At 36.2% G+C, this 70,781-nt stretch overlaps 5 protein-coding genes and 1 long non-coding RNA gene across 13 annotated transcripts; 5 read left to right on the top strand and 1 right to left on the bottom strand.

The window, feature by feature from the left end:
- Positions 1–19,573: 19,573 nt before the first annotated feature.
- LOC107807673 (serine/threonine-protein kinase BSK7) lies at positions 19,574–26,453 on the top strand. Of its 5 annotated transcripts, none has more exons than XM_016632101.2 (13): positions 19,574–19,900; positions 20,764–20,870; positions 21,228–21,382; positions 21,477–21,694; positions 22,092–22,227; positions 23,535–23,668; positions 23,776–23,881; positions 24,055–24,140; positions 24,492–24,680; positions 24,933–25,085; positions 25,525–25,638; positions 25,741–26,001; positions 26,080–26,453. In XM_016632101.2, the coding sequence occupies exons 3-12, from the start codon at positions 21,304–21,306 to the stop codon at positions 25,981–25,983; spliced, it is 1,458 nt and encodes a 485-aa protein (XP_016487587.1). In that variant the 5' UTR covers positions 19,574–19,900; positions 20,764–20,870; positions 21,228–21,303; the 3' UTR covers positions 25,984–26,001; positions 26,080–26,453. The 5 variants fall into 5 exon arrangements, with proteins under 5 accessions (XP_016487587.1, XP_016487586.1, XP_016487588.1 ...); XM_016632100.2 differs by having other exon boundaries at positions 19,586–19,900; positions 26,083–26,453; XM_016632102.2 differs by having other exon boundaries at positions 19,690–19,900; positions 20,793–20,870; positions 26,083–26,453.
- A 5,935-nt stretch (positions 26,454–32,388) lies between these two features.
- LOC107807676 (protein CLT3, chloroplastic) lies at positions 32,389–45,007 on the top strand. Of its 3 annotated transcripts, none has more exons than XM_016632107.2 (10): positions 32,389–33,047; positions 39,572–39,717; positions 41,011–41,048; positions 42,171–42,286; positions 43,074–43,170; positions 43,284–43,319; positions 43,489–43,539; positions 43,621–43,744; positions 44,087–44,212; positions 44,317–45,007. In XM_016632107.2, exons 1-10 carry the CDS (start codon positions 32,629–32,631, stop codon positions 44,487–44,489), a joined length of 1,326 nt encoding a protein of 441 aa, XP_016487593.1. In that variant the 5' UTR covers positions 32,389–32,628; the 3' UTR covers positions 44,490–45,007. The 3 variants fall into 3 exon arrangements, with proteins under 3 accessions (XP_016487593.1, XP_016487594.1, XP_075087475.1); XM_075231374.1 differs by having other exon boundaries at positions 32,916–33,047; positions 39,624–39,717; XM_016632108.2 differs by lacking the exon at positions 43,489–43,539 and having other exon boundaries at positions 32,464–33,047; positions 43,660–43,744.
- A 1,484-nt stretch (positions 45,008–46,491) lies between these two features.
- Positions 46,492–54,459, top strand: LOC107807675 (rhodanese-like/PpiC domain-containing protein 12, chloroplastic). Its single transcript, XM_016632103.2, has 9 exons — positions 46,492–46,768; positions 47,492–47,759; positions 50,690–50,806; positions 51,022–51,113; positions 51,490–51,590; positions 51,666–51,776; positions 51,957–52,065; positions 53,022–53,072; positions 53,970–54,459. The coding sequence occupies exons 2-9, from the start codon at positions 47,513–47,515 to the stop codon at positions 54,048–54,050; spliced, it is 909 nt and encodes a 302-aa protein (XP_016487589.1). The 5' UTR covers positions 46,492–46,768; positions 47,492–47,512; the 3' UTR covers positions 54,051–54,459.
- Positions 54,460–55,191: 732 nt separating this feature from the next.
- Positions 55,192–60,402, top strand: LOC107807671 (calcium-dependent protein kinase 17-like). Of its 2 annotated transcripts, XM_016632096.2 has the most exons (9): positions 55,192–55,511; positions 56,034–56,636; positions 57,392–57,535; positions 57,687–57,839; positions 58,182–58,297; positions 58,769–58,936; positions 59,376–59,503; positions 59,613–59,712; positions 59,987–60,402. In XM_016632096.2, the coding sequence occupies exons 1-9, from the start codon at positions 55,415–55,417 to the stop codon at positions 60,086–60,088; spliced, it is 1,611 nt and encodes a 536-aa protein (XP_016487582.2). In that variant the 5' UTR covers positions 55,192–55,414; the 3' UTR covers positions 60,089–60,402. The 2 variants fall into 2 exon arrangements, with proteins under 2 accessions (XP_016487582.2, XP_016487584.2); XM_016632098.2 differs by lacking the exon at positions 58,769–58,936.
- Positions 60,403–62,466: 2,064 nt separating this feature from the next.
- Positions 62,467–66,521, top strand: LOC107807672 (uncharacterized). Its single transcript, XM_016632099.2, has 4 exons — positions 62,467–62,546; positions 63,487–63,756; positions 64,955–65,149; positions 66,247–66,521. The coding sequence occupies exons 1-4, from the start codon at positions 62,529–62,531 to the stop codon at positions 66,286–66,288; spliced, it is 525 nt and encodes a 174-aa protein (XP_016487585.1). The 5' UTR covers positions 62,467–62,528; the 3' UTR covers positions 66,289–66,521.
- On the bottom strand, positions 63,283–64,957 carry LOC142169510 (uncharacterized). Its single transcript, XR_012699478.1, has 2 exons — positions 64,092–64,957; positions 63,283–63,724 (listed from the first exon to the last, which is right to left on the bottom strand). It is a non-coding gene; the product is annotated as an uncharacterized LOC142169510 (long non-coding RNA).
- Positions 66,522–70,781: the final 4,260 nt, after the last annotated feature.

Here is a 70,781-nt window from a genome sequence, read left to right as displayed (position 1 = left end):
CGGGGGCCTCGGGAGTATTCAGGATGGTTAACGGATCAAAATTTGAACTTAAGGAAAAATATGAAATTTTGGCCTTCTGGTGTAATCGCACCTGCGTATTTTGGACCGCAGATGCGAGCTCGCAGAAGTGAAAGGGAATGGGTTGGGCAGTGTGCGCATGTGCGGAACTTTTGCCAAGCCGCTTCTTATCCGCAAAAGCACCCCATCCCGCAAAAGCGGCCCCATTTCCGCAAAAGCGGAAACCGCAGATGCGATCAAGCGTCCGCAGATGCGAAAAGGCCTGGACATAACCCATAAAATCGGAAGTTAGCCATTTTTACTCATATTTGAGTTTTGAGTCTCGGATATAGGCGATTCAAAGGGGATTTTTTACGACTTTGAATTGGGTAAGTGTTCTATAACCAAAAGTGATTATATTTCATAAATCCATGTCTATATTCATCATTTATTTCAGATTTAGATGGAAGAAATTGGAACCTTTGTAAAACTTTCTAAAAATGAAACATTAAGATTTGAAAGTCCATTTGACTTCGAAATTTGATAATTTTTATAAGGTTGGACTCGTTTCGAAACGGATGTTCGGATTTCGTAAGTTTTTTCGAGATTCGAGACGTGGGCCCCACCGATGATTTTTAGGTGAATTTCGAATTTTAATCCCGAAAATTAGTAAATTCATATGGAATTAATTCCTACGATTTGTATTGAGTATAGTGAATTGTTTATGACTAGATTTGAAGATTTCAGACACGAATTCGCGAGGCAAAGGTTTATTGGATTCTTGAATTTTGTTGCAAGCGAGGTAAGTGTTGTGGTTAACCTTGAATTGAGGGGGTAGGACTTATTTGTCTATTTGCTACATGATTTAATGTGCGGGTACAACGTATATGTGAGGTGACGAGTACTTGTGCATTGTAGTTGAGTCAAAGCATGTAGGTGGAATTTGTTTATTGTGAATAATTGTCTATTTAATTAAGATATTCATGCTTAAGTTTATTATTGATTATTTGATCATTACTCATGAAATTATTATTATTCATTTAACTATTGTTGAATATTTTGGAAGGTGAATTCGGTATTCTGGTATTGAATTGATTGATAAGTGTATATCCCTGCATTTAAATACTCTTCCGAATTTATATTATTATTTTCATGGTAAGGAAGAGTGTAAAAGCACGAAGGGTGATGCCGTGCCATTTTAATTATTTATAATAAAATTGTCATAGTAAGGAAGAGTGTAAACGCACGAATGGTATTGCCATGCCATTTGTGAGTGTAAAAGCACGAAGGGTGTTGATGTGCCATTTGTGAGTGTAAAAGCACGAAGGGTGATGCCGTGTCATTTTCAGAGAGTGTAAAATCACGAAGGGTGATGCCGTGCCAAATGAGAGTAAAAGCACGAAGGCCACTTTCATATTATCATTTGCTCATTTTATTGTTGATGAATTAATTGGCTGCTAAGTGACACTTCTCCTACTGAAATGATTATATCATTTCCCTTAGCATGTTCCCTCCCAATTGATAAATTGTTATTTATTGTATTATTGCTACTTTGTATTTGTATATACTTGTACAAGTTGATTATGTACGTGTCTTGTCATAACCTCGTCACTACTTCATCGAGGTTAGGCTCGGCACTTACCAGTACATGGGGTCGGCTGTACTGACACTACACTCTGTACTTCTTGTGCAGATTTTGGAGTTGGTCCCAGTAGCGTACCCTAGACATGCTCGGATTCAGCTATTCAGAAGAGACTTAAGGTATAACTGCACAACGTTCGCAGTTCTGAAGTCCCTTTCTATTTTATCTCAGTTGTGTATTATCTTTCAAACATCTTGAATTTTATTTAGACCTTTATTTGTATTATCCTAGTAGCTCGTGCACTTGTGACACCAGATTCGGGGATCTATTTTGATAATTCGGTATTTATGGTCTTCCACACTTTATTTCAGTAATTTGACTTCTATTTAATTAAATTTTCTTTAAAATAGGTTAGATTATTTTAACGATGGCATGCCTAGCAAGTGAAATGTTAGGCGTCATCACGATCCTTAAGGTGGGAATTTTGGGTTGTGATAGTTGGTATCAGAGCACTAGGTTACATAGGTCTCACGAGTCACAACCAAGCTTAGTAGAGTCTGAAGGATCGGTACAGAGACGTATGTACTTATCTTTCAGAGGCTATAAAGTTTAGGAACATTATCATTTCTTTCTTATTCTACCGTTCGATCTTATTCTATCATCGATAATTGTACCATTCTATTCTTATTCTCTCACAGATGGCGAGGACACGTAATACATCAACCAATAGATAGGGACCAGAACCCCCGGTGGCAATAATGACCAGGGGTAGAGGTCGAGGCCGAGGTCATGCTAGAGGCCGAGGCAGAGGCAGAGGTAAAGCTTAGTCTAGAGCTCGAGTAGCAACACATGTTGTAGAACCTCAGGTGGATCTTCAGGATTAGGTTCCTGTTCAGACTGTATCGGTTGGACCAGTTCAGGTCCCGGAAGGATTTGTAGCTACTCCAATGCTTCAGGATGCTGTAGTCCGTTTGGTGAGTCTTATGGAGGGCGTGGCCCAGAATAGTATATTTCCAGTGGCACCAGCTGTCTCACAGGCTGGGGGAGGAGCACAAACTCCCACTACCCCCGCTCCGGAGCAGATGGCTCCACAGTATCATGCTCCAGCATCCCCACCAGTTGGGGTAGTGTAGCCAGTTGTTGTGGCACAGACCGATGATAGGCCCGCCATGTCTTTTAAGGCCTTATAGAGACTGGATAAGTTTACTAAGCTCTTTCCAGTTCACTTCAGTGGTACACTTTCTGAGGACCCACATGATTATCTTGACCGCTGCCATGAGGTACTGCGGAACATGGGTATAGTTGAGACCAATGGGGTCGATTTTGCTGTATTTCAGGCTGTTAGAGGTGGAGGCCAGCCAGTTAGAGGCCGTCCCAAGGACACAGTCCAGAGTGGTGGGGCCCAGCCCTGATTTTATGCTTTTCCAGCTAGGCCTGAGGCCGAGTCATCCGATGTTATGATTACAGGTATTGTTCCAGTTTGCCATAGAGATGCTTCAGTTCTATTTGATCCAGGATCTACTTATTCATATGTGTTATCTTATTTTGCTTCATATCTAGTGATGCATCGTGATTCTCTAAGTCTTCCTGTATGTGTGTCCACTCCAGTGGGAGACTCTATCGTGGTATATCATGTATATCATTCGTGTGTGGTTACTATTGGGAGTCTTGAGACTAGTGTGGATATTCTACTTCTTAATATGGTAGATATTAATGTCATATTGGGTATGGATTGGCTATCACCTTATCATGTTGTATTGGAATGTCATGCCAAGACGGTGACCCTAGCCATGCCGGGGTTACCTCGATGTAACGACTCGGCCGGTCGTTTCGAGAGTTATAGTCCCGTTTCCCCCATTTTTGCTTCTTTATGTGTTATTTAGCTGTATTGCATTGTTTCGGGTTGGTTTCTTCGGGTATGAAGTGGTTTCGGAGTGGAATGAGACACTTAGTCTCTAAAGTAGAAGCTTAAGATGGAAAGTCAACCAGATATTGACCTATGTGTAAATGATCTCATATTTGAATTTTATGGTTCCGTTAGCTCTGTTAGGTGATTTTGGACTTAAGAGTGCGTCCAGAATTCGATTTGAAGATCCGTAGTGGAATTAGGCTTGAATTGGCGAATTGGAAATTTGGTGATTTTCTGTCGGCAACGGAAAATTAGATATCGGGGTCGGAATGGATTTTCGGAAGTTGGAGTAGGTACGTGGTGTCATTTGTGACGTGTGTGTAAAATTTGAGGTCATTCAGACGTTGTTTGGTAAGTTTCGGCATTGTTTGTGGAATTCGGAAGATATGAAGTTCTTAGGCTTGAATCCGAGGGTAATTTGGTGTTTTGATGTTATTTGGAGTTATTCGATTGAAAATCTATACTTAGTCATGGTTACATATGTTTACTGCATAACTCAGTTTTATTACTCTATTTTGATGCATATAAATGTTGTTTTGGGCCGAGTATCATGTTTTTACTGAGAGCCCGAGTGACTTGAGAGGCTTATGACTGAGTGAGGCCGAGGGCCTGATTTTTGAGAATATTTATGGGATCGCGCTGCACGCCACAGTATGTTTGATATAGGCCAAGGGCCTGATTGATTTATGCCATGATTTGTCTTGACATAATGCTTGGGCAGAAGGAGCCCCTCCGGAGTCTGTACACACCCCCAGTTAATGCAAGTACCTACTGAGTGCGAGTGCTGAGTGACTGGGAGGCATGAGAGATGGTGAGGTATGACCGAGGGGCTGTTTACGAGTGATTGTGAGGTATGTCCGAGGGGCTGTATACGAGTGATTATGAGGTTAGCCTGAGGGGCTGTATATAAGTAATGTTGCTCGAGTGGCTGATTATGATTTCATTATTTTTCTCACCTTTGCATTGAGCCTTTGTTTGAAAAACTATTGAAAGATGTCTTTAAATGATTTTTTTTTCTGAAACTGGATTTAAAAGAGTTGATTTCATTCAAACCCTAGTTTTAAAAGCATGTTGTGTCTTATTGAATTTTTGTGATATGAACTTTACTTGCATTACTGCTCGTCACTACTTCTCAGTCTTTATTTATTGTTGTTTCTTACTGAGTTGGCGTTCTCACATTACTCCCTCGAATTTGTGTACAGATACAGGTGTAGCTGGACACGGTAGCGGTTGTTGACTATTTTGGTTGCAGATTTTCTCGGGGATAGCAAGGTAGTTGTCTAGCGATCGCAGCCCTGCTTTTCTCCCTCTTATCTTCCTTTAGTTGTATTTAGCCATTTTCCATACTATGTTAGTCTCGTTATTGTCAGACAAATTATAGTAGATGCTCATGACCAGTGATACCATGATGCCGGGCTTTTCTTTTCCACACTTTTGTTTTTATTTGAACTCTTTTACGAAGGTTTTTATGTTAAATAGCCTTGAAATTTTCTTTGAAATGAAAATATTGGTTTGTTTTGGTAATAAGTCGGCTTGCTTAGTTCCACGATAGGCGCCATCACGTCAGGGCTAGTTTGGGTCGTAACAAGTTGGTATTAGAGCCTAGGTTACATAGGTCTCACGAGTCATAAGCAGGTTTAGTAGAGTCTTGCGGATCGGTACAGAGACATCTGTACTAATCTTCGAGAGGCTGCAGAACCCTTAGGAAACTCCACATTCTTGAATTCTTGTCGTGCGAATCTGTTGATTCTAGTAACTAAACATCTATTGTTTCATTCTCTCACGGATGGTAAGGACTCATACTACCGGTCAGGAGGCCCAGCCACCAATACCACTAGCCAGGGCCGCGAGAGGCCGAGGCCGCGGTAGAGGCCGTGGTAGGGGCAGAGGTACAGCCCGCACCGCAGGTGTGGCAGTACCTGCAGATCTACCAGTTGCCCCAGATCAGGACCAGATTCTAGTTGTTGATGCACCAGCTCAAGCACCACCTATGCCTATTGTGATTCCAGGCCTTCAGGAGGCCCTAGCTCAGATTCTGACAACGTGTACCGACCTTTCTCACGAGGTCTCTATCTTGACGTCCGCAACCACTTCTCAGGTCGGTGGAGGCACGGGCACTCAGACTCCCATCGCTCTCACACCCGAGCAGGTTGTTCAGGGACTCCAGACATAGGGGCACCACCAGCCTAGCCGGTTGCAGCTGCACAGGATTATGTGGTTCCTGCTATGCTTGAGGATGATCAACGTAGGTTGGAGAGGTTTGGGAGGCTCCAGCCGCCACCTTTCAGTGGCACAGAGAGAGAGGATGCTCAAGACTTCTTGGACAGGTGTCAGAGGATACTCCTTACTACTGGTATTCTGGAGACTTGTGGGGTCTCATTTACTACTTTTCAGTTTTTCGGGGCTGCACTCAGATGGTGGGAGACTTACGAGAGGCGTAGGCCTGTTGGCGCAGTACCCCTTACTTGGAAGAAGTTCTCCATGATCTTTTTGGAGAAGTTCGTGCCTCGGTCCCACAGAGAGGAGCTGCGTAGACCGTTTGAGTGGCTTCGCCAGGGTGATATGTCTGTGATGCAGTATGAGATGTGATTCTCGGAGTTAGACCGTCATGCTATCTAGTTGGTTCCTACGGACAGGGAGAGGATCATGAGGTTTATTGATGGTCTCACTTTTCAGCTACAGTTGCTTATGACCAGAGAGAGGGTGTCAGGTGCTACCTTTGATGAGGTTGTCGACATTGCTCGGTAGATTGAGATGGTTCGTGGTCAGGAGAGGGTTGATAGGGAGGCTAAGAGGCCTCGTGGTCAGGGAGGATTCAGCGGTGCTCCTTTTGGGGGTCAGTTCCATCACGGTAGAGGTCATCATTTCAGACAAGCTCAGTCAGCTCGGCCATTTCACCGGGGTGCATCATCTGGCCATGGTTCTCATTGTTCTCATCAGGGCCACTTATCACTCGGTGCCCTTCCAACTCAGAGTTCGTCCCGTGCTCATTAGTTCAGGGCTCCTCCCGGTGCTCGGGGCTCCCTTCAGTTCCCGCCACCAGCACCAGGGAGTTGTTTTGAGTGTGGAGAGTTTGTGCATATGTGGAGCCAGGGTCCTCATCGTCTTGGAGGTCTATCTCAACAGAGGAGTCAACCTTCGACTTTAGCACCAGTTACTTCACCACCCGCCCAGTCAGCTCGGGGTGGAGGTCAGTCAGCTAGGGGTCGCCCTAGAGGGAAAGGTAGATTAGGAGGTGGCCTGGCCCGTTTCTATGCCCTCCCTGCCAGACCAGATGTTATTGCTTCAGATGCTGTGATTACTTGTATGGTCTCTGTTTGTCACAGAGATACCTCTGTATTATTTGACCTTGGTTCCATGTATTCATATGTTTCCTCGTATTTTGCCCATTGTATGGATATGCCTCGTGAGTCTTTAGTTTCATATGTTCATGTATCTACTCCTATGGGCGATACTATTATTGTGGACCGCATGTATCGGTCATGTGTGGTGACTATTGGGGGTCTGGAGACCCAAATGGATCTTTTGCTGCTCAGTATGGTTGACTTTGATGTGATATTGAGTATGGATTGGTTATCTCCATGTCATGCTGTTCTAGATTGTCACACAAAGACCGTGACGTTGGCGATGCCGGGATTTTCGAGGATTGAGTGGAGCAGTTTTGTAGATTATGTACCAAGTAGGGTGATTTCATATTTGAAGGCTCAGTGTATGGTTGAGAATGGTTGCCGGACTTATTTGGCTTTTGTGAGGGATGTTAGTGCAAAGACTCCTGCCATTAATTTTGTTCCGGTGGTACGTGATTTTCTAGATGTGTTTCCTGCAAACCTACCGGGCATGCCGCCTGATAGGGAGATTCACTTTGGTATTGATTTGGTGTCGGGCACTCAGCCCATTTCTATTCCATCGTATCGTATGGCACTGGCGGAGTTGAAGGAGTTGAAAGAACAACTTCAGGAACTCCTTAATAAGGGGGTTTATTCAGCCTAGTGTGTCACCTTGAGGTGCACCGGTTCTATTTGTGAAGAAGAAGGATGGTTCCATGAGAATGTGCATTGATTACAGGCAGTTGAACAAGGTCACAGTCAAGAACAAGTATCCTTTGCCTCATATTGATGATTTATTTGACCAGCTTCAGGGAGTGAGGGTATTCTCCAAGATTGATTTGAGGTCCGGTTTTCATCAGCTAAAGATTCAGGATTCGGATATTCTTAAGACATCTTTCATGACCCGTTATGGCCATTATGAGTTCTTGGTGATGTCTTTTGGGCTGACCAATGCCCCAGCAGCATTCATGCATTTGATGAACAGTGTATTCCAGCCCTATTTGGACTCATTTGTTGTTGTATTCATTAATGACATCCTGGTGTACTCTCGTAACCAGGAGGAGCACGCTCAGCATTTGAGGATTATATTACAGAGATTGAGGGAAGAGAAGCTTTATGCAAAGTTCTCCAAGTATGAGTTTTGGCTCAGTTCGGTAGCATTCTTGGGACACGTGGTGTCCGGTGAGGGTATTCAGGTGCATCCGAAGAAGATAGAGGCGGTGCAAAGTTGGCCTAAACCATCCTCAACCACGGATATCAGGAGCTTCCTTGGTCTGGCGAGTTATTACCGTCGCTTTGTGGAGGTATTTTCATCTATTGCTTCGCCCTTGACCAAATTGACCCAAAAAGGTGCTTCATTCAGGTGGTCGGACGAGTGTGAGGAGAGCTTTCAGAAGCTCAAGACTGCCTTGACCACAGCTCCAGTATTGGTTCTGCCATCAGCTTTAGGTTCTTACACCGTGTATTGTGATGCCTCGAGGATAGGCATTGGTTGTGTTCTGATGCATGAGGGTAGGGTGATTTCCAATGCCTTGCGCCAGTTGAAGACCCATGAGAAGAACTATCATGTCCATGATCTTGAGTTAGCAGCCATTGTTCACGCCTTGAAGATTTTGTGCCATTATTTGTATGGGGTTCATTGTGATATCTATAGTGATCACCGGAGTCTGCAACATCTGTTTAAGCAGAAGGATCTTAATTTGCGTCAGCGGAGATGGTTGGAGCTTCTTAAGGACTATGATATCACTATTTTGTACCATCCGGGGAAGGCCAATGTGGTGGCTGACGCTTTGAGTCGCCAGGCGGAGAGTTTAGGGAGTTTAACATATCTTCTAGCAGCATAGAGACCTTTGGCATTGGATGTTCAGGCCTTAGCGGGACAACTTGTGAGATTAGATATTTCGAAGCCGAGTCAGGTGTTGGCTTGCATGGTCTCCAGGTCTTCTCTTTATGACTGTATCAAGGAGCGTCAGTATGATGACCCTCACTTGCTCGTTCTTCAGGACAAGGTTCAGAGAGGTGATGATAGGGATGTAACTATTGGTGATGACGGCGTGTTGAGGATGCAGGACCGAATATGAGTGCCTAATGTAGATGGGCTTCGGGAGTTGATTCTTGAGGAGGCCCACAGCTCGCGGTATTCCATCTATCCGGGTACCGTAAAGATGTACCAGGATTTGACACAACACTATTGGTGGAGGAGGATGAAGAAGGATATAGTTGGGTTTGTAGCTCGGTATTTCAACTGTCACCAGGTTAAGTATGAGCATTAGAGATTGGGTGGCTTGAGATTAGAGATCCCAGAGTGGATGTGGGAGCGGATCACCATGGACTTTGTAGTTGGGCTCCCACGGACTTCAAGGAAGTTTGATGCTATTTAGATTATTGTGGATCGGCTGACCAAGTCCGCGCACTTCATTCCAGTTGGTACTACTTACACTTCAGAGCGGTTGGCTGAGATTTACATCCGAGAGATTGTTCGCCTGCATGGTGTCCCAGTTTCCATCATTTCAGATAGAGGTACTCAATTCACATCGTAGTTCTGGAGGGCCGTGCAGCGAGGGTTGGGTACTCAGGTTGAGTTGAGCATAACTTTTCACCCTCAGACGGACGGGCAGTCCGAGCGCACTATTCAGATATTGGAGGACATGTTGCGTGCTTGTATCATTGACTTTGGGGGTTTATGGGACCAGTTTCAGTCGAGTATTCAGATGGCCCCGCAAGAGACTTTATATGGGAGGAGGTGTAGATCTCCGGTTGGATGGTTTGAGAGACTTTATATGGGAGGAGGTGTAGATCTCCGGTTGGATGGTTTAAGCCGGGTGAAGCTAGGCTCTTAGGTACAGACTTGGTCCAGGATGCATTAGATAAGGTGAAATTGATTCAGGAGCGGCTTCGCATGGCGCAGTCTAGACAGAAGTGCTATGCGGACATGAAGGTCCGTGATGTATCTTTCATGGTTGGGGAGAAGGTTTTACTAAAGGTATCACCCATGAAGGGTGTCATAAGATTTGGTAAGAGAGGAAAGTTGAGCCACCGGTTCATTGGGCCTTTTGAGGTGCTTCAGAGGATAGGGGAGGTGGCTTATAAGCCTGCCTTGCCACCCAGCTTGTCGAGTGTGCACCTAGTATTTCATGTTTCCATGCTCCAGAAGTATATTGGAGATCCGTCCCATGTTTTGGACTTCAGCACAGTTCAGTTGGAGGGTGATATGACTTATGATGTAGAGACGGTGGCTATTTTGGATCGAGAGGTTCAGAAGTTGAGGTCAAAGGATATAGCTTTGGTTAAGGTGCACTGGAGAGGTCAGCCTATGGAGGAGGCCACCTGGGAGACCGAGCGGGAGATGCGGAGCAGATATCCATGCATATTCGAGACTCCAGGTATGTTTCTAGATCCGTTCGAGGATGAACAGTTGTTTAAGAGGGGGAAGATGTAACGACCCGCTCGGTTGTTTCGAGAGTTATAGCCCTATTTACCCCATTTATGCTTCTTTATGTGTTATTTAGCTATATTGCATTGTATCGGGTTGGTTGGTTAGGGTCCGGAGTACTTTCGGAGTGGAATGAGACACTTAGTCTCTAAAGTAGAAGCTTAAGTTGGAAAAGTCAACGAATATTGATTTATATGTCAACGATCTCGGAATTGCGTCCGAAGTGTGATTTGGAGGTCCGTAGTGGAATTAGATTTGAATTGGCGAATTGAAAATTTGGCGATTTTCAGTCGGCAGTGAAAAATTGGATATCGGGCTCGGAATGGATTTCCGGAAGTTCGAGTAGGTTCGTGGTGTCATTTGTGACGTGCGTATAAAATTTGAGGTCATTCGGACGTGGTTTGGTAAGTTTCGACTTGGTTTGTGGAATTTGGAAAATTTGAAGTTCTTAGGCTTGAATCCGAGGGTAATTTGATGTTTTGATATTGTTTGGAGTGATTCGAAGGTTTGACTAAGTTTGTATGTTGATATATGACTTGTTGGTATTTTTGGTTGAGGTCCCGAGGGCCTCGTGCATGTTTCGGATGGTCGACGAATTGGTTTTTGGTGTTTGAGAGCTGCTGGTGTGAATTGTGCTGGTATTTCTGCACTTGAGGAAGGGGAGTCGCAGGTGCGGGTCCGCAAGTGTGCTTGGCAAGTTTGCAGGTGCGGACAGTGCTGGGCTAGGAAGGATGCGCAAGTGCGAGAAGTCTGTCGCATCTGCGGGACTTGGAACGCAGATGCGGAAAATGGGAGGCCAAGGTTGGAGCGTAGGTGCGAAGGATTGGCCGCACCTGCGAGCCCACAATTGTGGAGGCTGAAGAATTATGTGAGTTTCGTAGGTGCGGCGATTAGACCGCGGGGGCGGTCCCGCAGGAGTGAAGAATTGGTCGCAAGTGCGAAAAGCTTGGGCAGCTAGTATAAATTGCTCACTTCGCGAATTTTGGTCCATTCTTCACTATTTTCAATCGGTTTTGAAGCTTTGGGGAGTGATTTTGAAGAGGGATTCAAGGGTATATCAGTGAGGTAAGTTGATTGAGCCCTAATACTCGTATATATGGTGATTTTCCGTTGCTTAATCATGTAATTAGTGAAAATTAGGGGTGATAATGAGGGGTTAGGGCTTGGGATTTTGGAGAGTTTAATTTAAGGATTTGAGGGACCAAATGAGGTCGGATTTTGATAAATTTCGTATTTATGGACTCGTGAGTGAATGGGCTTTCTAGTTTTGTAAATTTTGTCAGATTTCGTGACGTGGGCCTTGGGGGCGGGTTTGAGCCGATTTCGGGTTTTGGGTCTAATTTGATAGTTTTTCTTGTGGAATTCATTCTATTAGCTTATATTGATGGTATTGTACTAATTGTTAATAGATTCGGAGCATTTGGAGGCTGAGTCGAGAGGCAAGAGCATCGCGGGGTAGAGATTTGACCGGTTTGAGGTAAGTAACGATTGTAAATCTAGTTCTGAGGGTATGAAACCCCGGATTTCGTATCATTATACTATTTTGAGGTGACGCACATGCTAGGTAATGTGTGTGTGGGCATGCACCATTGGAGATTTGTGACTTGGTCCGACCCGTAGCAACTGTAAAGTTGCATATTTTGCTGAAACTATATGATACGTATGAGTTTTAGAAATGAATTTCTATAAATTGGGCGGAATGCCACGTTTGGGCCATGTGCAAGTGCTGTTTGGACCCTTAGAGGCCCTTTTCTTACTATCCTCTAACTATTTTTGATTGAAAATCTATACTCAGTCATGGTTATACCTGTTTACTGCATAACTCAGTTTTATTACTCTGTTTTGATGCATATAAATGTTGTTTTGGGCCGAGTACCCTATTTTTACTGAGAGCCCGAGTGGCTTGAGAGGTTTATGACTGAGTGAGGCCGAAGTCCTGATTTGTGAGGATATTTATGGGATCGGGCTGCACGTCGCAACAAGTTTGATATAGGCCGAGGGCCTGATTGATTTATGCCATAATTTGGCTTGATATAACGCTTGGGCTGAAAGAGCCCCTTCGGAGTCTGTACACACCCCTAGTGAGCGCAAGTACCTACTGAGTGTGAGTGATGAGTGACGTGTGCTGAGTGACTGGGAGGCATGAGAGATGGTGAGGTATGCCCGAGGGGCTGTTTACGAGTGATTGTGAGGTATGCCCGAGAGGCTGTATATGAGTGATTGTGAAGTTTGCCCGAGGGGCTGTATATGAGTGATGTTGCCCGAGTGGCTGATTATGATTTCATTATTTTTCTCACCTTTGCATTGAGCCTTTGTTTGAAAAACTATTGAAAGATGTCTTTAAATGATTTTTTTTCTAGAATTGGATTTAAAAGAGCTGATTTGATTCATACCCTGGTTTAAAAGCATGTTGTGTCTTACTGAATTTTTGTGATATGAACTTTACTTGCATTACTGCTCATCACTACTTTTCAGTCTTTATTTATTGTTGTTGATTACTGAGTTGGCATACTCACGTTACTCTTTGCACCTTGTGTGCAGATCCAGGTGTAACTGGACACGGTAATGGCTGTTGACTATTTCGGTTGCAGATTTTCTCGGGGATAGCAAGGTAGCTTCCTGGCAATCGCAACCTCGCTCTTCTCCCTCTTATCTTCCTTTAGTTGTATTTAGCTATTTTACATACTATGTTAGTCTCGATATTGTCAGACAAATTGTAGTAGATGCTCATGACTAGTGACACCCCGATGTCGGGCTTTTCTTTTCCGTACTTGTGTTTTGATTTGAACTCCTTTATGAAGGTTTTTATGTTAAATAGACTTGAAATTTTCTTTGAAATGAAAATATCGGTTTGTTTTGGGAATGAGTCGGCTTGCCTATTTCCACGATAGGCGTCATCACGACAGGGCTAGTTTGGGTCGTGACACTCGATTAGAGTGGAAAAAAACTCTTGGTCGTTCCACCAGCAGGGTTATTTCATATATGAAGGCTCGGCGTATGGTCGAAAAGGGGTATCTAGCTTATTTGGCTTATATTCGTGATCCTAGTGCGGAAGTTCCTTCTATGGATTCAGTTCCAGTTGTCCGCGAATTTCCAGATGTATTTCCTGCAGATCTGCCGGGGATGCCACCCAATAGAGATATTGACTTCTGTATTGATTTAGCTCTAGGAACTCAGCCCATTTCTATCCCACCATACCGTATGGCCCCGCCGGAGTTGAAAGAATTGAAGGAGTATTTACAAGACTTGCTTGATCATGGATTCATTAGACCAGTGTCTCGCCCTGGGGTGCACCAGTATTATTTGTAAAGAAGAAAGATGGTTCAATGCGAATGTGTATAGATTATCGGCAGTTTAACAAGGCTACTATCAAGAACAAGTATCCACTGCCAAGAATTGATGACTTATTTGACCAGCTTCAGGGTGCCAAGGTGTTTTCAAAGATCGACTTGAGTTCTGGTTACCATCAGTTGAAGATTAGAGCATTTGATGTCCCTAAGACAGTTTTTCGAACCAGGTATGTGCATTACGAATTCCTAGTGATGTTATTTAGGTTGACAAATGCCCCAGCAACATTTATGGATTTGATGAATCGGGTGTTCAGACCTTATTTGCATTATTTTATGGTTGTATTCATTGATGATATCTTGATTTACTCCAGTAGTCGAGAGGAGCTTGAGCAGCATCTTTGGAGTGTGCTTCAGACTTTGAAGAATAATCAGTTAAAAGCCAAATTTTCAAAATGTAAATTTTGGTTAGACTCAGTTGCCTTTTTGGGGCATGTTGTACCGACAGAAGGCATAAAAGTGGATCCTAAGAAGATTGAGACTGTTCAGAATTGGCCTAGACCTACTTCAGTTACAGAGATCCAAAGTTTCCTGGGTTTGGCAAGTTATTATCATCAGTTCATGGAGGGGTTTTCATCTATAGCAAGCTTATTGACCAGACTGACCCAGAAAGGTGTTCCGTTCGGATGGTAAGACGAGTGTGAGTTGAGCTTTCAGAAGCTCAAGACTGCTTTGACTACAGCGCCAGTGTTAGTATTACCCACAGGTTCAGGATCTTATACGGTGTATTGTGATGCATCTCGCGTTGGGCTTGGTGCAGTACTGATGCAAGACGGCAGGGTGATTGCATATGCATCGCGGCAGTTGAAAGTTCATGAGAAGAATTATCATGTTCATGACTTAGAATTGGCAGCCATTGTCCACGCTTTGAATATCTGGAGACATTACCTTTATGGTGTCTCGTGTGAGGTATTTACTGATCATCGTAGCCTGCAGTATCTGTTCAAGCAAAATGTCTCAATTTGAGGCATAGAAGATGGTTGGAGTTGTTGAAAGATTATGATATCACTATTTTGTATCACCCCGGAAAGACCAATGTGGTGGCTAATGCTTTGAGTAGAAAGGCTGTGAGTATGGGCAGTCTTGCATATATTCCACTTGGTTAGAGACTGTTAGCTGAAGATGTTCAGACTTTGTTAATTAGTTTGTACGATTAGATATTTCAGAACCTACGGGTTCTAGCTTGCACAGTCGTTCGGTCTTCTTTATATGAGCGCATCAAAGAGCGGCAGTATGATGATCCTCATTTACTTGTCCTCAAGGATACGGTGCGACACGATGATGCCAAATAGGTTATTGTTGGGGAAGATGGAGTTTTGCGGATGCATGGTCGTATCTGTGTGCCTAATGTGGAGGGGCTTCGTGAATTAATTCTGGAAGAGGCCCACAGTTCCAGGTATTCTATTCATCCAGGTGCCGCCAAAATATATCAAGATTTACGGCAACATTATTGGTGGAGAAGAATGAAGCAGGATATAGTTGCATATGTAGCTCGGTGTCTGAATTATCAGCAAGTTAAGTACGAGCATTAGATACCTAGTGGTTTGCTTCAGAAGTTAGAAATTCCTGAGTAGAAGTGGGAGCGTATCACTATGGATTTTGTTGTTGGGCTCCCACAGACTCAGAGAAAATTTGACGTAGTTTGGGTCATTGTGGACAGGTTGACTAAGTCAGCACATTTCATTCCAGTGGCAGTTACCTATTCTTCAGAGCGTTTAGCTGAAATTTACATCCGTGAGATTGTCCGCCTTCACGGTGTGATCGTATCTATTATTTCAGATCGAGGTACACAGTTTACCTCACACATTTGGAGGGCTGTACAATGTGAGTTAGGCACGCGGTTTGAGTTTAGTACATCATTTCATCCACAAACAAAAGGACATTCAGAGCGCACTATTCAGATAATGGAAGATATGCTTCGCGCTTGTGTTATAGACTTTGGAGGTTCTTGGAATCAGTTCTTGCCACTTGCGGAGTTTGCTTATAATAATAGTTACCAGTCGAGCATTCAGATGGCTCCATATGAGGCATTATATGAAAGGCGATGTCGTTTGCCAGTTGGCTGGTTTGAACCGGGAGAGGCTCGGTTGTTGGGTACCGATTTGGTACAAGATGCCTTGGATAAGGTCAAAGTTATTCAGGATCGACTTCACATAGCTCAGTCTAGGCAAAAGAGTTATGCCGAACGCAAGGTTCGTGATATTGTATTCATGGTTGGAGAAAGAATATTGCTCTGGTTTTCACCTATGAAAGGTGTAATGAGGTTCGGAAAGAAGGGCATGTTTAGAGCCATAAAACTCAACTGAGTTGATTTTGGTCAATATTTTGAGCAAACGGATCCAAATCAGTATTTTGACAATTCCAGTAGGTCCGTATCATGATTTGAGACTTGGGCGTATGCCCGGAATTTAATTTGGAGGTCCCTAGCTCAAGTTATGACCATTTAACGGAAACTAGAAATTTAAAGGCTAAAGATTTTCAAGTTTGACCACGGAGTTGACTTTTTGATATCGAGGCCGGAATCCGATTCTAGAAATTTGAATAGCTCTGTTATGTCATTTATGACTTGTGTGCCAAATTTGAAGTCATTCCGGATTCATTTAACATGTTTCGGCACAAGATTTGTAAATTGAAAAGTTTGAAAACTTAAAAGTTCGAATCGAGGTGTGAATTGTAATTTCGATATTGTTTGATGTGATTTGAGACCCTGAGTAAGTCCGTGTTATGTTTTATAACTTGTTGGTACATTTGGTTGAGGTCCCGGGGGGCTCAGGTGGATTCCAGATGGTTAACGGATCAAAATTTGGACTTAAGGAAAAATCTGAAATTTTGGCCTTTTGGTGTAATCGCACATATGGATTTTAGACCGCATATGCGAGCTCGCAGAAGCGAGTTTTGCCTCGCAGAAGCGAAAGGGAAGGGGTTGGGCAGTGTGCGTAGGTGCGGAACTTTTGCCGTATCTGCGAAGCCGCAGAAGCGCCCCATCCTGCAGAAGCGGCCCCATTTTCGCAAAAGCGGAAACCGCAGATGCGGTCAAGCGTCCACAGATGCGGAAAGGCCTGGATAGAACCCATAAAATCGGAAGTTAGCCATTTTTACTCATTTTTGAGTTTTGAGTTTCGGATTTAGGCGATTCCAAGGGGAATTTTCACTAGTTTGAATTGGGTAAGTGTTATATAACCAAAAGTGATTATATTTCATAAATCCATGTCTACATTCATCATTTATTTCGGATTTAGATGGAAGAAATTGAAATTTTTGTAAAACTTTTCAAAAACAAAAAATTAAGATTTGAAAGTCCATTTGACCTCGGAATTTGGTAATTTTTGTATGGTTGGACTCATCTTGGAACGGGAGTTCGGATTTCGTAAGTTTTTTTGAGATTCGATACGTGGGCCCCACTGATAATTTTTGAGATGAATTTCAGATTTTAATCCGGAAAATTAGTAAATTCATATGGAATTAATTCCTACTATTTGTATTGAGTATAGTGAATTATTTATGACTAGATTTGAAGATTTCGGACACGAATTCGTGAGGCAAAGGTTTATTAGATTCTTGAATTTGGTTGCAAGCGAGGTAAGTGTTGTAGTTAAACTTTACTTGAGGGAGTATGACTTATTTGTGTATTTGCTACATGATTTAATATGCGGGTACAACGTATATATGAGGTGACGAGTACTTATGCGTTGTGGTTGAGTCAAAGCATGCGGGTGAAATTTATTTATTGTGAATAATTGTCTATTTAATTAAGATATTCATGCTTAAGTTTATTTTTGATTATTTGATCATTAGTCATGAAATTATTATTATTCATTTAATTATTGTTGAATATTTTGGAAGGTGAAGTCGGTATTTTGGTATTGAATTGATTGATAAGTGTATATCCTCGTATTTAAATACTCTTCCGAATTTATATTATTATTTTCATGGTAAGGAAGAATGTAAAAGCACGAAGGGTGATGTCGTGCCATTTTAATTATTTATAATATCATTGTCATGGTAAGGAAGAGTATAAAAGCACGAAGGGTATTGCCGTACCATTTATGAGTGTAAAAGCACAAAGGGTGTTGCCGTGCCATTTGTGAGTGTAAAAGCACAAAGGGTGATGCCGTATCATTTTCGGAGAGTGTAAAAGCACGAAGGGTGATACCGTGCATAATAAGAGTAAAAGCACGAAAGGTGGTGCAGTGCACTTTCATATTATCATTTGCTCATTTTATTGTTGATGAATTAATTGGCTGCTAAGTGACATTTCTCCTACTTAAATAATTATATCATTCCCCTTAGCATGTTCCCTCCCAATCGATAAATTATTATTTATTGTATTATTGCTACTTTGTATTTGTATATATTTGTACATATTGATTGTGTATGTGTCTTGTCATAGCTTCGTCACTACTTCGTCGAGGTTAGGCTCGGCACTTACCAATACATGGGGTCGGTTGTACTGATACTACGCTCTGCACTTCTTATGCAGATTTTGGAATTGGTCCCAGTAGCGTACCATAGATGTGCTCGGATTCAACTATTCAGAAGAGACTTTAATTCCATACTTATAATTTTCTTATTTTTTTATTCCCATCCAAAAACTTTACAAAAATATTTAATTTTTTCTTTTTAAAAAAAAATTATTTTATTTTAAAATAAAGATAAAAATAAAAATAAAAATAAAAATAATATTAATAATAATAATTGACCTTTTAAATTATTTTTAATTTTTACCCTATATAAAATAAAGTGTAACAAAGCTAAAAAAATATATATTAAATTTCTAAAAATATTTACATAGTAGAAGGTGATAAAAATTCAAATATAGTTAAAACTTAGGTGCTCAGAGTAGAAAGATGGATCTTAATGGGATTGTAGTGCTTCATGCCTTCGTCAAACTGATATTGGTGAATATTTGAGGATGGAAGATTGAGCTTTAATTTTAATATTTGGTTATTTTTTCTGACGTGGTATTAATTATGTGATGTGGATATTATGTGTAATGATTGTTAGAGCGCGAGTGAGGAATAAGCATTGTTGAGGGTTTAAAACATCGATTTTGATCAAGTAAAAGTGTCTAAATGAAACTTCTTAGAGTATAGGGACCAAGATGACAAACTGAAATAAGTACAAAGGTCTATTAGACTATTATGTCAGTTAAAAATGATAATTTCGTTTGAAAACTATATAGATTATACTATTCGGAATCAAACCAAAGAATACTCCTATATAAAATTGGAGGTTTGGAGCGAAGAGTCATGTTTTGCTACATTCATCTCATACTTAATTCATTGACATCTCTAAATACTTTGGATGACTTTGACTAATTGTCTTATAAAAATTTACATGCTTAAATTGGAGTTTAAGCCACGTTTAAAATCAATACAATCACAATCTAACTTATTGAACAATGAAATTAATAATAATCTAAGGGGTAATTTGATTACAAAGATAAGGGATAATAATCTTGAAATAAAATATAAGATTATCTTATCCCACTTTTGATTGAACTTTTGATTCTGATAACCCGATATTCTTTATACTATAATTATGGTATTATTTTTATATCACACTCAAAGTGGGATAATAATTTGTTGATTACTAAATTCGAAATAAACAATAAATGACACATTACCCCTTCTCCAATCTCCCAAAGTCTTTTAAGAAAGATAATGTTAAAATTAAAAATAAATTTTTTATTCAAATTTATCTATTATAAAATTAAATACATATTTTATATTATACTCGTATATCTCATTTTTTATTCAATAAATCAAACAAATATTAACAAAAATATATTCTCAAAATAATCTCATTATTATTTAATTTCTTGTTATAATTCCAATATAATTTGTCCACAAATGAAAGGACCCACTAAGAGACAACATCTTTCCATAACAGTTTATAAGGAAAAAAATGAAAGGACTGCGTTTGATAAAGAGAATTCACTAGATAATTAAGTAGGGAGCCATAATTGACCAATTAGGTAAGAATAATTAGTTCTAATTATGTCAAATACTAAACAACTTTTTCTTAATCTTAAAAAGACAAATGATTATGGGTCTTAGCTGTCTTAAATACAGGCAAAAAAACAGGTCTATGCTAGTGGAAAATCATGTAAGAAACATAAAATTTGTGCTTAGTATACTACTAATAATGGAGCAACTGTGTACACACTAAAAGGGATCTGTACAATCACATTTCTCATTCTATCCATCTTCTCTGTAATCATTAATTATATATATGTATATATATTCTCAACTTCAGCTGACTCTTTTCTCTTTCTTCTCCGCTGTTAGAAGCAGCTCTTATTGGGTTAGTTTCTCTCCATTTCTTAACTTATATATTGATACTTGTATATATGTATATGGGTTCTTGTTGTTTTTTTGTTTTGTATGTGGGGTTTGGCGCATTAAGGTTTAAGCTTTAATTTTTGACTTGGGTTGAAGAATAACCAAGAATTCATTTTTATTGCTCTTTCTCATCTATTTCTTGAGCTATATGTAGTTCTTGTTGTTTTTGTGTTTTGTATGTGGGGTTTGGTGCATTAAGCTTAAAGCTCTAATTTTTGACTTGGGTTGAAAAATGAATCAAGAATTCATTTTTATTGCTTTTTCGCAGCTCTTTCTTGAGCTATCTACATATACATGTATATATGTATGTGGGTTTTTGTCGGTGTGTATAAGTTGTGTGTTTTTATGTGGATTTTGATGCATTAAGCTATAAGCTTTAATTTTTGAGTTGGGTTTCTTGAGTTATCTATAAATATATGTATATATGTATTTTAGGTTCTTGTTGTTTTTGTGTTTTGTATGTGGGTTTTGCTGCATTGAGCCTGAAGCTCTAATTTTTTGACTTGGGTTGAAAAATGAATCAACAATTCATTTTTATTGCTTTTTCTCATCTATTTCTTGAGCTATCTGCATATACATGTATATATGTATGTGAGTTTTAATTGGTGTGTATAAAATTGTGTGTTTTTATGTGGATTTTGATGCATTAAGCTAGAAGCTTTAATTTTTGAATTGGGTTTCTTGAGTTATATATTCTATAAATACATGTATATATGTATATGGGTTTTTATGGGTGTGTATTGGTTATGTATTTTTATGTGAATTGTTTTATGCATTAAGCTTTGAAGCTTTGATTTTGACTTGAGTTGACCTATATGACTTCAGGTAGTGTAAAATTTTTTTGGTTGACTCAGTTGAAAAAAGGAAGCTTTTTGGTGGGGAAGAATTGGTTGCTTTGCAGAGGAAGTTTGTGTTTCTGGTTGCTGCTAAAGGTACTTCCTTTTGTTGATTCTGAACCTTATGCTATTTGCTTGATAAAATGTATATGGTCTTTTCCTGATTTTGGAATTAAATTCGCCTGAATAGAGTGGAATTTAAATAGAGGATTCATATAGCCGACTCCAACTAGTCTATTTGCTTTTAGTTTTGGATTTGAAAAAGTGCTGTCGTACAGTTTCTGTTGGGTATATCAGGAAGCATTTGGAGGTTCCAAAGTGAATTGTTAATGAGTGACAATTTCGTTGCACTTCTTTAAAAAACTTGACTATTTCTTTCTATTTCTAGTTTCAATAACTCGGATATCTTCTAAGAAGCAGAATACACTTGAATTGACCGTCTGGTTCTTGCAGCCAAATGCAGATCTTGAAGCAGCAGAAAGTGTGATTTGTCGGGTTGTGCTTCAAACTCGAAGCTACTATTAGTGTAATGGGCTGTGAATATTCTAAATTTGCCTCGTGTTGCTGGACAGGACAGAGTGGCCCCATTCACGAGGCTCAAAATCCTGGTATGTATATCTTTTATTATAAGCTTTTGTATATCATCATCCTCCTGCAGTGTTTAATACTTGTTAATCTTATCTATTTTCATGCTTCTAATAGATGAAGAAAAAGATGAAGTTAGTGATTTGCCTGCATTCCACGAGTTTACGTTTGAGCAGCTCAGGATAGCTACATCTGCATTTGCTGTAGAGAATATTGTTTCGGAACACGGTGTGAAAGCTCCAAATGTTGTTTATAAAGGAAAGCTGGAGAACCAGAGACCGGTTGCCGTTAAACGCTTCAACAGATCTGCGTGGCCTGATTCCCGGCAGTTTTTAGTAAGTATTTGGCTGGCATTGTTCCAGTTCCAAAAATTTTTTAGTTCCTTCTTATATTATGTACCTGATGCATCAACAGCAAAATGGAAACAGAGAAATGAATGCATGCCATAAGCTCTGCTTTTTTAGTGCTCGCACTCTTTTGAATGTCTTCTTGAGCCGAGCGTCTATCGGAAACAGCCTCTCTACCCCCTCGGGTAGAGATAAGGTCTGCGTACACACTACCCTCCCCACACCCCACTTGTGAGATTCTACTGGGTCGTTGTTGTTGTTGTTGCACTCTTTTGAATGAGTTTGTAGCCTGTAGTTAACTTGTGTTTCATCTGCTGACAAATGCTTAACTTAGTTAAGCTATAGATTCGAACTTGATTTTCTCTCTTCATGTGGGAAATTTCAGGAAGAAGCAAGGGCCGTCGGTCAACTCCGCAACAATAGGTTAGCAAATCTTCTTGGCTGTTGCTGCGAGGGTGATGAGAGGTTGCTAGTTGCAGACTTCATTCCCAATGAAACACTTGCAAAGCATCTTTTTCATTGTAAGTGCTTCCACACAGATACTTTTGTTTCCTACCTCAGGACTGGTTTCACTGGGAGTGAAACAAATTCAGATTTATTTCACTTGCCGATAAACATGCTCATAAACATGTATCACCATTTCTTTTGATTTCTTTACTTTCTCCACTTGTTCAATGGTAAAACATATTTTGTGTACCTATAATATGTTTTATTTATATAAATGTTTGAATGCTAGATTTGCGGAACTATCTTTATCGACGAGATTTTTGGCTAAAAATGATAACTTCAAGCGGGATGAGACTGCACCTGGATTTTCTTTTCCAATTCTAGCTAGACAACAAGAGCAGGTCCAATCTGTGACCTTGTTCTGAAATTCCCAAACAAAGCCTTCGGTTCATGCACTGTTCCATTTTAGAGAATGACTTCCTGTTTCCTTTTTATGGCTTTCCCTGTTAGTATCCATCTTAGAGAATGACTTCCCATTTGCATACAAGGGTGTGGTCTAGTGGTCAATGAATGGGAGAAGAACGTGAGTCTCAGGTTCAAACCCCAGCGCATGCAAAAAACACTAGGTGAGCCTTAGTGGGCACAGTTATCCGGTACCTGTGTTGGTGGGAGGTAGCAGGTACCCGGTGGAATAGTCGAGATGCGCACAAGCTGGGCCTGGACACCACCGTCATAAAAAATAGAAGAAGAAGAATGACTTCCCATTTATTTTACTTTATAAAAGAGTTACTCTTTGGTTTCTAATTATTTCCCTCAGATATATTTGCTTAAATTCTGAAGTGAAATTGTATTTGCTTGCTAGCATGTCCATACATGTAGTTCATTATACAGACTCTGAATGAATCATCCCTCTTCTTGTTCAACTGCAAATTCAAATGCTCACACACCAATTCACTGCCACTGCTAGTCTGCTACTGCTGTTGCTTTCTCTTTCCACTAGGATTAGTTTAAGAAGAGAGGGAAGAAGAGAGAGTGGGAAGCAATGACTATGATAATGAAGTCAAAGAAACAGATGAGGTTAATCAGTTTGGAAAAGTTAAACTTGGTACCTTTCTTTTTCTTTTCTCCATTTTTTTTTTCGTTTTCACATGGTTAGGTATTGTGAAGAACTTGAAAAGTAGAACCTGACCATGAGCTTATCCAAACTTCACCTAGAGAGCAATTGTGGGAAGTGGAAAATGAGATTGCATGAGATGGATACCTATTTGATTTAATTGCTTCAAGGAAGACTGAAAAGTCATGAATTTCCTTAAAAAGATAACATTTTCTTCGTTAATGATTAATGAAGTTCAGTCGACTCATCTGTGAGAGCTTAACTCAGGGGACACACAACCAATGAAGTGGGCAATGCGGTTAAGGGTGGCCTTGTATATTGCACAGGCTCTTGAATATTGTACAGACAAAGGGCGTGCTCTTTATCATGATCTTAATGCTTATAGAATATTATTCGATGAAGTAAGTTGATTGTTACATCTTCATTCTTTACATTGTTTTTAGTATTGGTAAATTTCACAAATCAAGTACTCAAATGCCTATTATGGTCCCCTCCATATATTTCACAGGATGGTGATCCCCGACTCTCTTGTTTTGGTTTGATGAAGAACAGTCGAGATGGAAAAAGTTACAGCACAAACTTGGCATTTACTCCTCCTGAATATTTGAGGACAGGTAACAAAAGGACCCACTTTGACCATTATGGTGTTCGCGTACCTTTTAGGATTTTGTTTCGATCCATTCAGTGTGGAGGGTTCATTGAATTCATGGTGTTAATTACATTTATCCTTTCTTGAATTATTGAACTTGTTATAGTTCGTCCACTCAGTTATTTTGAACTTTTGTAGGAAGAATCACCCCAGAGAGTGTGATATTTAGCTTCGGGACACTTTTGCTTGACCTTCTCAGTGGAAAACACATCCCTCCTAGCCATGTATGATTTTCCTGCTAAATTTATTTATTTATTTCTTATTTAAGTGACCCCTACAACCATATTGCTCACACTTTATCGTGACGAGAAAACATGACGATAAGTGTGCTACAAAATCTTGGCAAAATTGTTAAAATTGGACATCAAATTTAACAAAGGCTGGGGTGGCTTCCACTCTTACTTAAGATGTGTACTGAAACAGAAGATATTGTGATTTATACTTTTCCAGAGTTTAGGTAAAATATATCAAATAATTACTGAGGATGAGAGATGGTTATCAAAATACAGGCATTCATGAGTTAATGCAATTCTTTCCGGTGCTTTCCTTCTAATATGTATATCTACTTGTGTCAGGCACTGGATCTGATAAAAGACCGGAATCTTCAGATGCTAACTGATTCTTGCTTGGAAGGTCAATTTTCTACAGATGACGGAACTGAATTGGTACGGATTGCTTCAAGATGTCTACAATACGAGCCTCGTGAGCGGCCGAATCTCAAGTCATTAGTTGCTGCATTATATCCTCTTCAAAAAGAAGCTGAGGTTTGTGCTTTCCTTCTATGCCTTTTGGCTAGGCATTTTTCTTCCATCAGTATCTAAATACTTCTATAATACAGTAGTTATCCAAAATTAGCGAAAGCAGTAACTAAAATTTGGTGAGAAGCATCTCGGTTTATATGTATTTTCCATAAACTTGATTTCACTTATCTACAATGGCTGATAGTAAGATGCCACAAATCATCTCTTACATAACAAAATTTAGCTGGATTGAAGTTTTAGTTAATTGTTTTTCAGGTTCCCTCTCATGTATTGATGGGTATATCACGTGATGGCGAAACTATGTCTCTATCTCCACTTGGTGAAGCTTGTTTGAAAACCGACTTGACTGCCATCCATGAGATTTTAGACACGCTTGGGTACAAAGATGATGAGGGAGCAGCTACTGAGGTTTGTCTATCAATTATTATTCTTGAAACTGATGTTCTGATCTTGTAAATGCATGTTTTCTGAACTTCTATAACTTGTTCCTGTTCTATAGAAATAATGCCGTCTTCTTAATATAGGGTACTTGAGCATGACAACATAAACCCAGGGTAGGAGCTAGAGTGTCGGGCTACGGTTTAGCCGAACCCAGTAGTTTTGGTTCAAACCCTATATTTATCTTTAAAAATTCGTTAAATATTTATAAATTATTAATTTAGGACCCAGTAACTTAAAAGGATCAGAATCCCGTACCCGTAGGCTTCAAATTCTGGCTCCACCATGCATGTGATTCATTTGTTTCAACGTGTTGATCATTCATATTGTGATCATATCCAAGCTTATATGTTTTCGAAAGCGAATTATTAGCATCTCATGATAATCACACTTTTTTTCTTGCTTGCAGCTTTCATTTCAGATGTGGACAGATCAGATGCTGGAAACATTGAACTCAAAGAAAAAGGGTGATGTTGCTTTCAAGAACAAAGATTTTAGAGCTGCCATTGAATGCTATACGAAGGTTGGAAATCCGCCATAATGTTTATGCTACATCGTACCATATAATGTGGATTATCTATTTTTGAACTTTATCTTTATTTATTTACTTTGCTTGCTCTCGCAGTTTATCGATGTTGGAACCATGGTCTCACCAACTGTGTACGCTCATCGGAGTCTGTCTTATCTCATGAGTGATATGCCACAAGAAGCCCTCAACGATGCAGTACAAGCACAAGTAATATCTCCTGTTTGGCATATCGCATCGTATTTGCAAGCTGCTTCTCTTTTCACATTGGGGAGGGAAAACGAGGCACAAGTCACACTTAGAGAGGCTGCCATACTCGAAGAAGAGAAGAACACAACTTGAAATTGGCGAATGGCGCCTGTATGATCATTACTTTTTAGATTGTTCTCTTTGTTTTCTTGGTATATAAATCACACAAGTTTCTTGGTTTTTTTCCAGCAGAAATCTAGAGACGCTGTCGATCTGTCACCTACCATGTATGCAATGGTGAGTAAATTGTGTTATAGGTATGAAGAATTCTTTCGCAATAATTCAATGCCATTGGTTCCTAAAGATACAAGATCTGTAGGAAAGGATGGGGAGAAACTCAGCTGTAATTTTTGTACAGTGCTATATGGTTGCTCAACTATCTATTTTGTCTTTCCCCTCTTAGGGGTGCAGATTTTCTACATGTAAATTGTGTCTTTTGGTTTTATTGTGAGGTTAGTTTTACAATATTTATTTTAAGTATTTGCAACGGATGTAACTTTTTCTAATGTTGTAATCCTTTCCCAAGATTATTGCTGTGGTATTTAGATAGGGATTGTAGCTCACACTTGAGTTGAGTTTTTTTTTTTTTTAATCCTTCTTATTTTATTAATTTTTTCGAAGACCCAGATTTTAATTTCTTGTTCAAATTATGGAAAGAAAGAGATAAGATGTGAAATAAGGGGTCTGGAGCATTCATTGCCACGGTTGTCCATACTATAAGATTATGCGTAGAAATTCTTTATTTCTTATTCGTTTTAATAAATATTATCATTACTAACTTTTATTATTGGAGTATATAGTATTTTAACCTACATAAATTTAGTAGAACTGCTTATGTAATGACCCAACCTGTCATTTTAACTTTTAGAACCCCGTTCCCTAAAATAAAACTTCATGTATGTGCTTGTAATGATTTATGACTTGCGGGGATGGTTGGTTCGGGATTTGGAAGTGTTTGGGGTGAAATCGGAACACTTGGTTCCTTAAGTTGGTCTTAAAGTGCTAAGTTTGACTTCGGTCAACATTTTAAGAAAACGACCCCGGAATAAAATTTTGATGATTCCAACAGCTCTGTATGGTGATTTTGGACTTAGGAGTGTGTTCGGAACCTTATTTGAAAGTCCGTAGTTAAATTAGGCTTGAAATAGCTAAAAACAAGAATTTAAGTTTGGAAGTTTGACCGATGAGTTGACTTTTTGATATCGGAGTCGGAATCCAGTTCCGAAAATTTTCATAATTCCGTTATGTCATTTATGACTGTGTGTAAAATTTGATGTCAATCGGAATTGATTTGATAGGTTCCGACATCGAATGTAGAAGTTGAAAACTCTTAGTTTCATTAAGCTTGAATTGGGGTATGATTCATGGTTTTAGCATTGTTTGATGTGATTTAGAGGTTCGACTAAGTTCGTATGATGTTTTAGGACTTGTTGGTATATTTGGTTGAGGTTCCGAGGGCCTCGGGTGAGTTTCGGATGGTTAACGGATTCAAAAGTTGTACTTAAAAAGCTGCTGCAATTTTTCCTTCTGCTATATATTCTGGGCTGTGATCGAGCCCGAATCGAACCCAGATATCGAGCCCCAGATCGAACCCAGAAATCGAGCCCACGATCGAGGCCTGAGTCGAAGCCAGGGACGAGGCTCAGTATCGAAGCCACGATCGAATGTCCAGCTCGAGGGCCATGATAGAAGGCAAGGCTCGAAGGCCAGGATCGAACTTGATCGAGGCCATGACCATGTCCCAGGCTCGAGGCCATGACCAGCTCCCAAGATCGAGCTCCTTGATTGAGCTCCCAAGATTGAGCTCCCTGAGATCGAGCTCCTTGATCGAGCTGGACAGAGCTATAAGTTATAAAAACAGAGGACATTCGTCCCATTTGCCATTTTTGACGAACTTGAGCTTGAGCAAAGGCGACTTTTGACAGATTTTCAAGGGAAAAACATTGGGGTAAGTGATTCTAACTCGAATTTGGTCTACATATACAAGTATATCATTGTTTTCACCATAAATTAGTGTTTTGAGATTTAAATTTGGGAAATTTTTAGAAATCTCATAGAAACGCATTTTTGAGATTTCGGTATCGATTCGGAGTCGGATTTGAGTGAAACTAGTATGGTTGGACTCGTAATTGAATGGGTTATCGAATTTCGTAACTTTTGTCGGATTCCGAGACGTGGGCCCCACGGACGAATTTTTAATTAATTTCGGGATTTTTATTTAAAATGTAGTATTTTCTTATAGAATTGATTCCTATAATTTTTAGTGATTGTATCGAATTATTTTGGCTAGATTCGAGCCAGGCAGAGTTGGATAATCGTGGAAAAGACCTTATAGTGGATTAAATTGGAGCAAGACGAGGTAAGTCTCTTGTCTAATCTTGTGAGAGGGAAATTACCCCATAGGGATTAAATTGAATAATTGTTACTAATTGTGGGGGCTACGTACGCACGAGGTGACGAGAGTTCGTGCGTAGCTACTATTAATGCTAAAGTCCGAGTAGTTTAAGACTCAAAGCATGAATTACTTGTGTGAATTGTATTCTCTATTAATTAAAATAATTGATGTATATATTGTGAATTGTTATGAAAAGTAGAAAAATATAAAATTTTCATATGCTTAATTTTTGTTTAAATCAATTAATTGTTAAAAGAAATTGTTCTCCTCCCGAATTTACCTTATAATAAATATACTCTCCTTCCGGAGGCACATAAGAAAATGTCCTCCTTTCTTGTGGAGCGGGTCGAACGCCTCGGCAGGATAGATGCATCTATGGATCGCGCCGCACGTCCCTCGGCAGTGTACACGACACTCTGGATCGGGCCGTACGTCCTCGGCAGAAATCGTGCTTAATAATAATAATAATTACACGATACTTTAATAATTTATTTCAGCTTGTGAAGCTAATTAATAAATTGAAAATATAATCCTTAAAATTTAATGAATTATTATTCTTGCTTGTTTAGGAATTAATTGTTACTCCTGTAAATGAGATTTAATTGATAAATTAGAATTTATTTGAATTGAAGGAATTTAATTAATATATCGAGAATTGTTACATTTGAAGGAATTTGATTATTTCTGCAGATTAAAATAAATTATTGTAAATTCTGTAAATCATGCTGATTTAAATATCCTAGTTTTATTTCAGTTATTATTATTGATCCATAGTGAGTGTCTAAGTCGGCCATCTCGTCTCTACCACTTCGAGATTAGGCTTGATACTTACTGGGTACACGCTGTTTACGGACTCATACTATACTTGCTGTACTTTTTGTGCAGGATCTGAGACAGGTACTAGTGGATGACCTATCATCACATACCCACGTCATCCCGAGGCATAGTGGTGAGCTGCCTTTCTGAGCCGTTCTGCAGCTACCAGTGTCTCTTCTTATATTTACATTATGTCTATTTCATTTCAGACACTATTTGGAGTTTTGTATAATCTACTAGATGCTCATTCACTTGTGACACCAGGTCTTGGCACACACATTGGTAGAGTTTGTGTTTATATTTTCTTGGTTTTAAATTTTATTAATGTATGCTTAATTTATTAGTTGGCTTGCCTAGCTGTAGTGTTGGGCGCCATCACGATCTACAGGTAAAATTGGGTCATGACAGCTTATAAACGATCGACATCACATATTCATATGTCAGAAATGGAAATCGTTTCAAAATGCAAAATTTGTCATGATAATAGTTTCGATATGAACATCAAACATTTTGATACGCAAAGTGAATTCTAGATTAGTCGAGCGACAAAATGGATACTGAAAGAGTTTTTTACACACTTGATCATTTTTAACTATTATTTTAAAAAAATAGCATTATTTATTGTTTATTTCATAAAGAGCACTTTTTTTTTTCATTATTAGCATATTATAAAAATTAAGTCCAACATTCATCTTTTTCACTCCATTTTTTAAAATCTGATGCATAGGTGAATGCCACCTATATTCAAGATGTATTGATTTATATGTCTTTTATACTTTGTATATCAAGTATCACTTTAATTCAAAATGTATTTTTATGTATATAATTTTTGTATATTTATTTGTGAAGTGCCATCTTATTTTAAGATGTATATTTCACACATATTTTATATGTCAAGTGCCATTTTAATTCAAATTCGTATTTTTTGTATATATGTTTTTGTATGTTTATATGCCATCTTAATTAAATTTAAGATATATTATTTTTATGTATATTTCATATGTCTAAGTGTCGTCTTAATTGAAGATATTTTTTTTTATGTATATTTATTGTATATTTTATATGTATTAGTTCATATATATATATATATATATATATATATATATATATATATATATATATATATATATATATATATTTTGTATATATTAAAGTATATTATTATCGAAGTAAGATCTTTATGTTAAGAAAGAAAGAAATAAAGAAAGAAGGAAGAGAAAAACTTAAGAAAGATAATTAAAGGGAAAACGAATGGATCAAATTTAAAAAATATATTGGCTTCGGCAGAAAATAACATTAAGAAAATGAAGAAAAAGAAGGAAAGCTAATAGATAAAGAGAAAAAAATGCATGATTTTTGTACAAAACTTTATTGATTTTCCATTCAAATTGCTTATGTTTAGAGTTTAATAATTAATATTACTATTTTAATGGAACTGTGTGCTACAGATATAAATATTTTTCTGTCACAACTGTAATATTAGATTTCATGCTACGAATTTGTTATATTTCTTTTAAATTGTGACAGTTATGTAAAATTCCCAAAATTAGGGTCTTTTTTTTCTTTTACATTTAACTCACTAAGAAATTATCAACATGTGTTGCCTATGATTTTTTTTGTGTTACCAACAAGCCTACTTATTATTTTGCTAAAATAAACTCTATTGTAAGGAAATCTAACTAGCTTTCAAAGACAAAAACAAAGAAACCTGCTTGTTTGTCCTAATTTATTCGCAGAATAATATCTAAATATCTATGCATTGTATCTATGACTTCAAAAATTATTTTCTACCATCTTAATAAGAGGTCTCAAGTAAATTATAAAGCTAAATTTTGTGTGTGTCGCACGTGCACCCCATGCATTTCGTGCGTGTGATGCACGAAATGCGCGGGATGCACAAAATGCGCGGGATGCACGTGTAATGCACGAAATGCGTGGGATGCACGTGCGGCGCACACAGAAGCTAGTTTTATAATTTACTTGAGACCTCTTATTAAGATGGTAGAAAATAATTTTTGAAGTCATAGATACAATGCATAGATATTTAGTTGTTATTCTGCGAATAAATTGGAACAAACAAGCAGGTTTCTTTGTTTTTGTCTTTGAAAGCTAGTTAAATTTCCTTCCAATAAAGTTTTTTTAGCAAAATAATAAATAGGCTTGTTGGTAACACAAAAATATTCATAGGCAACACATGTTGATAATATCTTAGTGAATTAAATGTAAGCGAAAAAAAGACCCTAATTTATTTAAACCTCGTCAACTTGTGAATAACTAAAGAGTTTGCACTTTTTGGGTTGATAAATCATTTGCTAATAGTTTTAAATAGGATGATATGTCCTCTTCCAGCATAAGAAAAACCATGTGTTACATTAAAAGTGGACCTGAAAATATAGAAACAAATATTTCTAAAAGAATACCAGCTCTACTATTTCTTTTTAGAGACTTTTCTATTAAGTGCTTGAATTAAAGACAATTCTTTGAGCAATTGCACCTTCAAAATAATCATGAAAATAGTAAAGTTATTATAGTTTGAACAGTAATATCGTGAGTTCTAATTTGAACCCATGTTATTTTCTAATCAGATTATTCTTTTCTTATTATATATACAAAAAACATAAATTTTTGTACTAATTGTTCCACAGGAAAAATATCAGAGGAGGTACTCTCCAACATCATAGGACTGTTGTCGGATAATATTATAATACTATGTTCTGCAGGTGATGTTTAGAGATGAACCCCTTCTTGCAAAATACGGTCAATGAACCCCTTCTTGCTAAATCGAATCATATTTGGTAAAAAACGCTTTACCCTTAATAGCATATTTGCCAAGTTTTTTTTGGGGCCAAAAGTGCTTTTGGCCAAAAATTAAGGTGTTTGACCAAATTTTTAGAAGGAAAAAAAAAAAAAATTTTGAGGAGAAGAAGAAGTTTTTCAGAAACAGAAAAATGTAGTTTCTCCCAAAAAGTACTTTTCTGAGAAATACTTTTAAGAAAAATACATTTAAAAATAATTTTTAAAAGTTTAATCAAACACTAATTAATGTTCAAAAATACTTTTCATATTAGTTAGCCAAACAAACCGATTCTCTCAAAAAAAATTACTTTTTTGAAAAGCGCTTGTCTGTCTTGGCAAACAAGCTATTAATAGACTTTTCAATGCGAATCATAATTAGTGATTCCAAAGTAAATAGCGCCGATCGAAACTAAAAAAAGACAAAATTAAAATAAACGTCCCTTTTCCAATTCATTTAATCTGTTTCCTTCGTTGTAATTTCCAAAAGAAAAAAGATAGTACATAATTTTATTTCCTATTTTGTCCTTATCTCTCTTTTGATCATAATCACCATCATATTACAACACAAACATGACTCATCTTATATTTATGGCGTTTTCTGACTTTTGTCTATCACCCCCTGTCGACTCATCTTCTCAAAATTCTTCTTATTATTAACTGAAAATTATAATTTATATTACGAATATTTTGTACTGAAGAATTTAAATTGTACATTATATCCTGCTCTTACCATGTCGATTTGTCGCCGGATAATCACCGGCGAATTGTCGTCGCCGGTGAGCCGTCATGTTCCGGCAACAAAACTTCCAGCTCGGTCACCGGTTCATTATGTTAACTTCAATCACCGGCCGGCAATCATCAGCAGATCAACGACGACGAAATGTTACGTAATTGAGGCAGTGGAATCCGCCGTCGTACTCCGTCGCGGCGTCGGCGGAGGCGGGAATGGGAAGTGGAGGAGGTGGTGTGCGGTGGGAGATCAGGTGGTGGAGATTAATGATAGCCGGAAAAGTAGAGATCAGACGGCGGAGATAATGGTTGCAGCGACGGCTACGGTGGTGCTAGGTGTAGGGAATCGGGTGCTTTACAAGCTGGCTTTAGTTCCTTTGAAGAACTATCCTTTCTTCCTGGCTCAGCTCGCCACTTTTGGGTACTTTTTCTTTTCTCATTGAAAAATAAATTATGAATATTTCTACTCCACCTGTCTCATTTTACCTGAAGATATTTAATTGAAAATGAAATTTATATTCTTCTTTTTTTTTTTAAGAGAGTTCAAAGTTAAAATGCTAAATATCTAAACATGTAAAAAAAATATTTACATCAATGGATCATTTAAAAGATAATTGCATGTAATTCTTTTTAATTAACATTAATTGATAATCTAGAATAAATAGTTAGTAAGTTGTTATAGTAAGTTAAATTATACTAATGGTGTATAAAACTTTAATCCGTATAAAAAAATATTATTCTTTTTAAAGATATAGTAAAAATAAAAGTGTGTCAAATTGGGACCGAGAAATTACAATTTGCCTATGGATAATATTGCTTATCAATTTTTGGAAAGTAAAATGAGGATTAGAAGTTATTGACTTTTGTGCTAATTGTTTTATTATTTGTTTTTACCATTTGAAATGAGAGTGAGTCCGTCCATGAACGAAGACAATGCTCTCTTTGCTGATTAATACGGTTAAAGTTAAACTTTAAAATGAAAGAAAATCAAAATTAAAATTTTAATTAAACCATAATGCGAAAATAGAAAATTAATTGAATTTTGACACCTTCCGCTTTCCTAGGATCAAATTAATTGAATTTTGACTAACATTAGAAATTTATCGTTTTGTTATTTTGGTACTAGAAAAAGTTTGTACTCCCTCCGGTCACTTTTGGGCGCTTTTTAACTTTTCACGCCCCCTAAGAAATAATAAATGAAGTGCATAATTTACCATATTACTCATATTAATTAATGCATATTTTATTGAATTTGAAAAAATAATTTGAAATAGTAATAAATAATGTGGGTAAAAAAGAAAAAAAATTATTGTCTTTCTCTTGATATACGTTAAGTGCAAAGTAAAAGTGAATATTTGTTTTTAGTATATATGCCAAGTAAAAGTGACCTGAGTGAGTAACTTTTTTTGTGTGGGTATATTTAGAATACAATAGATTTTACATGTTATGTTACCATTTTTAGAAGTTCACATCATCACATGGAAGTTTCTGTATGTTTTTATAAATTTGTTTTTCTTAGTAATTGGCAACGTAAATCCATTTTGTAATGTGTGCCGGTATCTGGAAAACAGAAATTTCTTTCCAAAGAAAGAAAAGGAAAAGTTGTAAAATCATGTCACGTGAGAAAATTCGAAGATCACGTGATAGTAAGGGTAGTAAAGTCATTTAGACTTGTTACCTTTTTATATCAGCCAGTCTTTGTCAAAGTGGGTGCCAACAGGCTAGGGCAATAGAGTCATTTTTTTATCTTGATAATGCACCTTACTGATTCACAACGAAAGAATATAACTTTGCACGTCTCTTTCATTTTCATCACTTCCCCACAAAGAATGAACTTTTTTGGTCCAAAATAAATAAATTTATTTGACTGCACCTTGGACCCACTAGACCATAGACTATAGTTTTCCAGTGAATGTAATGATGCATGATCAATTATTGGAGGGGTAGGTTTTTTATTTTAGATGCACAAAGTGTTTTGCATTGAAGAAGCAGGTCGGGAGAAAAGGTCGCACTCCAAAAAATGTTATATCATAGAAATAGGGTAAAATAATATATGTACATATATTGTTGAATCTCATTAATAAGGAAAAATAGATTATGTACATATATTAATCCCAAACATAAACTTCAAATTCTAATTTCGCCTTTTTTCGGAATAATTGAAAAACTATTGTTAATCTTTATGGTAGGAAAAAAATGGATTTAATTTGTGATAGTTAAAAAGAAAATAATTAAGTATTATCCCTAGAACGAGTTTTACGCAAAGGCGGCTTAACAAAGTTGCTGGCCTAAAGCAAAATTTTTTATGAGCCCTTAATTTTTTTTAAACCTTTAATATGATATTTACAAAAATAGTTGGTCGAATTTACTATTACTTTTTCTAGTATACATAGATTATACAATGATTATACACATATTATAAATATATTATACATCGACCGACTATTTTAAGTTTGAACACTTGGATAGTCAGCTATTCAAGTTAATTATTTAATTTAAAAACTATCTTTCTAGTTTTTTGAGATGTAAAATTGTTAATAATTTTTTAATCAATTTCTTCTAATATTCTTTTTCGATCGACAATATAGCTAATCAATCACATGATTAAAATAATCCTCTTTTCAATTTGTATTAAAATAAACTTGTAATTTTTGAAGAAATTGGACATAAAACATACTATTAATAAAGGGGGGAAGGTGGGGTCTAAAGCCATTGCCTTAGTGGCTTTGGCCTTGAGCCGGCACTGGTTTTACATTCTATATTACACAATGTCACTGAAAAAATGTTCCTGCAATATGATTTTGCTCTATGTTGTTTGTGATAATGGGTCAAATTGTGATATCTGATGAAAGGAGATAACTTTATTACTCAAATTTATAAACGGAGATTGAATTGTACCTTTTTTTGCTTGGCTTCCAAATTTAGTTCAAACGATGCTTTAAATGAGATGAGTCAGAAACACCAGAACTGTTATAAATATTACATTGGTTGTGATGAACTGGTTATTTAGTTAACATTTTCAACAGCTACACAAGTTCAATTAAGTCAACTTAATTAGGTAGTGTAAAAAGTGCAAATGGAACTCTTTGATATTGTGATTAAAGTAACTGTAAATATTCCACTATCACTTAACTCATACACTAAGACTAAAAAAAAAGCAGTTCATGTGCATTATTGTACTTGTTAATGTTTTATTGGTTCTGTAATGCAATCATAAAAAAGTGATTAAGTAGTATTGTGCAGCTTTGCTAGTTTAATTTACGCTACTTGTCATTGTTTGATGGCCCTAATGTGGAGACTAGGTTTAGCATAACATTTTAACTGTCAAGTGGCTGTTTTTCTATTCTAATACTAGCCATTGATAGTATTCACTTGGTTTAAGATCTACTAGTTTTTCTGTCCCATTTTAGCATGTGCTCTCGACCTAGATCCAAACTGTCACGACCAAAACTCCCAATCTATCGTGATGGCGCCTATCTCGATACTAGGCAAGCCGATAATCTCAATAAACCAAAACTTCTCTTTAAGGTTGAAAATATAATTTTTAAATACAATACAAACACTCCCCAAAACCCGGTGTCACTGAGTACATGAGCATCTAATATGAATACAAGTCTGGAAAATATAGTCTATAATAGTTTGAGACCAAATACAGTAAACAAAGAGATAGAAAAGGAGAAACAAGGTCTGCGGAACACGGCAACTACCTCAAAATCTCCTCAAAATCAACCGCGCGAAAGGATCAACACCCGCTATGTCCGGGATCACTTGGATCTGCACACGAAGTGCAGGGTGTAGTATGAGTACAACCAACTCAGCAAGTAACAATAATAAATAAGGAACTGAAGATAGTAACGAGCTACACAGTTATGGTTCATTTTCAGTAATTCCAGCAAAGAATAGACATGCTATCAAATCTGGCAGTTTAATGTCAAATCAATTTTTATACAGTTCCTGTTCATGTATATCAATAATATTTCAGAGATTTCATAACAATGACAGATAGCAACTAAGTGCAACAACAAATGGAAATCAAGTACAACCTCTTAGGACAACAATCACTCACTGGGCTCCCAGCCCTCATCACTAACTCTCAATGGGTACCCGCGCTCACTGGGGGTGTACAGACTCCGGAGGAGCTCCTACAGCCCAAGCGCTATAATCTGCACGGACAATTCACGTGCCATAATATAAATATCTGGATCTGCACGGCTAACTCACGTGCTGCACGACCAACTCACATGCTATAGTATAATATAAGGATCCGCACGACCAACTCATGTGCTGCACGGCCAACTTACGTGCTATAGTATAATATAAGGATCTACACGGCCAACTCACGTGCTATGATATCAATATCTCACAATCAGACCCTCGGCCTCTCTCTCAGTCATGAATCTCTCCAGTCTCTCGGGCTCTCATTAATCATGAAATCAGCCCAAACAACAACGATATGATGTATCAATAATAATAACAAAGACTGAGATAAAATGTGTAAGTAAAAACTGAGACTGAGTACATATAGCATTTAGCAGGCAATTCAACAAGTACGCGACCTCTGTGGGTCCCAACAGTACTATCATATAGCCTAAGCATGATTTCCAACATGATTTACAGTCAAATTTTATCAACACATAAAGAGCATATAACTAACAACAAATTATTCAACTTTACAGTTTTTCGGGACGGACCAAGTAACAACCCCCTCGGTGCACGCCCACACGCCCGTCACCTAGCATGTGCGTCACCTCCAAAATAATCACATGATACCAAAATCCGGGGTTTAATACCGTCAGGACCAGATTTAAAATTGTTACTTACCTCAGAGCGTGAAATTCTTTACTCTACTATGCCTTTGCCTCGTAAATCGGCCTCCGAATGCCTCGAATCTAGTCACAAATAATTCGTTTTAATCAATAAAATTTATTGGAATTAATTCCATAAGAAAATGTTAATTTTTCATAAAAATCCGAATTTTAGCCCATTCCACCACGTCTCGGAATCGGGTAAAAGTTACAAAATAGGAACGCCCATTCCACCATGAGTCTAACCATACCAAAATTACTAAATTCTGATAACAATTCGGCTCTCAAATACTCAAATTTATCCAAGAGGGTTTTCAAACTTTTCTAACTTAATTCACCAATTAAATGATAAAAACAACCATGGATTCGGGTAATTTAACTAATATTGAGTTAAGAACACTTGCCCCGTTGTTGCCTCTGAAAATTTCCCAACAATCGCCTCAATCCGAGCTCCAAATCGTTAAAAATAGAAAATGGGACTTCTAAACTTTCTGTCCAGACCTCTCTTCTTCGCGAACGCGACAGATCCCTCGCGTTCGCGAAGCACAACTAGACTGCCCACAAATTTAACTCTTCGCGAACGCGACCACGGCTTCGCGAACGCGAAGATTTACCAGCTCATACCTTCGTGAACGCGACCACCACCTCGCGAATGTGTAGAACAAGGACTTGGGGTCCCCAATAGCCTCACTCTTCTTCGCAAACGCGACACCACTCATGCATTCGCGATGCACACACAGACCATACCTTCGCGTCCTCCCCTTCGCGAACGCGAAGAACTAAACCTCACACTCAGAAAACACTCTTCGCGAACGCGTCCTGCTCCTCGCGTTCGCGATGCTTCCACAGTCCACACCTTCGCGAACGCGAAGAACAAAGTTCTGCAACAAAAACCAGAAATATCTGCTACTTCTCTAAGTCCAAAAATGACCCGTTGAGCATCCAAAACACACCCGAGGCCCCCGGGACCTCAACCAAACATACCAACAAGTCCTAAAACACTATACAAACTTAGTCGAAACCACAAATCACATCAAATAATACTAAAATCACAAATCATCCTCCGATTCAAACTTAAAGAACTTGAAACTTCCAAATTCGACAACCGATGCCGAAACCAACCAAACCACGTCCGATTGACCCCAAATTTTGCACATAAGTCATATGCAACACTACGGACCTACTCCACTTTCCGGAATCGGATTCCGACCCCGATATCAAAATTTTCACTACCGGTCCAAAACTCCAAAATTTCGACTTTCGCCATTTCAAGCCTAAATGAGCTACGGTCCCCCAAAACACATTCCGGACACGCTCCTAAGTCCATAATCACCATACGGAGCTATTGGAATCATTAAAACTCTATTCCGGGGTTGTTTAAACATACGTCAACATCTGGTCAACTATTTCAACTTAAGCTTCCAACATGAAATTCATTCTTCCAAGCTAACTCCGAAATACCTTAAAACCAAAACCGACAATTCACACAAGTCATAATAACTCGTAGGAAGTTGTGAAGGACCTCAAATAGTTGAAAGGAGCGTAAATGATCAAAACGACCGGTCGGGTCGTTACACAAACTTTCTACTCATGTGTTCCTTGATTATGTCGGACTCTTCTTGTACTACCAGCATTTTTGCGAATCGTTAAGATGGTTAACTTTTGACTTTTAATATAAGATGGTATCAATATGTAACCAGCAGTCTCCTATCTACGAGTTTAAGGGATCATGAAGTAGGTGAAAACAGAAACTCTGCAACTCATTTTCATCTAAAAGGTGTATTAATATGCCACAAGTAGCCTCCACAATCCACATAATGATTTTATTGCATGAAAGGTGAAAAGGAGGAACAGAGAATCATTTAGGATTTCTTACTTCTTTTCCTTACATCTGTCAAATTTGGGCATACAAATCATTACGTCTAATATAACGAAAATAGTATATGTTTTTTTTTAAATGTAAATGTGAATATCCATTACTGAATCAATAAGTAACAAATAACAATAAGAAAGTAAAAACTCTTTATTTTAGGATATGCTGATTTTTCTGAGCACAATGCATCAACAATTAAAAATTAGTAGTGAACATATTTGTTACTGAATTACTTCTTTTTTGCTTCTTGTTCCTCCTTTCACCCAGATATGTACTCGTATACTTCACTATCTTATATCTTCGGTATCATGCTGGCAAGGTCACTGATGAAATGCTTTCCCTTCCAAAAACTCCATTTGTTGCTGTTGGTCTATTAGAGGCTCTTGCCGCTGCGTCTGGCATGGCTGCTGGAGGTAATACAAAGTTCATGCTGAATCACATTACTAGAATCTCCACCAGATGTTTTTAATTATCTTCTTTGCTCACATTGGATTTTCTTGCCTGATTTTGTTGTTCCCTTTATCAACTAGGATATTAATAAAAAAATATTATATCTGCATGTGCTTTTATTGCAAACTTGACATGTGTCACATTTTGTATGTAGTAGATAATTAACTGCTAAATGAGACTAGAGAAGAGGATAGAAATTTGACATTTGAAAGTAAAACTCAAAAGCCAGAAAAAGGGACACTCTGAAGCTTATATGATAAATAAGACAGTGACACCATTGCAGCTGTTTCCGTTACATAAAAAAATAGATTGCGAGTCATGTAACACTTATTGACCTACGCTTGGAAATGAAGAAACTTGTATAGAAAGGTTTAAATCTTGTGATTGAATAATAAATGAAATTCAAAGTATGTGTTGTGTTGAGTGATGAAGTTGTCCCACTTGGGTTGTATGAAGGTTTCCAAAGAGGTTTAGAAAATTGGGCTAGTCCACCTGATTCTTTCACATTGTGGAAGGTGATCTTTGATCTAAATAAGTAGTTTATGTGCATCATATCAATCAATGGAGGATATTGGAGTTGCCTCATGATCAATTACCATTCTCTAGAGCCAACGCATTCTAATGATTGATGTAGAGCATAAACAGTATCAGTGTGATGCTATTGAAAGATAATAGAACTGGCATGAGTTGAGTATTTCTACGTCTATGCCGTTTAGATGTTAGGAACCTGAAAATGAAAGTGATATCCTTCAAAAATTGAAGAAGATATGAAACACAATCCTCTAAGTTGATTATGCTTAATCAAAGTGTAAATGCAAAAAAGTACCTAAGTTGATTGCAAACATCTAAACACATTTTATTGTCTACGATATACAAAATGTCATTTTGACAACACTTAAACAAGAAATTGATGTGCAAATTTGTTGACAGCTTGTTAGATTTTTCAATTAGTCCTTGGACTAATTGTAAGTTGATTATGCTTAATCAAAGTGTAAATGCAAAAAAGTACCACAAGTAATTGCAAACATCTAAACACATTTTATTGTCTACGATATACAAAATGTCATTTTGACAACACTTAAACAAGTAATTGATGTGCAAATTTGTTGACAGCTTGTTAGGTTTTTCAATTAGTCCTTGGACTCATTTATATGAAGCCCGTTATTCTGGCTCTTCTGTGAATATCAGAATTTACATAGCTCTGTCGATTTTTAGTTCTGAACTTAATCCTCTGTTGTTATCCTCCTTTCAAACAGCTATTCTTTCGGGGGCCACAATTCCAATACTCTCCCAGGTAATAATAATAATTTGAAATTTGTCTCCTTTCACTTTTCTATGAACTTCTGGTGAAGACTGATTTTTTGAAAATCTACTAAAAGTGATCCGTATGATGGTAGGTTTTAAGGAAATCAATCCATCAGATCAAGTGCTTATGTCTGTTGGTACAATAGGAAGAATACCGGCAATTTGATTTTGCATGATGTTTACTTAGAAGATAGGGAAACAAAATTAAAACTGGGAGTGAGAACTAATATAGAAGTTACTAGACTGCATTAATATATATTGTTCCAACATTATAATCTTCTATCATAAAACAGTTTCTATTGAAGACAGATATTGTTTGAACAGTTTGATACTGGACATTAGGGTTCATTTCTGAACTTCACTTCTTCTTTGAGTACTTTTAGGAGCATGGCCTAAAATTATGGTTACATTAGCTGTAAATTCTTGTATTGAGAAAGGTTGAATTGGTCATCGTAAAACCAAATGATTTAGACAATTGGTAGTCTCTTAGAATGTGCAGTTGGATCCGCAATGATCTTGTACTGACAAAAGGCACACGTAGCACAATGGAGGATAAGATACGTGTACGCCGCCTGAGACATTTTGGTTATATCTTATGTAAACCTTGGTCTATAGCTGTGACATTATAATAAGTGGAAGTGTTAAAGCAACACAAGGTAAACCTAAAATTTTGTGATCCTTTATCTTAAAAGATATACATTCTCTTGGTATCTGTTCATACTTAGCAAAGAACATAACAAAATAAAGGCAAAAGATTCGTATAGAGCATTACCTACTAGTTAGAACTAAAACTTAGTCGTGTTGGTACTACATTTGGTGTGAAATTTGTAGGAGTCTTTTTGGTTTGTTTAGGCATTCATTTGTTAGTATAATATGCAGAACACCTCTAGTGCTAAAAACCCCTAATTTGTTTTAGAAAACAAATTGTTGAGTAGTAAAATGGAATGGGTCCAATTGGAGCCGAATGGATACTGAAGAAACCTACTAGTTTGGAATTGAGGCGAATTACTTGTTATTGTACTAACATGATTGTAGGCTTAGTTTGTTTAAAACTTCCTTCAAAGTGGAATTGAATGGGTTAATTAACTTGTCCATCTGTTGTTCCTTGCAGAGTTTTCTTGTCTGGCAACTTCTCCTGTCTTTTATTTTCCTCGGGAGAAGATATAGTCTCAACCAGTTGTTTGGGTGCTTTCTCGTGGCTGTTGGTGTTATCATAACTGTAGCAAGGTTTGCAACACAATTGCTTTCAATTGCAACACTTGAAAAACTTTGTTCAAGTGGCTGGAAGTTTCAAGCCTTTTGAGATCTGAAAGCCTCATCATTCATTTCGTTTGTGGTGATAATTCTTCTAAAACAGACAATGACCGTGCTTGTCTTGGACCTAGCCATGCATTTTGGGCTGGTCTTGGCCTCAACCACCCTACCCTACCCCCACCCCCCCACCCCACCCCCCAAAAAAAAAAAGAAAAAAAAAGGTTCTTCCTAAAGCCGATTCCCACCTTGCTGTCAAAAGAGTGGTCTTTTATTGCTCCTACATCTATATGCGTCATATCATTTAGTAAAACGCTACATAAAATCTGTGATTCACCGGTAGTCCGAAGAAGTGGTGCATTGTGCTTTCTCTTTCTGCATATGCCTGCTGCTCAGCTGTCAATACACATCATCAATCTTCTCCTAGTCAAATTGTTTTCCATTGAACTAGTGCATTTGAGAAACAAATAAGATATTTCTAAAATTCTAAGTATCTATATCAACGTCAGTCTCTGAAGTGTCCATCATGTTAGCACAATCCAAATTAATTTCTTATTCCCAATACATGTGTTTTGTTGGGCTAGACTGCCAAGTTATATATCTTATGAATAGGTGAAAGATTTGAAGTGATAATCTACTCCCAACAAGAGTTATCCTCTTTGGAAAATATTGAGATAATCCTAGTTTATAACCAAGTTTGAACGAGGAGGAACTAAACTTTCGAGTGGTTGTTTATATTCCTGATTATCTCCTTAATTTGCAGTGGATCTAGTGCTGGTTCTTTGGTGGAAGCTGGAATATTTTGGAGTCTTTTGATGATAGTTTCCTTTTTGTTCCAAGCTGCAGATACTGTCTTAAAGGTTCATACCTTCTCTTTTGTTCATATTTTCTTCTTCCAATAGGGTTTTCCCGTTTTGTCATCTTCATGATTGCACTATGATTTACCTGGAGAATTGATTTTTCTTATGTGCAGGAAGTAATATTCTTGGATGCTGCTAAAAGACTGAAGGTAGACATTTGCTTTTGCAATTAAAAGTTACAAAACCATATTGATATTTGAATAAGAAGCTATTTTTTTTTGTTATTGTTAGAACAGTCCTTTTGGAGTAGATGATATTATTATAGTGCACATACTAAGATCTGATGGTTGTTATCTTAATTTACAATGGTATAAGCAGGTAGGTACTGTTGATCTGTTTGTCGTGAACTCCTATGGATCCGCTTACCAGGTAGGCATCTTTACTGTTTTATCATTCACTGTATTCTTTTCTTTGAATGAATTACTGAAACTGTTTAGATATCTTTTGCAGGCAGTTTTTATATGCCTTCTCCTCCCATTTTTGTCGAAGTTATGGGGTGTTCCATTTACTCAACTGCCAAACTACCTTAGAGATGGTGCTGCATGCTTTTTGAACATCGGCACATTATCCGGTGGTAAGTAGTGAAATATTTTGAGCTCAGCTTCATCTATGAAAGTATATCATTTCATCAATGATGCTCATAAGTGTCAATAACTAACTAGTTTCTGATGATGACAAAAGAAAAAGCATGAATGGTGACTAGGGTTATTTCACATTTTTTATCCAGTTTCTCATATGTATGTTGCTAAGAAAATGAACCATGGACCTGACTCGACCCCAAAAAGCTAGATCATGAGGTTTACTAAATCTTTGATGGTTCACTGCACTCTTGTTTCTTTGTTTCTTCTTAATTTACGACACTCTGATTCAAAGACAGAACACTGATTGTAGTTGCTTCGTTCTTGTCTTGTTCTAGGGTGTGATGGTGCACCTCTTTTACCGCTGCTGTTTATCATTGTAAACATGGGTTTCAATATTTCATTGTTACACCTGCTTCAGATTTCCTCTGCTGTGGTATCTTGTCTCGCGTCAACAGTTTCAGGTATTTTAAAGCAGATTTAGTCTCAGTTTATTGCAGTCGAACCTTTTCTTCTAGATGAGTATCTAGTTACTGACCTTGATTGCCTTTGATACTTCCCATTGCAGTACCAATATCCGTCTTTTTATTCACATTGCCATTACCATATCTTGGAGTTGCGTCCTCCCTCCCGCCTGGTTTTGTAGCAGGAGCCATCATCCTTGTTCTGGGAATGCTTATTTATACTTGGAGACCATTAAATCGCCTAAATAATCAGGGAGTTGATAACTGCCACTGTTAACTTGTGGTCCTTGTCACATTTTGAGGGAGAAGAAGTTACGATACCATTCCTCCAACTCCCACACAAAGCAAATGAGGCATCAAGACTTGCATGGTAAATTGTGTTATAACCTCTCAAACCTCTTTTCTGAATTAAAATCAATCAGGGGAGTTTTGACAGGATTATAACTCGAATCCATTGCTCTTTTTAAATGCATGGAGTCTGTACCATTCATGTCCTTAGAAAGTTGGAGGTTGTAAGGAAGAAGTTTGTTCCCATGCCAAAGTTGATTCTTGTATGTATACAATGCAGAAGGCCGGTTTCGCCATAAGTTAATTGTTCAACAGAACAAAAAATGGTACGAAAATCTGCTCCTGGATTTTGGCTGTATTTCTGTTGTAAACTTGTACCATTAATTTTTCAAAGTAGGATTTTACCTACAATTATTTTTCTAGACACATTCTGGAGGTTCTGGCAAAGTCAATTGATGACAAACTGTATATGGTTATTATTTCAGAAAGAAACCACGTGTTGTTAAAGCTCTTCAAAGTTAATTCTTAGACATTATTTCATTTTGCTGGTTTGAGACTATTCACCAATATTATTTTGAGGAAGATTTCTTTTTCTTTATTTATTTATCGGAAAAGGTCCAAATATGCCCTTATACTATACGAAATTGAGCACATTTGCCCTTCGTTAATACTTTAGCTCAATTATGCCCTTACCGTCACATAGTTGGTCCATATATGCCCTTAGAGTTACACAGTTGGCTCATATATGCCTTTTTCAAAACGGAATCCACCCAAACTAATTAGCTCTTTCGTTAATTGTATTATTTCCTTTTTATTAGTACTTTTTTTTTCTTTACCTTTCTCTTTTCTTTTCTTCTCTTTTTTTCCTTTTTTCCCCTCCCTTATCCGATTTCCTCCATTACTGATGTCTTCTCCATTTTCATCACCAATTTCACTTAGACAAAACTCATAAATTCCAATTACTAAGAAAATTCTCCCATAAGAATATTTTTATAGATCATATGTTTTTCAATTTTTTATTTTTTACTGAACATATATTTAGTTCTAAAAAATTTAACAAAGTAAGATTAAAATAATATTTATGGAATAAAAAATCCGAAAATCCAACAAAATCGAACAATCCAAACCGATATAATTGGTTTGGTTTGATTTTGATAAAAATCAAACCAACCCGTTCCATGTACACCTCTAATTTACATAGTTAATAGAAAAAATAGAAAATGTCCAGCTGAAAAAAGACTAACAACTCAAATTTATAACACTACAATTTGAACTCTAGGCTTTTAATAATTAAATTATCTTTCTGGAAACAATTTAAATATTTTGGTCTTTTAAGTATTGTTAAAGGTTGAGACGTTTTTATTATTTAAAAGTTTAAACCATAATTTTTGGAATAATTTAATTTAATTTATTTAGAGGGCCAGTGAAATTGGAACTTGATTACCTTATGGAGAATTTTCTTAGTAATTGGAATTCATGAATTTTGTCAAGTGAAATTTGTGACGAAAATGGAGAAGACATCAGTAATGGAGGAAACGGATAAGAGAGAAAGAAAAAGAAAAAAAAAAGAGAAGAAAAGAAAAAAGAAGAAAGAAAAGAGAAAGGTAAAGAAAAAAAGTACTAATAAAAAAGAAATAGTGTTTGTAATACACTTTAATACAATTAAAGAAAGATCTAATTAGTTTGGGCGAATTCCGTTTCGAAAAGGGCATATATGAGCCAACTGTGTAACTCTAAGGGCATATATGTGCCAACTGTGTAACTCTAAGGGCTAACGGTAAGGACATATTTGAGCTAAAGTATTAACGAAATAAGTGGGCTCAATTTCGTATAGTATTAAGGCATATTTAGATCTTTGCCCTTTATTTATTTTGTGGTCTGTTAAAAGAAAGTGGAAAATTTTTTGCTTCCTGCATTGAGAAAAATGACTGGGAAGACAAAGCTCTACTATTGGAGGATTTATCACATATATTCAATTCTGGGGCTGCTGTTTGGAATGTAACCAATATTTGCGCAGTCTTTGAATAATAGCCACAACTTAAAAAAGCGGCAAAACACCCCTTCTACTTCTTCTTCATCTTCTTTGCACAGACAAGAAACCGAGACTGGATTCACATACAAGATTATTGAATATTACTTCTACTGACAGTACAGATCTGTATACACACAATTTTCTTGAAGTTCAAACTGCCACAGTTCTTACTTCAGGGAATTTACCTAAAGTTGAGACAATTTTCTTCAAGTTTAGCAATTTTCCTTCAACTATAGGTAATTTTCCTTGAAGTTCGAGCAAATTTTATTGAAGTTCAGACAATTCTTATTGAAGTTTAGGCAATTTTTCTTGAAGTTCAGACAATTTTCCAACTTTAGAAAAAAATGAACTATTTGAAAAAGCCGGTCTCTACCGCATTTTTAAGTTATACTAGCTAATTTTCTACTATTTTGCAAAACAACTCTAAAAATGACAACGTGGTATCATTTTTACACTGTTAAATAACTTTTTTTTCTTTAAAATAGAAAGAAAAGAATCAGGACAATCAAAATAAATTAGTTGAACTCAAAGAGTTTTAGTTTTAAGAAAAATTGTCAATTTTTTGCGCCTATACTATTCGAAACTTTTGCCTTCCCTTAAATTATTTGGTATAATATTACATTGCCGTTAGGAAAAAATCTCTCTTTTTGTCCTTGACTTGCTGAACTAAACTTCAACCTAAAGTATATCCTCATTTTTGCCCACATGAAAATAATTCTAAAAAAGTAAAAAATCTTTATTCTCAAAAATTGGGACATTTGAAGAGTTGAAGTCACTAGAGCTCTATTAATGAGTCAAATAATTCCAAGCACTTTTATTACAAAGATAATTCCAAATAAGCATATATAAATTGTCGAATAAAATTTCAAAACTAATTTTCCCCTTTCCCTTCAATACCCCAACAAGGTAAGTACCATTTGAAGTCATTATAGATAGCTTTTTTATTCTTGCAATTGCAGTAATATCAGCAGTTCGTACAAATGTTGAGAGTTTCTTCATTGCATATTCCACCAACAACTGGATCGCCTGCTCATTTCGCTCTCTCTTTCTGGAAAATCACATCGCCGTTAACTCCAACTTCTCGTAAATTATCAGCATTTACCCGTTTAGCGTTACTTCACTCGAGAACCCTGTTACCCAATTCGCGTTACAATATCCAGTTTCCCAGCTTTAAAAGGGTGTCAACTATGTTGGGTCAAGGTCATACTTGTTCTAAATTTATTACAGGTATTTGTTGATTGTACGAACCCTATCTTTTTTGCATTTCTATTTTTGTTATTTGTAGCTTCTGCACTACTTTTTATTTGTATTTGCATAATATTGGCATGAGATAGAGTTTAAATAGAGTAATGTGGTTAGTGAGTATTTATATAGCCGACCCCTAACTTGTTTGAGACTAAAACATAGTAGTAGTGGTTGTTGATGGTAGATGATGCACTGTTGAAGGGGAGGCCCGGTGCAACAGTAAAGTTGCTCCGTTGGTGATATGTAGGTCAAAATGGAAGGAGGTACAGTTGCTCTTTTTGGTGACATGTAGGCAGTAGCAGAGCCAGGAATTTTAACAAGGGGATTGAAAAAAACTACCTTTGCCAATATAAGTTGATTCAAAAGTTAATATATATACAAAAAAGCAATTGTTTTTGCCCTATTTGTGCAGTACAACTTTCCAATGAAGGTGAAAATAGAAATGGGCTTGTAGAAATATTAGGGGAAAGCAACAAGTCTTGCAGTCTAGTGGTACCAAAAGTTTCCACAACTATTTTTTATTGTACGAACCCTCTCATCGCATTATAGTTTTTGATATTTGTATTTGATGCACTTTTGAGAGACCTTGGTGCAATGTAGGTCAAAATGGAAGGGGGTAGAGGCGGTTGGAAGAGCTAAGTGTGTTGAAGTGGTTCAATTGAAACCCCTTCGTCGGAAAAGTACACTATACAAATGAAGTAAAAATAATTTTTTAGTATATATAGAAGGATGGGGAGATAGATGAGGATGTCACACACCGTATCAGAGCAGGGTGGATGAAGTGGAGGCTCGCTTCCGGTGTCTTGTGTGATAAGAATGTGCCGTTGCGACTTAAGGGTAAGTTCTACAAGGTAGTGGTTAGACCGACTATGTTGTATGTGATAGAGTGTTGGCCAGTCAAAATCTCCCATGTCCAGCAAATGAAAGTAGCTGAGATGAGGATGTTGAGATGGATGTGTGGGCATACTAGGTTGGATAGAATTAGGAATGAAGTTATTCGGGATAAAGTGGGAGTGGCCCCTGTGGAGGCTAAGATGCGTGAGGCGAGGTTGAGATAGTTCGGGCATGTTAAGAGGAGAAACACAGATGCCCCAGTTAGGAGATGTGAGAGGTTGGCCTTGGGAGGTGAGAGGAGGGTTAGAGATAGGCCAAAGAAGTCTTGGGGAGAGGGACATGGCGCAACTTGAGCTAACCGAGGACATGACCCTAGATAGAAGGGTGTGGAGGTTGAAGATTAGGGCAGAAGGTTAATAGGTAGTCGTGCGTTTCTCGTTGACTTCTATAGTTCGATAGTATTAGTGCTAGTACGGTACCCTTTTTTCCTTAGTGTGCTATATTCGCATGTCTTGTTATGTTATTACTTGTCATCAGTAATTCCGTAGTTTGCTAGCAGTACTTCGTTCATATTCTCGTTTGCTGCCTTGGATTTAGTTTTCTAAATATATTGTCTTGCTATTACTTGTTATCGGTACCTCTTTCATATTCTCTGTTGCTATCTTCGATTTAGTTTTCTAATTAATTGTCTTGCTATTACTTGCTATCAGGGCTTCTTTCATCTTCTTTAGCCGAGGGTCTATCGAAAACAGTCTCTCTGCCCTGCCAGGGTAGGGGTAAGGCTGCGTATATCCTACCCTCCCCATACCCCACTTGTGGGATTATACTGGGTTGTTGTTGTTGTTGTTGTTGTTGTTGTTGTTGTTGTTGTTGTACACCTTGATAGTTAAGTGTATTTACTCACTATGCAAGTTTGCATTTTTTTAAAAATCACTCGGTAGAGATGCTCTTTTAGTGACCTATAAGTCATGGTTCAAGGTGTAGAAACAACCTCTTTGCAGAAATATATAAGGGGAAAGCAACATGGCTTGTAGTCTAGTGATACTGGTAGATTTTTCACATAATCAGTGTGAGTTCGAAACTCACCATCCCCTTTCCCCTTTCAGTTCCCTCCCTCTCTCCCTATGTAATTATAAATAAAAAGGAGGAGGGGGGGTCAGCATAGGGTATAAGCTCACCTGCCCGTACTCTGGCACTAGTTGGGGAGCACTGTTGCACGGGTTAAGTACTTTAGCTGCTGAATTGTTGAAAATAGAGATACAATAATAGGCAAGACCATGACTATAGGTGGTTTTGAATCACAATAGAAAATGTAGATGTGTCCTCTAGAATTTAGTAGGAATAGTGAGTTAAGCAACTCTGCCAGTGTGAAAAGTATAGCTGGTGATTAAGGAGGGTAGTAGTGAGTTGACTGCCACCGTAAAAAATAGTCTAACGAAGATGAATCCTTTGAGTACTATATTTGGACACAGATTCATAAAGATTACACTAGCTAATTTGGGATTGAGGTGTAGTTGATTATACAAAACCTTTAAATACTGTTGCCTTTCATGTGAAATAGATATCTTTATTGTTGTTTTCCCAAGAAAATGTAGGGAGCTTGAGTATTTTGCTCTATACTTGTTATTTTAGTACGTTCGACGAGGATGTTGACTCCCTTAGAGTCTTAGACTGACAACCTGAAACATGTGTTCCTGGGGAACTTCAAGCACACGAGAATTGGATTTTATGCTCAGTAGTTGGGGAATGGGTATCAATAGACAATAGGTGCTTCGGGTCTTGAATAGTTTAAAAAATCTGTTTTAGGCCCATTAAACTGCTTGAACATCTCTGCCACAAGGCTCCCTATGGCTGGAAATACACTATTTTCTCTGCTGAGTTGATTCTTATATTACCAAAACATGGTTTCATCAGAAATGTGAGTGTGACTTACTATATCAGTTTTACCTGTCTGGGGTCCTGTGGATTTTGAGATCGTATACTGGTTGTCCATATTCTGAAAGTGAAGAGAGTTCTTTTTTCCTTTTGCTATCATATTATACATGCTGTTGCTAAATCTCACAATATATAACTTTCAGCCTCATATAGTGCTGGAAGTGGTCCTGGAGGCGGTCGAGAGATATTAGTACAGCATTTACTTGTCAAAGAAGATGACCAGAAGCTTTTACTTGAGCTTCTGAAAAGAACTGCAGAAGGTTAGTTTTCAAAGTTTTTGCTTAATGAGAAAAGCTTCAGCAATATTTGGCTTCTTAAAATTAAGAAGCGAAGAGAAAATGAGAAAAATTAAATTTTCCTTGCTGTTATTCAAATGACATGATTAAATTTGAATACTGGTACATTAGTAAACAAATTTTATCTTGATGCTTGCACTTTCAGATAAATTGCTGACCTAATTGCTTGTTATATTCAGGAGAGGATCTAAGTGATCTGGCCGTTCAGTATTCTCTTTGTCCATCAAAAGAAGAAGGGGGAATGCTTGGCTGGGTGAGAAAAGGGCAAATGGTATGCTTATGATTATGTCTTCAAAAGTATCATTCTTCTTTTTCTCCGACTGGGCTTCTGATTAACGGGAATCAAAATTTTCTCATGACTATATTTCTGGAATGTAATCTTTCATACTCACAGGCATTTAGATGATAGCAACAAAATTATCCATATGCTGTCTTACAAACATTTATATGGAGATTTGACCTTTCTTATAATTTTTTAATTTCCAACTATTCCCTTGCTGTTTTTGTTATTTATATCCTATTTAGTACTTCTCTATCTTTTCTTTATTAGAAGCTGCATTTCGGTCACATGGATGCCCAGACTTAGTTGACTTGATTTATTTGTTTTGCACGTGGTTGTGATGTATTTTCATTGTTAAAATTATAAGGTACCAGAATTCGAAGAAGCTGCATTTGGTGCACCACTGAATAAGGTTGTAAAGTGTAAAACTAAGTTTGGATGGCATTTATTGCAAGTTCTATCTGAGAGGTAATCAAAGAAACCCTGCTTCACTTCAACAGCTCAAGATCCTTGTCTCTTACTTGTTGTTAATGCTATGTGCAGGGAGGAATCTGTACTTGAACACATCCAACCAAACGAGTTTCATGTGAAGCTGCAAGATCCATCTTTCCTGGAAGAGGCTCAATTGATTGATGTTCGAGAACCAGAGGAAGTGTATGAGCTCATTTTTTCATATATTTTGAATACTCACTTGCAGCTTTTCTATCTTTAAGTTTTTTTTTTTAAGTTAAAGAGCATACCCGACTTTACATAGAAAAGCATCCCAGGAACTTCCCATGAAAATGTATACAACATGGTTACACTATTCATTTCTTCTTTGTGTGTTTGTGACAGGGCCCAGGCTTCTTTACCAGGATTTCAGGTTCTTCCCCTTCGCCAATTTGGAAGCTGGGGACCAGAAATAACAACTAAGTTTGATCCTCAAAAGGACACATATGTCTTGGTTAGTGCATGTTCTTCACTCAGACTGAAGTTGAGACGTTAATTTGATTTTTACCTTCAGGCATGTCTGTAATGGTGGTGGACATGCCTATCAATATATATATGTGTGTGTTTTGTGTGGTGCACGCGCGGGCTTTTGGGGACTATGAACTTCTACGAATCATATCTTAGAAGATGAAAAGTTATTTACTTGTAGCTAATATCGTAGAAAATCACTCTCCAAATCATTTCACTTTCTTCCTTACTCCTTATAATTGAAACTTTATGACCGTCTACCGTACAACTACTGTTTCATTCCCTTCTTCCCACTTCTCATTTCAGTGAGAGGTTTATGAGTTGCATTTTCATCTTTTCCTTGTTTCTTTCGTGTCTTGATTTATAAATATCTATGCATATTGATTGATATCGGTCGCTTTGGTTTTCTTAATATTTTGTTGTTGTTACTACTCGTGGCCAATGCTTCTTTTCATCTACTCCCTAGCCGAGGATCTATCGGAAATAACCTCTCTGCCCTCCCGGGGTAGGGGTAAGGTTTGCGTACACATTACCCTCCCCAGACCCTACTTGTGGGAACTTACTGGGTTTTTTATTGTTGTTGTTGTTGTTGTTATGCATAAGCATTAGGTCCAATACACATATCATGGTTACTTGTGGAATGGGGACAGATACAGGATACGCTATAACATTGACAACAAAGTTATCATGACACATGCGAAGGTAGCATGCCAGATAGGCTTCTTTACATGGCTTAGAAGTAGGTTTCTGTTCCTTGGGCCTTAAGATAAGAGTTTCTCCCTTAAACAGAAGCGTTGAACTCAAGATACTGACTGCTTATTTTGTAAATTGACATGATAAATTATAATAGAAAATTATGAGCGATAGATGTTTGGATATTGATAATCCAAAATTATGTTTCTGTTTCTCTTCTCAAAAACTTTATTTATGTCTGTTATGCAGTGTCATCATGGCATGAGATCACTACAAGTCGCCAAGTGGTTGCAGACACAGGTAGGATCTTTATCTTCACATTTGTAATTGGGAGTAATGTCAAGAGATAAACATGTCCTACCTTTAATGGAACATTTTTGTGTTTCTATTATTCTTCTAAGATGCAAGGCATATATTGGAACATTTGTCTCTCATATCCGTAGATGAAGATGGTAGCTCTGCTTGTTAATCGTACTTTTTGGGTGATGCTTCCATGTCTTTATGTAGCTTGCCATCTCAAAAAGTAATTCTCGGGTGGAGAGGGTCTTTAAACCTGTCATTTTTTCGCTCTTCTCATGTTGACTTCAAGGCGTACTTGTGTAGGTAGTGGTGTATTAGGGAAAAGCTGGGGTTTGGGTTGGAGGATAAAGTTTACAGAAACATCTCTCCAATTGAATGAACAAAACAGTCTAAATACCTGTTTCTAGAATTATTTATTTTCACGGCATATACTTACGAAAAGTAGGTCATTCTAAGAGATGCTGCTTTTAGTACCTTAATATAATGTCGAACCTACTGCTAGCCAAGTGCATAGCCTTTTGGCAACTTGTCATGAATGCAAAAGCTATTAACGTACTAATTGATTTTCCTTCGGAAAGGAATTTGACTTAACAAGCTTTTCTTACACCAGTTCACCTAAGAGGAAGAAAAGGACAGGCTATGTAGGAATTAGTATATCAGCTTCTGATTATATCACATATAGCAGGTGTATTTTGTTGGTATAAAATCCCACCTCTAGAGGCCTTTGCTATTTCATCCAATATACCCCAAAATGCATTACATTTGTGCATCACATGCTGTGACATTGATCATAATGCAGAAGGCAGGCTATACTGCAATTCTGTTGTTATACATCGTCTATTGCTGAATCTTACAACTGTTGCCTCTTGACGTTCTTTTTTAATTTTTGAATCCCAGGGATTCAGGAAAGTATTTAACATTGCTGGAGGAATCAACGAATATGCTGTCAAAGTTGATCCATCGATCCCAACTTACTGAAGCTGGTTCTCTTCTAGCTCTCATTACCTTCTGCTCCTGGATCCTTTACGTCAGAGGTCACGGTCTTTTCCCTTGGTGTTGGAGCTCTTTCTCCTGTCAACTCACCTGGTGACAGAGCTCAGTTGGTCACCACACCATTTTGTTTTCGATTGTCCAACAATTTTCGCTCAAACAGACAGCTTTTCTAGGGATAAATGGCAGATCTTTCTCGAGAATTCAGATTGACGTGAAAGTTTTGGCACCTTGATGCCAGGACACATTTTTGCACTATCAAACATTAAATCATGCAATATGCAATGACTTTATTCTGAACTGCATATTTTGTTACAATTTCTTGTAGCAAGGATTATAAACTTTAAGTTCTGCAGTTACAGTCTAATGATAAAATGAACCTCCCTTTACTTGGTTCAAGTTGTACAACAGATTACTCACCTAGAGACTACTAGGGATCCAATTCCCTTGTTTTTTCCCCTACCAATGTTCGGTATCCACTTTGAGGCCCCTATCAATTATGATTCGCTCCTATATTAGGATTTTTTACATTTTCAAGGCTCGAATCAGAGACATCCTAGTTAAGGATGAAAGGATTCTATATCGTATTCCCTTGTATTATGCAACATAGGCATCTTTTTTGTAGAGAACTCATTTTGGTTCAGGAGCATCTTTTTCTTGAGCGGTTCAAAATAGTGAATTTCGAAAAATAAATTATATGCTAAGCACAAAGCATAATATTATAGGCAGTTGAAGTGTAATTTCCAAAAGCTCATTCAAAAAAGAAATTAAGAAGTTGCTGACCATGAATCTAAGTTTTGTAATTGAATTACAAATCATAATATAATCCATGCCATATATTAGCATATGTTAACTATAAAGAATCCTTTAAAAAAAATTGTAATTAATTTTATTCCCCGCTAATAAAAAGTCCCAAACTTGATTACTCCTACACAAGTTTTTCAACAAAACTTTTGGAAATTTATAGGAAAGAAATTAAACTTAAAAAGTAATTAAGAAAAAGAAAAAAATAAAATCTCTCGAATTTAATTGTTTAGTCCTACAATCTCTCACAATCAATCCTAAAACAATTACCTCATCACTCCAACACCCCTAACCTTCCTTTTTTGTGTTTGTGAAAAACTACACCATTAGTGGAACTCTTTCTCTAACAAATCTTTTTCTTTTTCTTTTTGACTCCCTTCAAACCCCCATTTTTCCCTTTCTTGCTCTCCCTTTGGGCCACCCCATTCTCCATTCATTCCTTCATTTCTAACCTTTCCCTTCCTTCTCCTTGATTTCTCTATAGATAAAAATAAATAAAAAACATTATAAAAAAAGTAGTTTGGATTTTTTCTTTGCATTTTGTCCCAATGGGGGGTTGTTGCTCAAAGGCAGAGTCTGATCCTGCACAAAATTCTAATGAAGAAATTGCACAATCATATTCAAAACAAGGAGAATCACATGCAGGTAATCTTAATTTACATTATTTTCAAGCAATATCGCCCTATTACATGTATATAATTATATTAACACACGCATATAAACACAACACAATATATTATGCTGATAGTTTTCAACGAAATAGTGTCGGATGACATCTTTTGTTACAAACATAAAACATACAAACACATACATGCATGCGTAGCACGCACGTATGTGCATGCACAAAAATGTATATGCGTGTACAAAAAGAAACGACACCCCGGTACACTAAACTCCCGTTATGCGCTGGGCCTGGGGAGGGCAGAACCATAAGGGTCTATTGTATGCGGTCTTACCTTGCATATCTGCAAGAGACCGTTTCCACGGCTCAAACCCATGATCTCCTGGTCACATGACAACAACTTTACCAGTTACGTCAAGGTTTCCCTTCGTGCGTGTGCATACACAATAACACAAAAATGCATATGCGTGTATACACATATTATATTATATTGATATTTTTCCGACGAAGCAGTGTCTGATGACATCTGGTGTTATTACATGCAGGAAATCATGACATGCAAGGTTCCACCACACCATCAAAGATTCCACCTCATGCATCACCAAACCATTCATCAAAACCATCTAAAGCAGCCCCAATAGGGCCAGTTTTAGGTAGGCCAATGGAGGACATAAAGGCAACATATACACTAGGAAAAGAGCTAGGAAGAGGTCAATTTGGTGTGACACATTTATGTACACATAAACAAACAGGAGAACAATTTGCATGCAAAACAATTGCCAAAAGAAAATTGGTAAATAAAGAGGATATTGAGGATGTAAGAAGGGAAGTGCAAATAATGCACCATTTGACAGAACAACCAAATATTGTGGAACTTAAAGGGGCATATGAGGACAAACATTCTGTGCATTTGGTTATGGAATTGTGTGCTGGAGGTGAACTTTTTGATAGGATTATTGCTAAAGGACATTATACAGAAAGAGCAGCTGCTTCATTGTTAAGAACAATTGTGCAAATTGTACATACTTGTCATTCAATGGGAGTTATTCATAGAGATCTTAAACCTGAAAATTTCCTCCTCCTTAGCAAAGATGAAGATGCACCTCTCAAAGCTACTGATTTTGGTCTTTCTGTGTTTTACAAGCAAGGTAACAAGATCTACTTCCTCTCCTTTCGTTTCATTTGGCACGGAGTTTAAGAAGAAAAAAAGACTTTTAACGAACGTTGAGATTCTTAGCCCGAAGATATTACGACAACATACTTAATGTAATCTTACAAGCGGGGTACGTGTAGGATTTTGTGTACGCAGACCTTATCCTTATCTAGTGAAGATAGAAAAGTTGTTTCCGGTAGACCCTCGACTCAAGGAAAGTATAAACGTAGAAAAAAAGAGCAGCCCGGTGCACTAAGCTCCCGCTATACGTGGGGTTCGGAGAAGGGTCGGATCACAAGGGTCTATTGTACGTAGCCTTACCCTGCACTTTTGCAAGAGGCTGTTTCCACAACTCGAACCCATGACCTCCTGGTCACATAGCAATAACTTTAACAGTTACGCTAAGGTTTCCCTTCAAAGCATAAACATAGCAATTTTGTAAAAGAGATATTGTAGTAGAGAAGCCATAAAAAGAGAAGCAGTAACCACAACAAAAAAAAAAGATAATTAGCCCAAACAATTATGTGTTCAAAATTTAATACTTGTTGAAATTTTAGTGATTTTTTACTTATATCTATGTTCTATGTCGAAATTTTGGGGTCAGTTGAATTCATAAAAAGACGTTGCATCCACCTCTATTTGATACAAAAGCTAAACATATAGTTTTTCGGTATGTTAATAAAATAAAATTCTACTCTCTTTTATTATGCTTAGTTTAATTTTTGATTTTTTTTTCTTCTTATTTCTCAGGAGATGTGTTTAAAGACATAGTGGGCAGTGCATATTACATAGCACCTGAAGTGTTGAAGAGAAGATATGGTCCAGAAGTTGATATTTGGAGTATTGGTGTTATGTTATATATTCTTCTTTGTGGTGTTCCTCCTTTTTGGGCAGGTAAATCATATTTAATGACAATATAAAGATATTTTACGCTATCAGTGAAGTTTAACAAATGATAGCAAATTAGTAAGTATGTATCAATTTTATAAAATTTACACTTAATGCTGATTATCTAATTGTGTGAATATTTTTTAATATGTTTCAGAATCTGAAAATGGAATATTTAATGCAATATTGAGGGGACATGTTGATTTTTCAAGTGACCCTTGGCCTTCAATTTCTTCTGGAGCGAAGGATCTTGTTAGGAAGATGTTAAATTCAGACCCAAGTCAGAGGTTGACAGCACTTCAAGTCCTAAGTAAGTTTATTTTATTAGTACATTGTAAGTAATTTTTTTCCAATAAAAATAAAAAAATACTTAATTTGGAAGATTAGTTACATGTTGTTATACTACGTCAATTTAAGTTTATAGTATAAAAATAACTATAAGTTATCGGCAGTGGCTGAGCCACTTTAGTATGAGGGGTGTCAATTGACACTCTATCGTTAGAAAACTATATTGGGTATTTAGGTCCTTACTTTTATGTATATAGACTATATGTTAAATCTCGTTAACTTCTTTATTATATTTTGGCGCCCTTTAATTAAATTCCTGACTCCACTACCGATTATCTAAGTGTGCATTTATATGTATATGAAGATCATCCATGGATAAAGGAGGATGGAGAAGCACCAGATACACCACTTGACAATGCTGTTCTCAATAAGCTCAAAAACTTTAGAGCTATGAACAAGTTCAAGAAAGTTGCTCTTCGGGTAAAGAATTTTTACACTATCAGTATGATTAACCTGTTACATATAGCAGGTTAATTACTCTATTTCCCCGACAAATTATGCTTGTTAATTGTTACTCCCTTTGTCCCAATTTATATGACATTTTTCACTTTTCGAAAGTCAAACAAGAAAATTTTTTTACCGCAATTTATTCGTATACTTTTTAAATATTTTAAATTATTATTAATTATTGTGACTTATAATACTTTTTATGTAGTTTCTAAATATGTAAATTATTTTTTAACTTAAAGATTGTATGTCCGAATTCACGGTCAAAATAAAGAAGTTTAACTCTCGAAATTCGAACAGTGTCACATAAATTAAGATGGAGGGAGTAATATAAACAATTACGACCTATTATTGTAGGTAACTTAATCTGATGGTGTGAAAATTAGACACCGTCGATGAAAAGTATAAATTCATTAAAATATTTAATTGGAGAAATTAGTGCAGGTAATTGCAGGGTGCCTCTCTGAAGAAGAAATTATGGGATTGAAGCAGATGTTCAGAGGCATGGATACTGATAATAGTGGCACAATAACACTTGAGGAATTAAAGCAAGGATTAGCCAAACAAGGGAACAAATTATCAGATTATGAAATCAAACAATTAATGGAAGCTGTAAGTTCTCTAAATTCACATAATTTTTCAAAAATGAAAAAGTTTTTTAATATTAAAACATGTTTTTTTTTTTTTAAATTTCGTCCATTATAATAATTGAAGAGGAGCCTCGGAGTAACGGTAAAGTTATCTCCATGTGACCTATAGGTCACGGTCTCAAGCCGTAAAATCAGCCATTGATGTTTTCTCGGACCCTGCATGAATGCAGTATGCTTCGTGCATCGGACTTCCCCGTCCACTATAACAATTACTTTAATGTGACAATGAATATGTTTGTGACCTTTAGTGATTATTTTATAAATATTTTTTTAAAAAAATTGAACCAAATTAGAATTTCTTCTATTTTGGAAGATTTGTATCTTGCTTTTTTTTTAAAAAAAAAAAAAAAAAAAACTTCTAAAGCTAATTATTGTGATTGTATATATTTTGAAATAATTAGGCTGATGCTGATGGAAATGGGACAATTGATTATGAAGAATTCATCACAGCAACAATGCACATGAATAGAATGGACAGAGAAGAACATCTTTACAAAGCTTTCCAATACTTTGATAAGGATAAAAGCGGGTAAGTACGATCTGATTGTGTAAATATTTTTTAGCACTGTCAGTATTGCGCTGCTGTTGCAAATTGTGTTCAACTTTATCTTATAATATAATTTTTTTTTATTGATCAGGTATATTACAATGGAAGAGTTAGAGCAGGCTTTACGAGAATTTGGTATGAATGATGCAAAGGATATAAAAGAAATTATCTCCGAAGTTGACTCTGACAATGTAAGTCAAATATACATACATTTCCAAAAATATTCCACAAAATTTTTATTGAGAAATTATATATAGATGATTCATATAGACTAGTAAGCTTAGACTAGTTGATTAATTGACTATAATCATTATATCAATTCATCTTCCTTTATATTGTTTACAAGTCTAATAAAACATAACAAATATAAGGGTAATTAAGTGATTATAATTCCAATTATTTATAGTCTTTATTTTACAAATACATATACAAAAAAGTAAGGTAATTTTTTTTCTTTTTTTGCAGGATGGTCGTATAAATTATGATGAGTTTGTTGCTATGATGAAGAAGGGAAATCCAGAAGCAGCAACAAATGCAAAGAAACGAAGGGAGGTTTTCGTCGAGTAAATTATTGTTGTTATTGTTATTGTTGTTGATATCAGAAATTTCGAAAAAAATAATTAAAAAGAATTAACACTATATTGGTGTCTTCATTGAGGGGAGGGAGACCAAATTTCAAGAGAGTTTCAAAATTATAGATGCTCTTGTATATTAATTAAGATGTTAAATAAAATACAATGGAAAAGAAAAATAAGATAGTAGAATTGAGGGATGTATAGTTGGGGTTTGAGAGTAATTTTTTTTTTTTTTTAAATCCATGGTTGTTTTTGAGTTGGAAACAATGGGTTCTTTAATGTATTATCTATATATAATATTATATATAAATACATGTGTATATATATTTTTTGTGCAATGTTAGAAATAGATACTAAGTGTTTTTAATCAATGACGTTTTGGATGTTATTAATTTGATGAATTACACATCAAGTTATTGTATCAGTTGTTACAAAGGGTAATATCTTTTTACCAATTGAGATCTCAAGATGTAACGTTTCTCTAAAGTATTACGTAAGTAGTTTTTTTCACTTTTAGCCCGCGCCAAAAACTATTTACATTCGGTAGCTAAAAAAGTGTATAAAATTTATATTATTTTTGTATTTAACATACAAAATGTATACATATACAAAAATATATACAATATATATATATATATATATATATATATATATATATATATATATATATATATATATATATATATATATATATATATATTTTTTATTTTTATTTTCGACTATTATTTTGAGAGCGGCCATACAATATCATTTTCCCTTAGGTAATTGATATGCAGCAGACGAAAATTATATTTCTTGTTGACATTCTCATGATCTATCAAAATTCAATGGAATAATATTCACGCTAACTTAGAAAATAACAACAAAAAAACAGATAAAATAATATGATAAGCAGGGGCGAGAGGGATTCCATGGGGCACGTGAACCCATGCTCTCCTCCCTAAATCATGTATAGTAATGTTATATGTTTTTAAAAATATTTAAATATATGATGTGATAGTTATTAAATATACCTCTCCAGGTGAGGTTGTGAGTTCAAATCTTACGTCAATCTTGTTGTTTTTTCCTTTTTTTTCTTCAAAAAGTAACGCCCACGGGAGATGGGCATGTCTGGTGTTATTTTTTGCGTATTAATTAAGTACTTTTTTTTTTTGTTTATTCTTTCAAAATTTTCACACATTGAAATTCCTATTCTTCTTTTGTCGCTATGAGTTCAACTAATCTCAATATTTTCAACATGAAAAATAGATATAGATGTAAGAAAATTACTATTTAAAAAAAATTGAACTTATAATTCTAAAAGTACAGTGGGTACGCAATCCTAAGAACTAAAGGTTGAACCCGTAAAATTTATATTCTGGATCCAACTCTTCTTAATAATGCACCCATCCTGCCAAAATCCTGGATCGATAAGTTGATAACTAATCAGTACAACGTGATCAATATACAAACCTAGAAATATGGATTAAAGTTTTTAACATTTTTGAATAATATTCTACTTATTGAACAACAAGGAAGACGTTTAGAAGTGGGATATTTCTAAGAAAATCCAATTCCAAAAAAGTTTTAAATCCATGCTAAGAAATATACAAATGCAAACTTATTTCAAGAGTTAACAGTCAAGTATTGAAATTTGAAATGCATTATTTTATGCGGTAAACTGCCAAAAGGGTGAAATTCCTCGGAAACAAACTTATTTTTATTGCATGTTAAATTATACTGATAATGTAAAAAATTCTTATATAAATAGTGTATATAACTTATATTTTTAATAAATTGAAGGAACTTTTTCTAAAAAGTTGGGAATGATGTGCATGCAATATAGTGTGAAAATAGCACGGGCTAACCAGTTTTCGGACTGATAATCGAAAAATAATCAGCATTTGCAAAGTCATTGAAAAATAGTCACTGTTTTGCTGAAACACGGAAAGTTCCAACATAATATGCTGGATTAAGGAGCTCCTGTGTATAAACTTCCTGCATATTATATTGGAACTCCAGAACACGAAAAGTTCCAGCATAATATGCTGGATTATGAAACTCCTCCGTTTAAACTTTCAGCATATTATGTTGGAATTCTAGCACATTATGAAATTTCAGCACACTATGTTGGAATCTCATACGTAGAAAATTCGAACTCCAACATATTATGCTGGAATATTTCTGAATTTTTAAGGATATTTTTTGTTCAGATTTTATCTTTACGACAATTATAGTGGTCATGATATAATGCTATATTGCTATGTTGATCCTCGATTTGCTGCTCTCTGGCTAAACATTCTTTTAACAAATATATACATAGACAAATAAATAAATAAATATGTAAATAATTAATAATTAGAGGCGTATATATATTATTATGGAATCCATGATTACCTCCTTCAAAGCCTTTTCAGCCATTTCTCTCCGATCTTTTCCTCTTTGTGCTTCATATGGAAAAACGAAAGGAGGTATGTTTTAGATTCAATGAAAACTTAAAGTTTTGTTTATATAAAAAAAATGCCATTTCCTCTCACCGCGTTCTTATTATTTTGAAGATATGTAACAAATCATTTTGACTTTTTTTAAAATGTATTTCTTTAAATTTTTTTCTTTGTTTAGATTGTTTGATCTTTAATGGAAATGATGGAGAAATTAAGTAAAAGTTCGAGATTGATTTAGAAGGAAAATGATTTTCATGAAGATATTGCAATTACGTTCTTATGAATTTTGCTTCTCCATATTGGCATTTATTTGTTAAAATATTCTGCATTTCTTTGTAATGTTTAGACTATTTAGTTAATTAAATGGAAGGAGAAAAAACGTTTTGAAAGAAAATGATCCTGATCAAGAGAGAGCAATTAATATCTTTTCAGTTTGTCATTGTAGTTGTTGAATTGTGCCACCATCCTATTTAAAATCTTAAACTATTAAACAAGTATTTTTATTTAGCCAATTATATCTTCAAACATATTTTTCATGTGCGAGTTTAATTCTTTTTGCATGGCCAAATACGTCAATTTTTTTTAATTTTAATAATGGGTGAAAATTAAAGTCAGGATCTCTGCATGTTCTAATATCACGTCCGTTCTATTTGTGAGATTCGAATCCTCTCCGATTATGCACATACAACTCCAACTTTCATCCAGAGGCGAATGTAGGATTTTAACCTTATGAGTTCTGGATTTTTAAACGAGTATTAATGACTGGATTCTAAATTTAATATTTGTATATATTTAGTCAAATTTTTAATACAAATACAATATTTGAGCAAAGCTACTGGGTTTGACCGAACTCGTAGCCCCGCTAGTGTATCCGCCCCTGCTTTCATCTATGTATTTCACCAAAGATAATAGACCTAGCTACTTCATATATATTTGCTGACCAAATGTTTATTCATATATTCTGTAGAAAAATGGTCCAACTTATGTCCCTCAATTTGGAGCATGGGATAACAAGGCTGCAGCAGGGGCCAATTCTGGTTATACAATGGAATTTTCCCAAGCTCGCGCCAACAAGCAGCAGCATCAGCAACACCAGCAGCATAAAAATGGTTTAGGTGCACGCCACGGATTGGCAAATGATCAGCAGCAGCAGCATAAAAATGGGTTAGGCGCACGCCACGGGTTGACAAATGATCAGGAATTTCCTGGCAAGAAACAAGAGGACCCTAGCAATATGGTAAGAATACTTAATTTGAATGACATATTCATTGACATATGGTAACTAAAAGTATTTTCATTCTGGTGCATTATGAGATTCTTGGCTGCACATTTTCCTGTAGTGATATAGTATTAGTGTACAGCTGCATGGTTTTAAAGGTTTCAATTGAATCCCTTTTGTCGAATGACTATCTTGCGCGTATAGGTAAAAGAAAAGTTATGTAAATTGTTGAATATCCTTAGCACAGGATTGTAGCAACATAGCGATAAAGGTGGCTCAAGAATTACTTCAGTTAGATCTTTAATAACCGAGTCTTCTAAAACTCTCCGCCACAAATCAAAGAATTGAATTACCTCGTTCTGGGACACCTTTTTTCTTTGATAACTGTGGTGTCTGGGCCAGTTTGCACGTATCTCAACTAATTCCACGGATAGCAGGGGAGCAGTGTGTATGCTTCCTACATTGAGATGAGGAGAAGGAGGGAAGAAGCAAGGGACTGAACGACAAAGCACAACTATATTGTAATATATTAAAAGAAGGGACGACTATTAAACAACTATGCTACTATTCCCAAATATCAGATGAAGCAAACATTCTTTTGAGTGCCTTTGTTAGAATCCTTCACTTTGCAGCTGCTAATTCATTACCTGGTTTTGTTCTGACTAGTGGTGGAAGCAGAATTTCCGCTAAGGAGATCAAAAGAAAGAAAAAGTTAAAATATTAAAAGAGATCGTGGCAAGTGGGAATTGAACTAATGACTTTACAAAGGTTTTGAACCACCTTGACTCCTGAGCTATGCTTTTGGGCTATGTCAAAGGGATTTAAAATATTAAATATAGAGGTACAAATCGGACTTTGCCGTATATATATAGTGTAATTTTTCGGAGAACCCCCTTCCGCCCCCAAAATCCACCCCTGATTGTGACCACATATGGCCCTGCACAATGAGAACCTCACAACATCCAAAATTGACAAATGACAATTAATGTAACTAGAAGTCAAATTCCCTATCTGAACTTATTTCCTCCTCAGCAGTTTCTCAAACAAATGCTGGTGGTTTATCATCTTTTTATGGTTTAATCATGCAATATATATTGTATTAGTAAAGATTTCCATAATCATCATTCATGTCACATAATGAATTTTACAAAAGATGTATTGATCTCTATCTCTGAGTTTCTAACTAAATGGTTTTCCAAATCTGTTGAAACTGCAGAAAAATGGATACAGGTCTGTACCTCAATTTGGAATGTGGGATCAACAAACTGGAGGTGCTGCCAGTTATACTGTCGAATTTTCTAAAGCTCGCGTCAACAGAAAGCAACACAAAAACAATGATCTTTTAGCGCGACCACCTAGCATCGATCATGAGCAGGAAGCTCTTAGGAAGCAACATGAAGATTCTTGCATGGTAAGACTTATTTACTAAACTCAGAAGCACATTTTTACATTGGTAAAATGATCTTCACTTTATGCAGTATAAGACTTTTAGAAACATACCTTTTAGTAACATAAGTACACAACCAAAGTGTGTAAGAGTTCAAGTTCTATCCAATGATGATGGTGCACAAAATATTTACACAATCAAATCACCTACTATAAGGTAATTATAGATAAATCTCTATGATAAACTTTAATCAGTAACTTGATAAAAATGGTAACTAACCTACTTTTCTTTGTTAAACTACAATGGTCGTGTATAAATTCTTATACTATTAGTGGATATAAATTAAATGTCTAAGTGAATAATATGGCTTGTTGAGATATACTATCAATAGGGAAAATGTAGCTCTGTGGCATCTGGTGCAGGCGCAATTGCTACCTTCAACTCTAAAATATATACATATACAACAACAGTATAATCCCACAAAGTAGGGTCTGGGGAGGGTAAAATGTACGCAGACCTTACCCCGACCTTTGTGAAGGTAAAAAGACCGTTTCCGATAAATCTCGACTCAAGAAAAAATTAAAAAAGGCAGAAACAACAAGATAAAGAGATAAGGTGATAGAATAATCAAAGCGAAAGAAATAATATATAGCAAAAGAAATCTGCGGATAGGAAACTACCAAACGATGCTATTATTAATGCTACCGGCATGAAAAGGGGACACGGATGCCTATCTACTAGGCATGCATACCCACCCAAAGTTTGTGCTCATGATCACAAAAGAATATGATTCCAATGATGTAAAATCCTGAATCCGTCTCTGTTTACCAATCAAGCATTATAAGACTCTTAATAAGAAACTTACCGAAGTGCATAATATGTATTTTTCTGATACACCAAATGCCTACTTGCCAAAGTATGTATCAATAGGGGGAAAATGTAGCTTTCTGACATCTGGTGTAGACATACTCAAACTCTAACATATATACATATATTTGAAAAAAATTCATATATACATACACAAACGAATTTCGTATTCATGTGCAACTATTAATATAAAATCCTGGATCCGCCTCTAAACTCCCGTGCTATCTTACCTATTTTTCTTTTGTTGGGTGCAGAGGAAAAAGAAGATGTTGGCATTTTGTTGCATTGGACCTTGATCTCCAATGTCCTAAGTACAGCTTCCTTTTGTAATAGTCTTGAAATGGCTATTTGATTCCCCTCCTATAGAGTTATCTCATGTTTCCAAAGTAATAGTATATATGAAAACACACCTCCTTACTTTATTGAGCTAGTGAAATCATGAAAAAATCTTAAATTATATAGAACTAATAATTGTATAATTTCTGAAATCTGTTACTAACATTCTGCATAAATGAGCCTCATTACATTATTTCGTTTTCTTTACATCACACCCTTTAGGGTACTGCCCTTACTCGGACTTTGCATGAATACGAGAGGCGTTGTGCATCGGACTGCCTTTTTTTATTGCAGCTATATGCCATAGTTGGTTACTAGCGTACAATCACAATTCAAACTATAGTGTCACGAGAAGAAGTGATTTCTTGACTACTGCTGTTCAGTTGATCTCTTTATCACTTCTATGCAGTTAGATTTTTTTTCTACTCTTTGCTAATTATGTAAAAGAAAAACAAAATTTTAATATGTGGAGTATTAAAGCTCACCTTGGTCAAACCTTTGAAGCAAGTTGGCACCATCACTAAAAGTTAGGATCGAGTATATAATAGTCATTGTTCATTTATATGTATTATATACCAAACATGATAAACCATCTTACTCGGTGAAATATAGCTCTACAGGGGCGACCTGAGAACACATATTGAGATATTGAACCACACTTGTCAATTACAGAGAAAAAAGAAAAGTACCAAACATGTGATCTCAGATTGCCCCTGTTGAACACTTCCACTAGTTAGAGGATCCCCTGCCTCTCTTTTTACTTGTCAAAATTGGTAGGTTTATAGATTAGATATATAAAGAAATAAAGAATGGTTCTGAAATAGTGTAGTATTTCAACATTGTACTATCACTTAGTACTTTTAGGACAATAGTTTGAAAATCTTTGAGTTTTTTCTATCAAGTACAACTTTTGTACTTCATAATTATGCTACTTCATCGTTTTGTACTACAAGTTTACATTACTTCTATATTCAGAGGGGATGTAGAGATGTAATACTGGGTTCAATACTGAATCTAGTACCTTCAAAGTGAATCATAAATTTATGTTTAAAATTTTAGTAAAATTGTAACACATAGTATTATTGAACCCGTAATTTTAAAAATTCAATGGGTTTATGGCAAAAAATCTTCGGGGTTGAACTCATAGAACTTAAATTATGTGCCCGCGTTTATCTATGTTAGCACGTGGACCAAGTCCATAGCTAACAAATTTTAATTACTATTAATTTTTTCAAGTAATCAAAGATTAGAAAATATTTTTTTTAGCCCAAGTAAGGAAAACATTCCCAAAAAGTTTTTCTTAAGACTCTTTTCAATAGTATTTAGACAAGGTGGGTTGCTCCGATGGTAAACACCCTCCACTTCCAACCAAGAGGTTGTGAGTTCGAGTCACCCCAAGAGCAAGGTGGGAGTTTTTGGAGGAAAGGATGCCGAGGGTCATTTTGGAAACAGCCTCTCTACCTCAGGGTAGGGATAAGGTCTGCGTACATACTACCCTCCCCAGACCCCACTAATGGGATTATTATACTGAGTTGTTATTGTTGTCGTCGTCTTTTCAATAGTATTTTCTTGCACATGTTCATCAAGTTTTTTATTGATTTATCTCAGAGAAATTAAGTTCATTCAAAAGAATAATCTTAACTTTAAGAATAATCTAATCAATCATTAAACTCGCAAGAATCAATAATACTTGAAGTAAGTTGCATCTTAAAGATAACAATCTTGACTTGTCTAGTCAAGTTTTCTTGTTTGCTCATTGATAATTATCATTCATTTCTCGACTCTCAAATTTTCCTTGATCAGTTTGTTTGTTTAATTATCGTTGCACTACTCGTGATTTATAACAACCTCAACTCTAAAAATTATTCTATTGAATAGTGCTAAATAAGAATTTATTGAACATTGATTGAATCAATTCATGTAGAGACAGATATCTTTCTCTATCTTTGACGCAACACAAATTTAATTTTATGTTATGTTTTGTGCTCGTTATGTATTTTATTCTTTTTAAATTTATGTGAGTGTCAATACCAATTCTAGTAATATGGACTTTTATGTGCAGATTTAACTTGCAAATGTTAACAGTAATGGGGATGAAAATGATGTGTAAAAAATTAATTAAAGAATACTCCTCCGCAGAGGCGTACCTACGTGCAAGTTAGGGGGTTATCGGCAAAAATCATATATGTACACATACTATATTAAAAGTACAAAGCCCCCATTGAAATATTGATCGACTTTTTTATCCGTATATTTGATGTTGGATAAAATTGTAATTATTAATACTAATAATATTTTATGGAAAAAATCAAAATCTCCCGTTTTATTGCCTAGTTTGTTGGATACAATTTTTCCTCACTTAGGTTTTTAGGAGTCATTGTAGATTTAGAATTCTGCTACAAATTAAGATTTTTTTGGAAGTAAAGCCCAAAAAACTGCCCGTGGTTTTTTATTTATTTATTTTTAAATTTAGGATTTACTAATTTGTTCTGCGGGGAAAACATAAAACTGCCTTTTTTTGTATGTGTTTGATACAACTTTTCTTTATTTAGGTTTAGGTCATTTTCTTATTATTACTTTTAACTATTTTCTTTACGTTTATTGACCTTTGTCTCTCTTATTTGTTTAGGTTTAGGTTTAGCCGTTTAGGAGCCTTAACCAAAAATACAATTCTACATAAATATTGCCTTTGTGAACAATTTAGCATGAAAATAACTTCTATAGTGTGATTGTGGGATTGATAGATCAATTGTTGAGTCCAAATCAAAGTCTAACATATAAACTAATTACATATACTTTAATCTCAATTTAGAGTTGGTTGCCTCCAACCAAATCATCCGTACTAATCTTGCGTTCTTGATCAGGTTCGTAAAAATCGGGTCTTTTATTTTATTTTTGTTTGTTTTGTATCTTTTGTTTTCCTATGTTATGAACTAAAAGTTGACTCTTTTTTTTGTGTGTGTATATGAAACTCTTGTGTATCTTTCATATAGAATCTTTGTGACTTCAAAATATTGATATGTGAAAACGTATTGATTATAAAATCTATATGCTTGTTGGCTCTTTATTTGTTATGGTATATTAATTCATAAACGTCTATATATTCTCTAGATTCTTTGGAGCAGTAGAGTGAATATAGTATATGTATCTTTTTTCTTTTTCGTTTTTATTGGGTATGAAATATTCGGTGTGATTCTTTTTTATTGATCATGAAATCTTCTAATTACATGTCATATTTATTTTAGGTGTGTTTTAATATGATAAAAGGTCTTGTCAATAGACACCCTCAATTATAAGTGATAAGAGGATAGTGATTAATTGTGAAATCTTTAATGAACTTGACAATTCTCTTAGTACTTTCAACTTTATTCATCTACATTTTTTGTCAGCCGAATAAATAAGTGAAGTTAATATCGAAACAGTACTGTATAATGTAACGTTATTATATTTTGTATGAAATAGATTAAATCTTATAGAAATATTTTGTTACGGAAATAAAAGCGCAAAACTTGATGACGGGTATTAGAGGTAAAAATTTATTTTTCAATTGTCATATGGATAAAATTATATGCAATCACATATTAATTTCAAAGCATTTGGGTTATTGAGGATTGTTTTAGCTAGAGATGGAATTCTTATTTTACATTTGTTTATTATTTTGGATTGGTTAGTTTATTGATTAGAGATTGATTTTTTGCTTCGATTTTTTTTAAGAAGAAATCTACATGTGGACTAAGTGGTACCTTTTAAAAATAGATTTCACAGTGATAAATTTGTAATTTATTTTTTCCTTGATATTTAAGACTTTAAAATCAATTAAAGTTTTATTTTTAATTTTTGTTTCTTATTTGAACCAAGTTGAAAGTCCTGATATTTAGGTCTTTAAAATCAATTAAGTTTTATCTTCTATGAATTTTTTCTTTTTCGAATTATTTAATATAACTATAATACATTTCATATTAATTTTGTAAAAGATTCATCTCCACAGTAAATTTGAGTTCTTTCCAAATTTTTATTTCAAAGTATAAACACATTAGAAACCTTCAGGAAGGTTTTTATAAAGATAAGAAAGAAAGATATTTTTATATAAATTTTGTAATGATTCACAGGATACGTGTGAAGCACTAAATTATATCTATTTTATAATTTTTAAAAATTATAATCTGGAACAAATTTTCAATTGAATGTTAATTGACGATTGTAAACTTGTATTGGGGCATTTCCTCTTTTATTAGCTTTGACTCATTCCTAAGCTGTTTCCTAGAAAATTAATCTTTTTCCATTCCAGTATTAATACGATATTTACCTTTTGTGGTGAATTAAAAATCAAATAAATAAAAAACCTTTTTGCGGCGTTTTATTAGCTTTGACTCATTCTTAATCTGTTTCCTAGCAATTTTTTTTTTTGGGGGGATTTAACGAAGCAATTATAATTGTTGTGACCTTTTCTCTT

Source organism: Nicotiana tabacum, chromosome 15, assembly GCF_000715075.1.
Source record: "Nicotiana tabacum cultivar K326 chromosome 15, ASM71507v2, whole genome shotgun sequence".
NCBI classification, from domain to species: domain Eukaryota; kingdom Viridiplantae; phylum Streptophyta; class Magnoliopsida; order Solanales; family Solanaceae; genus Nicotiana; species Nicotiana tabacum.
The sequence above is the reverse complement of the archived record's forward strand: the minus strand, read 5'-3'. Positions and strand labels throughout refer to the sequence as shown.

Coding starts and splice junctions, on each gene's coding strand:
- LOC107807676 (XM_016632107.2), top strand. CDS start 32,629: ATGTCGATTTGTCGCCGGATAATCACCGGCGAATTGTCGTCGCCGGTG. Junction 42,287..43,073: donor GTTATCATAACTGTAGCAAG/GTTTGCAACACA, acceptor CTTAATTTGCAG/TGGATCTAGTGCTGGTTCTT. Junction 43,171..43,283: donor CTGCAGATACTGTCTTAAAG/GTTCATACCTTC, acceptor TCTTATGTGCAG/GAAGTAATATTCTTGGATGC.
- LOC107807675 (XM_016632103.2), top strand. CDS start 47,513: ATGTTGAGAGTTTCTTCATTGCATATTCCACCAACAACTGGATCGCCT. Junction 51,114..51,489: donor GGGTGAGAAAAGGGCAAATG/GTATGCTTATGA, acceptor TAAAATTATAAG/GTACCAGAATTCGAAGAAGC. Junction 53,073..53,969: donor CCAAGTGGTTGCAGACACAG/GTAGGATCTTTA, acceptor TTTGAATCCCAG/GGATTCAGGAAAGTATTTAA.
- LOC107807672 (XM_016632099.2), top strand. Junction 63,757..64,954: donor AAGAGGACCCTAGCAATATG/GTAAGAATACTT, acceptor TTGAAACTGCAG/AAAAATGGATACAGGTCTGT. Junction 65,150..66,246: donor AACATGAAGATTCTTGCATG/GTAAGACTTATT, acceptor TGTTGGGTGCAG/AGGAAAAAGAAGATGTTGGC.
- LOC107807673 (XM_016632101.2), top strand. CDS start 21,304: ATGGGCTGTGAATATTCTAAATTTGCCTCGTGTTGCTGGACAGGACAG. Junction 23,669..23,775: donor ATAGAATATTATTCGATGAA/GTAAGTTGATTG, acceptor TATATTTCACAG/GATGGTGATCCCCGACTCTC. Junction 25,639..25,740: donor CCATTGAATGCTATACGAAG/GTTGGAAATCCG, acceptor TTGCTCTCGCAG/TTTATCGATGTTGGAACCAT.
- LOC107807671 (XM_016632096.2), top strand. CDS start 55,415: ATGGGGGGTTGTTGCTCAAAGGCAGAGTCTGATCCTGCACAAAATTCT. Junction 56,637..57,391: donor TTCTGTGTTTTACAAGCAAG/GTAACAAGATCT, acceptor CTTATTTCTCAG/GAGATGTGTTTAAAGACATA. Junction 58,298..58,768: donor TCAAGAAAGTTGCTCTTCGG/GTAAAGAATTTT, acceptor AAATTAGTGCAG/GTAATTGCAGGGTGCCTCTC.